Source organism: Vitis riparia, chromosome 2 (genome assembly GCF_004353265.1).
Source record: "Vitis riparia cultivar Riparia Gloire de Montpellier isolate 1030 chromosome 2, EGFV_Vit.rip_1.0, whole genome shotgun sequence".
Taxonomy (NCBI): domain Eukaryota; kingdom Viridiplantae; phylum Streptophyta; class Magnoliopsida; order Vitales; family Vitaceae; genus Vitis; species Vitis riparia.
In genome coordinates this window covers 690,782-746,643 of record NC_048432.1, presented here as the reverse complement: position 1 = coordinate 746,643, position 55,862 = coordinate 690,782, and the positions used below count along the sequence as shown (strand labels likewise).

The following is a 55,862-nucleotide window of genomic DNA, read 5'->3' as shown; positions in this document are numbered from 1 at the left end:
CTATAACAAAATAAGTGCACCTATTTATCAAAAAAGCTACTATAGAGACAATATTTTCCTAAAAAATTTTAGAAAGGTCAGAACATAATAACATACTCAATCTCTTCATGACTATCCTATCCATTCTTCAAACAAGACTATTTTTCAATGATATACCCTTCATTATTAAATGTCTTACAATTTATTCCTTGCAAAATTTATTGAACTTCTTAAAACAAAACTTCAAGCAATTATCAACCCTCAACATCTTGAGCTTTGTTCTATTTCGATTTTCAACCAAGGTTTTCCACTTCTTGAACATTTCAAAGTCTTTACTCTTACTTTGTAGTATATATATAACCAAAATTTTCTTAAACAATCATCAATTAATGATAAGAAAGACATGCTAACACTCAAAGAATCAACTCTTTCTATCTCTAGAGATTTAAGCAAACGTAGTCAAGTGTTTTCTGTGACCTAAGAGAATATGTATTGATTTTTATCTTGAAATCCTTGTAATAAATGCAATCCTCATAAAGTTCCAACTTACATTCTCTTCATAGAAAAGGCTTCTTCTGCTTAACTCGAACTACCTCTTTTCATTAATATGCCCAAATCTCAAGCCTCATGTCCTAGGCTTTTATTTGTCTAACGAATTCCCTACAATTGCAATAGCCTCACCATTCAAAACATCCCCTTGTAATACATAGAAACCATCCTTTTGGACTCTTAATTTTGTCATTACAAATGATCCTTTAATTACCTTCAAGGCTCCACATTCTATTATATTCTTTCAAACCCATATTTCATATTGATTTTATACGACTCTATTTTAAGCATATTACATGCCTTGTTGTCTCCTAGATCCAAAGAAATCCAAGATTTATTCACACATATGGAAAGAGCAACTAAAATCAAGAATCCATTCAGTTTCAACCAATGTTTTCAAAATCGGACCAAATATTGAATCGGAACAATTACCGATTCATAATTCACTGGTTGGACTGATAATCGAACCGGTAGTCGAACTGCAGTCGAACCGATAACATCATAAATGTATAATTTATATTTTATTAAAATTAAAAATAATTTAAATTTTTTTAAATATATATATATATATAATTAAAAATTTTAACAACATTTCATTTTTTTATATTTGATATGTCAATTAAATGATAAATATAAATATCAATATATTAATATATCAAATTTTATTAAATACTATATATATAATATTTAAATATGAAAGAAAATTATAATAATAATTTTATCTAAGTATCTATGTATTTTATTGTTTTAAAATTTTAAAAATTATTATATTAATTAATTCATATTAGTTTCATATTTATTGTTGATAATTATTATAAAAATAATAATATGTTTAATTAAACAACTATGTACATGTTTAACAAAAGAGCCATGTAGCACGGTGGTTTTTTCTTTGTTTTGGCAACTCCACGGTTCAAATCCTCACCATGTAAAAATAATTAGTTTCTATTATAACTAATTCTACATCCCACATCGTAAAAGCACAAAGGACGTGTTATTTATATACCTTCCACATTCTAGCACAAGGCAAGAGATTTGGTGGGCTATGCCGCAAGAAATTTGGCCCAAAAAATAGGTAAGCATAAAGCCTTGGTGGGCTATGTGGGAAGCCCCAAATTCGGGTTGAAAAAAGAGAGAATTTTGGTCAAATAATATATTGACCGGTTCATGCTGAATGGGACGGTTCAACGTTTTGAAATAAATAATACCTTAACATTTTCATACATGTTCATGTATTAATCAATATCTTTAGAGTCCTTAAAGTTATCTTTTTCCTTTATGGACAATCTTTCTAGATGTGGCCTTCTTTATGACAAAGGAAGCATTTTCTACAATCCCTAGATTTGGACTTCAACCTTACATGACCTATTCCTCTTAGAATTTTTCTTACCAAATCTCCCTCTCATCGTGAGCCCCCTGCTCAAACCATCTTCTATATTCTTAGATTTTCTCTTTAAGTAATTTTGATAAATTTGCTCTTCTTCTATTGATAAGGGCCCCCTGTCATAGAGTATGGTATCTACAAATTGCTCATATGACTTAGGTAAAAATTTTAAGAGGATTTTCAAGATCCCATATAATTTTGTTGAACTTGCAAATGCAATAATTAGTGGACACATTGATCCATATTAGCAAAAAAATCATGTTTACTCATGTGCACACAAATGGATTAGTGTCACTTAAAGCTTTGCCTTGAATTACCCATATGCACACAAATAGACTAAGTTCCTTTTAAGCATAATGCACCATCAAATATATTATGTCATTTGTTCCAACAAACTCTATTATATTCAAACACCCATAAAGATATTTTCCAAGTGAACTAATTCAAAACATTATTTGTTGTATTACGATTAAAATGATAGATACTTGCCTCTACTCCTACAAAGAAAAAAGAAATTACTACAAAGAGTGATCAGTTTTAGAAGATCTCCAAGTTTATAAATATATAAATCATAAAATCAAGAAATATTAAGGAGATTAAGCTTAATTATTTAGCATTGATCCAACACCACCTCACCATACATGAATATAACGAAAGAAATTACTTGGGAAATCATATTATTGTAAATCAATATAGAAAATAAGATTTAAATGCATAAACACAACGTACCACCGGATGAAGTTTCCATATTCTTGCCCTTGGTGTGACCTTTCCTTCTAGTTTCTTAGTATGGAAGCCAAGCATATCTCATACTGACATAATTGAAAACCTAAAAGATAAGGTTAAATGATCACGGGGATAGAAAGATTTGGTTGCACAATTTTAATATTAATGGTTATAAAGATAATAATTACACTAAATGAAAGGATAAGGAACAATTGAAAACCCTAAAGAATAGGTTAGCTAGTCAAAGCTAGTGATATGGGCATAAAAGTAATGATTTTAAAGATGGATATAGAGACCCTAAATGAAAATTTCTTATTTTTATTTTTATTTTCTTTTTAGAAGGTTGTGGGTCTCGTATCAACATAGTTGAACACCCTAAAAATGGTTAGCCAATGATGGTAGGAGATTTGGTAATACAACTGGAAGTTATAAAGATGAATGGAGAGAAAAGAACCCTAAGGCTATGTTTGGTTCCCGGAAAGTACAAAGGAAAAAAAAAATGCTAAGAAAAATTATTTTCTCATTTTTTATTGTTCTATGAAAAATATCAAAGAAAATCAAATATAATTAAAACTAATTAAAAACTTATGTATTTTTAAATTATTTAATCTTTATATTGATGAGTTAAAATAAATAAAATGAGTTTGAAGTAAAAAAAAAATAATTTATCAACTTTTAATCTATTTTTTTATTTTCCTTTACTTTTTCTTTCCTTCTACTTTTTCTTTGTATTTTCTTTCCCTCGCATTTTCCCTCAAATTTTTCGGGAACCAAACATAGCGTAAATGAAAGGATTTATGTTTTAATTTAAAAGAAAGTTGAATAGAATTGGAAACCCTAAAAAGAGTTTAGATAGCAATGGTGATAGGCAGATTTAGTGATACAACTTGAAGAAATGCTTATAAAGATGGATGCAGATGATTAAATACCTAAATAAAATAAATTTTTAGCTTGGAAGGACGAGAGTCTCACATCAGCACAAAAATTCCAAAGAAAATTTTAGATAGTAGCAAAGATGGGGTGATTTAGTCATGTAGCTTGAAACAATGATTATAAAGATAAATACAAATGATCAGAAACCCTAGGCGAAAGGATTTTATTTTTATTTATTGTTTTTTAGAAGGAGATAGATCTTGCATTAACATAATTCAACAGAAAAATAGGAAACCATAAATTACAAGATCTTCTTCATTCATATTTCTAACCATTATTTCAAACGATCGTTAGCATCTTAGATTTGGCATAATGGAAGCCATAGTAATTCAAAATTTGAATCTTTAAGGTTTAAAAACCACACCTTTAGGTTTAGATGTCCTTAGTAATAAGTGTCATCTAGAATATGAGATTGAGGGGACCACTAGGACTCATAGGAATATTTTAGGTCCCTTGAAATCATAATTCTAAAATTGTCTCACATTATGTTAAAAAGAGCCAATTGCACTTCAATATCTTATGAACTTAAATCAAGATCAAATTAATTAATTAATATCTCTAATCTATAACCTACTATTCATTGCATGCAAGTTTCCCGTGAATGGATATCCATAGTCTAACTATGTATTAACTATCAACCTTTTGGGATTACCTCTGAAATTCTTGAGTCTCAAATCCACCCATATCATAATCAATTAACATACCCTCATCCACTAAAGATAGATGTCAAATTCCACGGAATGAATTATTATGGCCAAGATTTTATTATCATAAATACTTATAAATCATGATCACCTAATGGGATATAATGCCTCAAACCTATGAGATATTTTATTGAAAATATCTATTATTGCTTTATTAAACCACCATTCACTCAATCTATAAGAAATATATGATCACATTAGGATATCATTCATAAGGTTAGTTATTGATGACTTATACAATAGAGTAAATATTCTCTCAAGCTTGGAAAAGTCATGTCAACTTGATAGCCGCTCAGTCATGACTCTTTGTCGGTGTTGCTTAATGTGTAGTCATATGCACTAGTACAAATACCATGGGAAACTCATTTTAATGTCCAAGATCAATCATCTCGCCATTTTAAAGGTAGTACATTATGACTTCTAATGGATTACCAAAGTTTATAAACTAATTATGAACAACTTCTCATCTTGTAAGGAACTCATGAATTGAATTTTTCATACAACTCTTAATTAGGGGTGACAATGGGACGGGTACGGGTCACCCCCATCCCAACCCCGCCTCGTTTATTCAAAATAGTTCACATCCCCGTCCCATTTAAAAAATTAAACGGGGCGGGGCGGGGCTGGTATGATAAATTCTCATACCCATCCCACCCCGTTTAACATTTTTTTTTAATTTTAATTTTTTTTTAATTATTTTTAAATTTTTTAATTACATTAAATAAATATATTTTATAAATAATTAAATTATTATATTTTATAACTTATTTTATTAAAAATATTTTATTATTATCTATATATTAAAAATAGTAAAATAAAAATTAAATTAAATTAATTTTAAAAATTAATTTTATATATAATCGGGGCGGGGCGGGGCAATACCCAAACCCGCTTCGGGTTTTAAAAAAAAATTCAAACCTATTTATTAAAATTGAACCCCGTCCCATTAGGGACGGAGCAGGACGGGTACCCGAAAAAACCCACCCCATTACCATCCTTACTCTTAATACATCCAAATCTTGTACAAAAGTGATATAGCCCTAAAAACTCAAACTAGTAAATACTCACATTGATAATGCAAATAGGATAAAATAACCGATATCATATAAAATAATAAACCAAATTTGTCATATTATGTCTATTTTAAAGACTACTTTAAAAGCTACATTGCCACACCTTCACACTACTACCACCATCTAACCATTTCTTTTAAGGATTTTAATTATTTTGGCATGAGACAACCTTCTTCTCAAAAGTAAAACAAAATAAAATGATGTTATAATCTATGCAAAAAATTGTGGATGCCACAATTTCTCATATCAAACCTTTCAAGTATCCATGTAACTTTTATAGTAGTTAATAAAATATTTATTGCAATCATTATGGTTGAAACCCTATAGATAAGGATATGGTTACTAGGACTAAGATAACTTAAGTTCATCTTTTTCTTTATATTTCTTTTTTTAATAACATGTTATCAACATGAATATAACACAATAGGATTTTTTTATTGTTTTTTTTGTTTAAAATTTCTTCCTCAATTCAACACTTATTCCTTCAAAGTTTTTACGTTGAAAGCATATTGAAGATTTCTCCTTGAACTTCTTCATCTCCAAGGTTTAAGTTGAAGGTCTAATTAGGATGTAGTTGACATGTATAAGTATTTTTTATTGTTTATAAATTTATATTTATTTTGTATTTAGTTATTATACAATAGGCATAAAAATTAAAATTAGTTTATTGTAATAATTTATTCTAATTAATTTGTTATATATACACACACAATAAACATATATATATATTAATTTATGCATATATAATTTATAATATAAATATATAAGTTTAAGATATTTATACTTAAGAATCTTATATATGATATCTATACACACATGACGACATATGTGCATATTAATAACAAATATAGAGTTAGCTTGATGGCACAAATATTTTTTTTAGGATAAGAAATGCAATCCCACATCGTCCAACTATAAGATCTAAAATGGGTTCAAACTTGATCAAAACCTAAGGTGCTCTTAGTTGGGCTGGGCTTGGACTTAAGAGTTCATTTCATGAAGTCTCAAAATTTTGAAAATCAAACAATAAAAATGGTTTGACGTACGTGGGGTCGATTCATGCGAAAGTGTTACTCTATTAGCAATAAATCAAAACCTCATCCTTTTACCTCCAATATCTTAGACAAAAATGGAAGATCAACGAGTAAAATGAAACAAACAAATTTGATAATGAAGACATCAAAGCTAATGCCAAAGCTCATTATTGTATTTTCAATGGTGCCAAAGCCCTTTATTGTTTTTCAATAGCATTAATCTTAATGAGTTCAAAAGAATATTGTATATAATATTTTTTTTAAATTGATTTGTTATTGTAGCATTAGATTTCCTTATTAAATAAGGAAAGTTATTATAAATATTTTAGGTCATCAATGGAAAAGGTTATAAGATGGAGATGAGCATGTAAAGACTATACGAGATGGATAAAGATGTAAGAAAGAGCGAGAGATACTCGGTGGAGTTAGGGGGCTCATAGTTCAAGATGTGAATATAAGCAAAAAGGAAACATGAAATGTTTCGAGAATCTAATAGTTATATCTAGTTTTGTCCGCTTTAATATTTTTTATAGTATAGTGGAATAGTTTTTCCTCATCCATGGATGTAGACATAGTTAGCTAAATCACATGAAATTTATAACACATTTGCATGAACATAAATTCATGATAGAAAGTCACTTCTAACACAACTATTTATAGTAAATAGTCTTTCATAAGCTTTTTACATGGCCTTTGTATTCATGACTAAAAGTCGTTTTTAATCGCAAAAACTATTTATGAAAAATTATTTTTCATAAAATTTCTCTTTTAATTTTTTGTTAATGACAAAAAAAAAAGTCACATTTAGCCATGACATTTCTATTAGTGGGAAATAATTTATCACAAGATTTTACCATAATTAAATTTGTTAGAGGTGGGTATTCATGCCAAATAGTCTTCCATTTCATTGCCAAAAGTTACATGATACACATGAAAAAAAAAATTCAATATTTCCATAATTTTTGTTTATAACTATTAATATCATTAAATTCAAGGGGAGCTTAATAAAATATGATTTTTTAAAATATTTGGATAGAACTCCGATACAAGTCTTTTATTTTCCTACACTATTCCCAAAAGTTTTTATTTAATTAAAATATTTAAAAATATTAAAATGTTCCTTATTTTTAATTAATTTATATCAACATTCTACTAAAAGTAAAAAATCAAATGTTATCCAAAAACAAGGATTAAAATAAGAATAAAAAGATTTTAGTGTAGTGGGTTGGAGATTTTGTATTTTGTATTTTGTATTTTGTGTAGTAACAAATCTCATATAAACTAGAAATTCTATGATCCACCCAAAAAGTCAAAATTTCAAAGTATAGGAAAATCTTTGAATTTGAACCAAATCTTTGAATTTGCCAGGATTGTGGGGCCAGATATCATCAAGTATTTAATTTAATACTACACAAATTTGCTTAAGGAATCCTACCAAATAATGCTTGGATGAAGCCAAAGCATGTGGTTAGGTGGGAGGATTTGATGAAAATTTGAAATAGTGTGGGAAAGCAAAGTGGGATGCATGAGAGCCCACAAGATCTACCATTAAAGTCTGTCTTCTTGAAGAAAATGGAAACACCACATGATGCCTCCTTGAAGTGGGACCCAGATTCACCTTCACTTTCTCCCTCTCAAGCTCCATTTTCTTTCTGTTTCTGTCTTCCCAAACAGGATTCAAAAGAAGAATGTTGCCGCCCATCATTGTCTTCAAACAACTAAATTATAATTGTAGCATCACCTAATGATGGTTCTTTTAATGGTAGTTGTGGTAGACCTTTCGTTTATACTTGCATAACACGGATTAGATAGAAGTCACCTATTAAAGGGTAGGAAAATTACAAAGACTTCTGTTTAGGCCCTCCTGTTTAGCAATTATTTTTTTCAACCAATTTTTTGTTTTCCAAGATTAAAAAACAAGAAACATTTTTTGTTTTCAAAAATAAAAAACATAACGTTTTAGATATCATCCTTCACTTGTTTTATTGTTTTTAATAATAATTGTATATTTCCAACCAGAAGTATCTTTGCAAATGGTTGTGAGCAGAGTGGGACCAAAAGTGCATTGATCTTTGGCGGGTTTGATGTTCAAATAAACACACTTCTACCCCCAGTCACAATCATTAAAGGACAAGTAAAGCAAAGGGGACAGCGGGACACTAATAGTTCTCTTTGATGGGATCTTATATTTGTAATGCTATTATATTTTCAAATTGAGCTTAGTAATAATCACCGGAGAAAATCTCATAATTAAGTAAGCCTCTTGCTAGTCATTATTATTCATCCAAGTGTATCAAGAGATGGTCTAAGCTTCAACTCTCTTGCAACCATATTTTAAACAAATGTCACTATTGGCTTCATTGTAGTGCTAGTAGCTACCAAAGCTATCAGACCCTCATCTTACCTAAAGAGGTGAAGTGTTCTTTCTAAGAACCCATTTCTAAATGTTTTTTAAATAATAAAAAATAAAAAAATAAAAATTTATCCTCCAAAATAATTTATTTTCATAATAAATTCTCAAAAATATTGTTCTCAACCAAAAAGTTTGTGGATCATGCTTTTTAGGTTACAAAACTATTTTTATTCTAAAGAACACTAAACTATTTTTGAAAACAATTTCCAAATAAACTCCTAACTCTCTTTGCATCACCCCAACAGGATGTAAACAAAAATTCCCATGAACAATTCTAGTCTCCCAATAACAACTCCTCCTCCTACCCTTTTTTTTAGACTAAAACCACTATCTTGGCGTCTCCTCCTCAACTTCTTTCTCTTTTTGGACACACGCGCAAATAAATAAACTAAAAAGGGAAAGAGATGGGAAGTAGATACGTATACACTATGCCTAGAAGAATATGCCGGTTACACTATGGAGGGACAGACACAATCTAAATTTTGTGCCTGGAGATGAATATGCTCAGAAGCACTAAATATGGCCAACCAACACACACCCGATTCTTCATTGACAAGACCTAGTGCCATAGAGCTGGATGATGAGCAAACCCATCAATCCAAAAAAGCAAAAAGCTTAAAGCTGCTTAAGGTGGAATCGGGGATTGCTTCTCTGGGCAATATGGACCATGGCTTATTTAATGAATGAATTCAATGTCTCCTACACTTTTAACCTAATAATGGAAAGGCTTTTTGGGTGGCTAAAGGCGCAATACAAATAATTAGTCAAAAGTGATAGGAATTATCAAAAGAGAAGCAAAAAGCCCAAAATTTGGCATAAAGGAGAGAGAGATCAGGTGACTAGGAAACGTAGGGCCCTGATGGCAACAACCATACACAGAATTCTATTTATAGACGTGAATGTGAAATCGTCAACATCCTTCATTCTAAACTAGAGACCCTAGTGAAGATGATAATTGTCTGTCTTAGGGTATTAGTAGGTTTTATCTGGTTATGCACCCTTTAAAGATTTACCTAAAACTGCCGAGAAAGTTAAATTAATGCAGCTTGACTACAAAGCAAAGCAGAGTGGCATGAAAACAATAAATCATGATAGGAATGAGGCTCATTTCATAGCTAGCTTTCTGAAAAAGAAGAGGAAAAGAAAATAAAGGAGAGTTGGAAAGCATACCAAAAGAAAGGCACTTACCATATTTAAGATTGCTTCACAACAAGTCCCCAAGCAGCTGCCCTTCCACATAGCACTCCACTGGACGAAGGTTTTATGAACATAGATTCCAAAAGTGGCATATATGACTAGTTTTTCTCCATATGGCTACTTCAGGTGCCCATGGATTTTGATCTAGAAGTGCCGAGTCCAGAGAGGCTCACTTGGTCTAATTGTAGACCATAGGTTTGGACGGATAAAACACAACTCCTACTCCATGATCAAGTCAAAAATTTTCCAAAGCAGAAAGACCAGGGAGCACAGCTTCCTTTCATTCTAGATCCCAACTTGTCGCTCCCTTCCAAGAACATAGTTCACTTGCATACTGTGGACCTGGATCCACATCTGCAGGTTCCAAAAGGACCACCATTGCCCAGTGCCGATAATCAACTTAGAATTGTTAAGTAATTTACATAATGATTCTATGAACATGAACACCCCATAAATGATTGAAGAGACAAATCATCTGCTTTGTTGGTACGCCTTTGCTACAATGGAACAACATAAGGATTTTCAAACCCCAATTCTGACACCACCTCAACCTCATCTCTTTCCATACTTGGATAAGAACAAAGTAAAAGAAACATCTTAAAGCAACTACACAAAGGACCTACATCACCAATTGTCAGGAGCTATGAAAGGCAAAGCCATTAGTTTTATGAATATATATCATATTGCCCAAAGTACTGATTTATAGAATCAAGACATTTCCATCCATGATTTCTGCATATCGATTTTAGGTGAGCTCTCTGATGTCAAAATCCCACAAGAACAAGAAATCATTCATACTAAAACACGAAAAGACCTGAATGGAGCCAAGTTCAGGCAGATGTAGCCGGCATCTAGATCCACCTGATTTCCTGTTGAACTGCAAAACATGCAGCCCAAATCTGGCATTTATAGGATCACAAAACAAGGGGAAAATAAAAAAATAAAAACATTCTAACATAATTAACAATGTCTATTACAATCACTTCTAGTATCTAAGTACAACAATATAGATGCTACTTTATTTGGCTACAACAAAGATTTGGGTTATTTTGGAGTAGCCCATTTAGCAAAACAGCCAACCCAACCCCACTAACCTCAGGTTGGCAGGTCCAGGAACAATCTTGCCCACTTACACTCAACTCCCTTTAAAAGGATGGCTAAGCTAGGGTTGGAAACAAGAAAACTATCCTTATTGGCATATTTTATAACATCTCTTTGTGCACAACTAGCAACAGAAGAAAAATAGCTAAAGAAAATACATCAATAATTTCCCCAAAAAACCAAAAGGAAAAGAAAACAACATTCCTACTAGAACAGTGGAGCACAAAGAATTCATAATTTTGATGTTGATGAATCTAATAATTGAAAAACATTTAATTCCACAACCAAGATGGAAGGTGGATCCATTCAATTCTTTTCATTCCTTTCCCAGCAGAGAAAGATTATAGTCTTATTCTTATAATCAAATTAACCTACCATCATAACAATTTTACTACTTAGTATCTAAGCCATTAATATTAAGACATTCCTTCTCCTGATTAATTACATTAAAAGAAAAATAATTGAATAATATGCAAACATAGAACTGGGATAGGTCAGAAGGATTATCAGAACATGCAACAGATAATCCTTCAAGATAACCTAAAACCCAAAACCAAGAGCAAGTCGGTATCCACGCATCAACTAACAACTATAGTTGCTACAACTCAAAACAGATATTGGATATAAACTTCTCCTGGCATTTATCAGCATGCATCTCTATTAGAATATTGGGAGGGGAGTAAAAGAAGAACATGACTAAATCCAAACATAGCAGCAGCCCAAACCTGAGAAGAGTCATGCCAAGAGTTTCTTTGATAAATCAGGATAATGGCTAAGAATGAGCGGCCAATAGAGAGGAGCATGTGCCAATCATGTAATGATCTTCAGAATAAAAGAGGGGAAAAAAAAAAAAAAAAAAAAAAAAAAAAAAAGAGAGAAAAGAGGAGTGAGACGGGAAGATAAAAGATCATACCAAATAATAACCATGAGAATTCCAAATCAAAAAAATTTCTAAGAAATCAGAACAGCAGTGTGTTAAACCCAACTTCGTTTACAAGCCAGAGAAAGCTAATGAGTTGGCAGGTAGAAGGATTAAGCACATTGACAAAACTACATGACAACAAGTTTAATAGATTTTGTCCAAGGAATGCACAGTTTCCATAACATAAAAATCTAGCCACCCACCACAACTGAGTTTAGAGTCAATGATCAAACAGTAGATGGATTCACCAAGGGTATGTGCAAGTGTTTCACATCCATGCCAATTTGTCCATACTAACAAACTAGGAAATCCTGGTTACCAAGAAACCTGGGCATGTGACAATAATTGTTAGGGTTGAAAACTCCCGGGCCACCGACATGATGTGCAGCTGCTTCACATCCATAGCCCTGCAACAAATTTGTTGAGCCCCCGCACCTGAAAACAAGCAACACAAGAAAAAATTCCATTTTATAGAGGCCGTTACAGCTTCCAACCCCTGACAACAAGTGATGCAAGAAAAGATCCCATTTATGTTTGGACAGAAAAAGAAGGTATGTTGTCAATCTGAACCAGTCAGAGAAAGATTTGTTAAAAATTTTATCAAGAACGTTGCATAATCCTCTAAACATAATGTTTTGGGTATACTTCCTGTATACATAGGGCAAGCCCCCTCTCTTTGGTGCTTTTCTAATACATGCTCTTGTTGTCTATCAAAATAAATATATAAATAATTCTCTAAGCATAATAATCACTTCAGTCATTGAGGACAGGATGTGAAGGAAGTGTGTTTCACCTGATACTGTTCCAATGAGATTAAATGTTTTTAAAAAAAAAAAATTGAAAATGTTCCAAGGAGTGGTGGTAAAAGGAAGGGTAGCCCATTAAAGTGTAGATAGATTTTAGAGCAATCAAACAAATTAAGAAGAATTTTCTTAAAACCGTGGAAAAAGAAGCAAGGGAAAGAAAGAGGGGAATAACTTATGTGAGATAATGACAAAAAAATATGGAATCGTTCACGTTCTTGTAACAAGAAAACAAGATACATTACTGTCCTTGCACAGGGTTAAGTGGGCAGAGGAGAGAGGAAAAGGGAAATTTCAAATTATACCTTTCTTTCCTAAAGAAAGAAATGAAGGGAAAAGACAAGAAAAACTTCCCCCACATGGCCACACCAATTTTTCACCTCAAAAGTGAAGGCATTTAAACCAAAAACCAAATAAAGAAATTGGGATACTATATCAAAATAGATGGAACAAGTGCTCGCAAAAAAATCAGGTATTTTCCCCATCAAATTTCCTTTCCAGTTTCTGCACATAAACACAGAAAAATAACCAATTGCCTCTTCTCTTCCATTCCCTCTTTAACCCTAAAACCCAGTTGCCTTGTGAAACTTGTTCATCATGCAATCAATGTTAGCAAAGAGCTCACATCTCCCAACATGGCTAAAAACTCAGGGGAGTTGGTAAACCTAACCATTATTCAAGCACTCAATGCCAAATGCTTTAACATCCAGACACAAAATTGTTAATTTTTGGGTATAAGGAGCAACAAATGCATCCAAAATTCCAAAGTCGATTGCTTCTACACAAATTCATATACATGAAAATTCACAATGCCCCTTAAGATTTGCCTATACAAACAGGCATCATTTGAACTAAAAAACAATAAAAATGGTAACAATAAATAATAAATGATAATGAGAAAAAAAAAAAAAAAAGAAGCTTAACCACAAAGAACAATCCAGTAATTTAAAATCTTTATTGTGGATATCACAGAAGGCAAATAATTTATACTTTTTCCACGAACACACCAAAACCACATGCTTTTCACTATCCAGTAATTTAAAATCTTCACTGTTGATATCACAGAAGACAAATAATTTATACATCTTCACAAAAGCATAACCTTTTCACGAACACACCAACACCACATGGTTTTCACATAGTTGAATGAAGCAACATTAGAAATTCAACGAAAGAGAAAAAAAAAAAAAGAAAAAAAAACAAAGATCTCGAGTTTTTTCCTTCCGAAAATTCAAGTAAAAATAAAATCATTTTTCAATATTCAAATTCAGGCCAAGATCTACCAAGCCATGAACAGAATCAGATCACCACAAAGGCCTCCAACCAAATCAACCGATTTCAACTCAGATCCAGAGATAAAAAGGATCCAAAATTCCACACAAATCAGTGATACTTTCCTCCCAGCCAATCAAATTCCAGAAAAAAAGCTACGCCAACAATTTTTCCAACCTAGAAACCTGAGATCGAAGTAGTCTTTCATCATCACATCACCGCCGTCTCCGATTCAGTTGATGCAAGGCGGGATCAGAATTCGCTCAGCAACCAATCGTAGGCCGCCGCGTGCCTCCGGCGCTGCCGGAGCGGCGAAGTCGGTTCCCGACCTGCACCAAGCGAATTAGAGACCACCGTAAGAACCATACTCTTTCTTCTTCTCCTCCTCCTGGAAATCGAAAAGAAGTGGGTGGTTGGTTTTTTTTATGAGGGCTATTTATACAGGGCACAGACCAACGTGATTTCGCCACGTGGACAGGCCACCGACTACGGTGAGGGAGGATGGGGATTGAGGCTCAGAATTGGGATGAATTACGAGAGTGCCATTATGTGGACAGTAGTTGGCGCACGTGCATGAGCGCGTGGCTCTTTGCGGAAGTTGTAACGGACGCCCTACTCTGTCTGTTTGGTTAAAGGGCAAAAAAAAGGAGGGGAAACTTTGCAGCCTTTTTCTCACTTTTTGTTTCAACCGATTTGCGTAATTATGCCTGATCACACTAGCTTTTTTAAAAATAATAAATAAAAAGTTTTTTTATATGAAAAATGAATTTCGCATAACACAATTTAGCGGATTTAGTTTTTTCTTTTAATTAAAAGCATTTATAATTTAAAATTATTTTAGAAAAGTTATTGGGTTTAGAAATTTGATTTTCAATTTATTTTTAAATGTATATCAAATGCAAGTTATTACTAGATTTTATGTAAACTTATCTGATAATCAATGCAAATAAGCTCCGAGTTTGAGTTGGACTCAAGTTAACTGTTGACCAATCATATTAGGTAAGTAATAACGTTGCTCCTAAAGAAATTATAATTCAAAAAATGACTAATATGATAAATGTGTAAACTTTGAAATGATTAGACTAGATTATAAGCCTAAATATGATAAAAAGTCTCTTGATGGATGTGCTTTGGGATTATCAAACTTCATTATATTGTAAGCCTAAGAATGAGTATGATATTGAATACTGTGAAAAGATTGAATCACGTTGTCACTAACAAACCAAATGGTATCAAAATGAAAGAGTTAAAGCCTTAAATCCAATAAGTGGTATAAGATGTTATGAGTTTGAATCACATGATCCTCCTTGATATAAGAGTTATGTCATGAGTTTGAGTTCAAACCACAAAAGTCTCATATTGAAGGAGAGATTTTTTAGACATATCTGTTGGCAGATCAGAGGGTTAGCCGCATCCATCAACTCTCATTGTGTTTGTTGTGGACGTTTGGGTGAATGCATTCTAAGGTTATGATGTGCGTCTTTCCTAACAACAATTGTTTTTAGGAGAGTTGATAGCTTCTGAGGTCTTCTACAATATCAATTAATAATGTACAAAATTTCTAATTTCTTTAAAGGGTAGTTATGTATTGCAACTTTTGTTCGGCACCAATTTGACGTCTTTTGGCAGTTAGGGAATCTACATATTTAAACTCCAACATTACACACTAGATATCATGTGCAATTAGGTGAATAAACAAAGTTGAACACAATCAATATAAGTGTAAACACATGTAGTGCACGTTGATGTTATATTAACCAAATATCCTTCAACAACATAAAATCTTTTAATAGAATTTATGCTTAAAAATGTCAACACCTTTATAAGGTTGACCAAAGGCTTCACTTATTTATAATGAGGGATTTGATAGAAAATGATCCTCATGTGCTAGGTAAGTTTAGATTTAGTGGTATAATTAATTAATTTTTTCCTAAGCTTTATGTTCAATTCCCTTAAATAATGCAATTTATCAATTTTTCAAGAACCATGACTATAAATGGAAAAACTAAGTAGTGTGGATTGATATCACATGGTAAGTAGTCGATTCGTTATTACGATGTAATTAACGTGTCTTTAAGGACAAAAATTATATACTTCAATTTTGATATTATTTTAATTTGATTACTCTATCATATTTGTCCTAGGTTTAAGATGATTCTAATTGAATCTTAAGATACTCTTAAATTGAGGCTACTTGGGTAAAGCCTAAGAATATCCTATTAATCATCTATAGTTGAATAAGATATTTTAATCTATGATGTCAAACTTCTCTTATATGCCAATAAAATCTACATGACTCATTCCTCCTTAATTCCCTCTCATTTACAATGTTCAAAGGGTTTCATTTTCATTCAAATGTTCCTTTCATAATTTCTTTCACTTATTTAAAATAATCAAAGTAGTCTCAAATATTGATAGGCTATTTTGTATTGAAGATGCTAGGAAGTGTCCTAAATTCCTCATTAGTAAAATTTCATTTTTATAAAGAATATTTCTTAAGTTGATATATTATTATAATATTATATTTTCTTATAGAATAAGAAAAGTTATTAGGAATATCTCTATAAATATTTTAAAAAGTTATGAGATGGATAGAGATATAAAGAAAAACGGTTGATACCCGATGGGGTGAGAAGGCTCATGGTTTAGGATGTGGATATAAGGAATGGGGAAATATGGGATGTTTAGGAACCTAATAGTTGTATTTGGTTCTCTTCTCTGCAATATTCTCTATGTTTAGGAATCACATTAAACCTCGTATACTGTGTATATGATTGTATTATCTATGTGTTCTTGAATTAATATTATTTGCATTAGAGCTTCCGTTAACACAACAAAAGAAAACCAGTTGATTAGTCTCAAATATTGATGGGTTATTTGGTTGAAATATACTTTATTTTGTATTGAAGAAAGTCATAATCGAGTTAATGTTGACTTATCTTGTTAGATACACAATGATGTTGCTCCTTCGGCGATTATGACTTAAAAAATGGGTATGTAAATTTCAGAATTATTAGACTCAAATATAAGCCTTGAGACGATGGTTACGTATATAAACTCTAAAATTATTAGACTCAATTATAAGTCTTGAAATGATAAATACCTCATGATAAATGTGTTGTAGGACGTTTAAACTCCACTACAAGTCCTGCTATAAGTATATTATGGAACACTATAAAAAGGTTGAATCACATCCTAAGTGACCAATAAGTGGTATCAAAGTAAAATCCTAGAATGGCTAATTTTTAATATATATATATATATATATATATATATATATATATATATAATGTTATAAGTTTGAATCCCAAGAGCTTCATGTTGAAGGAAAGATTATTAGGCATGTAAAAATGTTTTTCTTTTGAAAATAATAGTTAAAATTATTACCCTAAAAAATATATCCCTCACCTCTCATTTCTTCTTATTTATGATGTTAAGAAAGTCTCATTTCCATCCAAATGTTTCTTCCACAAATTTTCACTTATTTTAAATAAGCTATTTTTCTTTATAGTTTAATATCAAAACAGTTGCAACTATTGATGGATTATTCTGATTAAAAAAAAAAAATTCACTAAGAAAAAACCCCATAATTGAGCTTTTCTCATATTTGTAAGATTAGAAGAAAATATTTCATCAAAATGATAAATTAAAAAAAAATATTAAGACCATAAACCTAAGTGGCCACTTTTTTCAAGAAAATTAGTTTTAATTTTTTTTCTAGATATATATACTAAATTTATGTTGATACTATATATGTGTTAAGTACATTATAGATACATATGGTATCTTAAATTAAAAATAAGTCGATACTTGATTTAATTAATACTAGTGTCATTAAATGTTTTTATTTTAAGAAAAACACTCATAAAACCTAGTGAGGCATTAGATCCATTATAATAAACTAGCTCCATTTACATTTCTAATGTAAATAAAGGAAAGAAATAAGCAAAAACTAAGGCTATGTTTGGTTCCAAGTACAAACCAAGGAAAGAGAAAACATGCTAAGAAAAATTATTGTTCTCATGCTTGATTTCATCGTGGAAAATGTTGGTGCATTATGCTATTTAGATTAAATTGACAGTTTTGTTCTATTTATCCTGATTTAGGACTTTACATACTTTCTTATGGTTTACACTTCTTTGAAAAAATTTAAAGTTAATATAAATTTAAGTTGGAATTAAATAGATAAATCTGATTAAGTTATTTGAGAACAATGACATAAAAGACAGAGTCGGCTTAAAAATGGTATACAAGTTTTCCTAAGCTCTCGTATAGTTTTTTTGGTAATAGATATATAATATTCACCAATAAATTAATTAAATATGCATATATATAGATTTATGATTAAACATAATTTGACTTTGTACTAAAAATATCTCATAAATAGTTAATAATAATAATAAAATAGTGAATTATTGAATTTTCTAGATCATAATATTTTTTTGTTTTAATGAAAACTATTTAAACTATGTTAAATTCTTGAAAAATGCCAAAAAGGGAAATAGAAAGGAAAATCATTCCCTTTTATTTCGATGATATATAAAATGAAATTGGAGAAAAAAAATAAGAAAGTATTGTGAATATTTAAAAAAAATAATTTTCTTAATACTTTCCTCCAAAAGAAATAAAGAATGTTTGGGAAAGTACATTTATTAATAAAACTAGATTTATTTATTTATTTATTTAAACTTTTAATTTCATTACAATGAAAAAAATTTTGATTAAAAAGAAGAAAAATTTTACAATAAATTATTTAATAAAAAAAATATTTATTTGATAATAATGGATCTCATAAATCAATTCAAATAAATGTTTTTTTTATATAATTTTGATTTAATAAATCAAAAAATTAATAATACAAGGTTTTAATTTAAAAGAACTATTTTAATTTTTTTTTTAAAGTTAAATTTTATTATAAAAAATCAAAACTAAAAATTTTATATTATAGCAAATGATAAAAATTTAATTAAAAAATACAAAAATTTATAATTCACCAATTGTGTTTTGTTATACTATTATTAAATAAATTGATTGATTTTTAAGTAATTTTTAATTTTAAATAATTTAAATTTTGTGTTGTGAAATATACTTTTAAAAAAAAAAATGGAATCCATCATTTTTGTTTTTCTAGTTTCAATTATTAGCTCTCCCATCAACCCTATGGGTCTATCCTCACAAGTTTTAAATCATTTTTAATTTATTCAATCAACTCAAACACAGGATTTGAATAGAACCCTTGAACTTTCTATATCAAAGGGGAAAAATCATAGGCTAAAAGACAATTAAATCTTAATCATAAGTTTTTAAAATATATATACAATTTAAAAACAATCAAGTAGTTAAGCTACCAGTCTTGGAAGCAACCTTGAATCCACACCTTGCTTTTTTTACACACCATGAATCAACAATAGTATTACAAAACCTCTAACTTTGCCTTTAAGTGATACCAACACCTTGTAAGTCTATAAGCACACATCCATTTTGGAAATCCTCTAAGGCATACTTTGTTGGGCTAGCAAAAGCTTTAGTGCAAACCTATTAATGGAAAAATACTAAAATAAAGTAAATCATGCATAAAAGTACACAAGGTTTTAACATGGTTTGTCAATCATACTTATCTCCACAGATGAGATGGAACATTCCATTATATGATAGAGAATAGTGTAAATGATAAAAATAGATACAACTATTATGTCTCGAGATATCTTACTTTTCCCCATTCTTTGCATCTCCACCCTGAACCACAAGCCCTTTTACTCCACTAGATGTCTCTCATCCTTCTACCAAGTTTCTCCTACTTTACCTCACATCTCCATCCACCACGTATGTTCCTCACAAACATATATTTCTCTCATAACTTTTTTCTCTTATGACCTAAAATATTCATAGAGATATTCTTACTAGCTTTCTTTATTCTATATATAAAAAAAAAAATTAATTACAATCACATATAAACTTAGAAAATGTTTTATATGATATTCTTTTTACAAATATATATATATATATATATATATGTATATTCCAATTAGGAATTTGAAACACCTCCTAACAATTTCCACCTCAAATCAAATTCCACTAAGTCAATATTCAATCTCTCCATCATATAGAGTTTCTTTATGTGTGTTGCTCTCCTCGCATGTCATTGTTCCCTTATCCACTATAGTCTTATCATGCACCATAATCTCCTTGTTTCTTGAATCACATTTTGATGAGAGAATAATTGAATCCACCTAAACAAAAATTCCTTTTTGTAATCCTCTTTTGTGTTTTGTTCTTCTTTGCTTTTCCAAGGCTCTTCAAGACATTTTCAACTAAGGCTCTTCCAAACATCTTTAACTAAGTCTTTGATACCACTAGTTGTGCATGCTGAAGTTCTTATATAAGTTCATTAAGGAAAGAATACAAAAATAAAACAAGCCAAATATAATAGAACATGAGGTTTTAAAGTGGTTTGACCAACTGTGCTTACCTCCCTGAATGAGAAAGACCATTCCACTATATAACAGAAAATATTACAAAAGATAGAAATAGATGCAACTGTGGAATAAGGCTAAATAGATTAAGGAAAAACATTCAAGAGGGGGGAAATGGTGAATTGGGTAATTAAAACTTTTTCGAAAAACACTTCAAACAATCAACGAACAAAACAATAAATATAAATAGAGAAGAGAAGAGAGATGCAAACTCTTTTTTATAGTGTTTTTGCAAATCCCACTTGCATCCACTCTCCTCAAACTCCTTTCGAGCGAGGGTTCTACTAAATCAAGACTTCCAACTCCAAATCTTCAAGTTTTACACTTGGATTAATAGCTTTAATGAGAGGCACTCATATGTCTCTTCAAGTTCAATGTCAACTTGAAGCTTCAATTCTCAACCTTTCTCAAGTACGAAATGATTAAACACACTCAACCAAACTTAATGGTAGCTTAATATATATATATAAACTAGGATGAATACAAATGGGTGCACTAAAGATGGTTTGCAAGAGACTAATAAATGCACTAGAAGTTGAGAGCTTTGAAAGAGAGAAATAAGTAGTTAGGTTATTCAATGAAAGTGTTCTTTTTTCAATAAATGTATAGGAGCTCTCAATTTATAGAAAAACAACCTCGAATGACATTTTTTTTTTATGGAAATAGGTTGATCAATCAAATACCAGTTCATCTAGTTGACTAGCCATTAGGCATTAAATGCATTGCAAGTGATCATTGGTCCTTTCTAAACTTTAACTAACCCTCGACTAGACCTCGATTGATGGTCAACCAAGAAAGGCAAAGCCTCAACTAGAAAAGTAAACTCTCTAAAAGAGAGAGAAAATGTTTTAGGCTTAAACCTATCCTAAACTAGGAAAAAGTAACTGGTTCCCAACCAGTTGAGCTAGTTTAGGACTATCCTAAACCAATTGGACCAAAAATATCCCACAAGTCAAAAGCTCCTTAACACTTAGGCAACTTACATAAAATTCTTTGTATGTCAGTTTGGAATAGTTTTGCTAAAGTTTTTTTTTTGAAAAATTAACCAGTTTCAGAAAATTCATAAATGTTTTAAGCTTATTTTACAAAAACCAAGTATGAATAAATGAATGAAGAGTATTTAAACCCTAAGTGAACCAAAGGATTCATCTTACATGATTATCTTAGAATTGATGGATCTTCACGCATCCAAAACTTCACTTTCCTTAAATCCTCTTAAGTGAACTCATCATTTCTTTTGATTTTCTTATTAAACTTGAAACTTAACTTGATTTCAAATTGTTAGATTACTTAATCTTATTTTGTTAATATCAAAATTTGTTTAGACATCTCAATTTTCTCCATTCTTTGTATCTCCATCCTAAAGCACGAGCCCTATTGCTCCACTAGGTGTCTCGTACTCTTCCTCACATCTCTATCCACCATATGTAATCCTCATAAGCACATATCTGTCTCATAACTTTTTTCCTTCATAACCTTTAATATTTATAAATGTTAGAAAAATGAGGCTAATCCAACCTATAGTAATCACCCTAGAGGGGGGAGGGTGAATAGGGTGATGATCTCTTTTTACAAATTTAAACTAGGTGAATGTAAGAGACAATTATATGCAAGTATATAATAAGCAATATAAAGACAATTGCATATAAATTAAAGAATAGGGAAGAGAGAATGCAAACACAAGAGTTTATAGTAGTTTGGCGCAACCTGGACTACATCCACTCTCCTCTAGCTTCAATCCCGAGCTTGAGGTTCCACTAATTCAAGGCTTCCAAACCAAGCCTTCAAGCAATACAATTGGATTATGGTTCCAATTCACCCTCTTGGACTTTTGGCTCCAAGCACCCTTTACACTTCTCAAGAGATACCACACTCTTGAGAAACTTCTTCTCAAAGGTTTACAAATAAATGATCTCACAAAAATCCTAACACAAGAACTTTAAGCTCAAATGATACAAGAAAACTAGGATTGAAAGGTGCACTAAGGATATGCAAGTTTTAGAACAATGGTGCATTCAAAAACACTCTTCCAAGGCTCAAATATAATCAAGAAAGGTTTAGGAAGGTTAAGCTCTTTGAAACAATGGAGATTGGAGCCTTTTTATAGCAGAGAAAAACTAAACTAGCCGTTTGGGGGTTCGACCGGTCGAGCTAGGGGTCGACCGATTGACTAGCCGTTAGCATTTAATGCTTGGCAAGTGACCATTGGACCTCGATCGGAGCTCAACCGGACCTCAACCGGTTGAGGTTCAACCTTGATCGGTTGAACAATTGTTCTGGAAGAAAGAGAAAGTTTTTTTGCACCCTCGATCGGTTGAGCTGGGGGTCTACCCGGGCCTCGATCGGTTGAGCTGTGGGTCGACTCGGACCTCGACCGGTTGAGCTGGGGGTCAACCTGAACCTCGACCGGTTGAGCTTGCGGTCGACCGATTCCTTACTCGGTTCAACCGGTTGAGACATTTTTTAGCTCAACAATCAATTTTTTCAACTTAAAACCTTTTAAAACAAGTTTGAAAGACTTTTAACACAAGGTTTTAGTTGAAAACATGAAATCATCCGATTCTTAAGATTTTTGAAACAAAATAACTCTTGGATGATTTTGGTGCATAAGTAAAGAATGTAATGCATGAAAATCCTAATGGACCAACAACCTTACAAAGAGATCTTATGAAGCTTGGGTCTTGAAAAACACTTCTCTTTGAGGTAATCTTCTTCTTCATAATTTCTTCTTGGCCTGATTTGTCTTTGTGATTGCCACTTTGGAAATCGTCTTGCCTAATCACATTTTAAATATAGTCATTAGTTCTAAACCTTGTTTTGTTATCATCAAAATAAATATTAACCAAACCTTGGTTTCACAATAAAGATATTCCTACTAACTTTTCTCATTATATAAGAAATCTGATTATAATCAAGGATTAAAATATCAGTAATCACGGATATATCGGTAACTCGATTTTACGGATATATTGGAGAAATATCGGCGGATATTTTGGAAAAAAAATTCGATATGCCAAAATTTGATCAAAACTCATGGAAATGTAAGAAAAACCTCATAGCAATGTAATTAGAAATATAATAGACAATTTAAAGTTGTTTTGTTGAAGAATTTGATATATGCTTGATATAATTTGCGATATTAAATGTAATTATATCATGTCGGTCGATAAGAATGTGAATTTTGTAATTGTACACTCATTATGAAGCTTCATGAAAGACTTGATTTCATTAAATATCAATAATTTGTACATATTACATTGCAATGACCCTTTAGTTCTATGAAAATCTACTAATTCATTCAAGATTTAAAAAATGTACTAATTAATTCAAATGTACTAATTAATTACGATTGAAAATAAAATAAAAATTGAAAAAATTGGGAAGCTACTAATATTGTTAATTAAGTTAATAAATTAACTAAACTAAATTAATTTTATGAAAATCTACTAATTCATTCAAGATTTAAAAAAATGTACTAATTAATTCAAATGTACTAATTAATTACAAATGAAAATATAAAAAAATTGAAAAAATTGGGAAGCTGCTAATACTGTTAATTAAGTTAATAAATTAACTAAACTAAATTAATTCTATGAAAATCTATTAATTCATTCAAGATTTAAAAAATATACTAATTAATTCAAATGTATTAATTAATTACAAATAAAAATATAAAAAAAATTGAAAAAATTGGGAAGTTACTAATATTGTTAATTAAGTTAATAAATTAACTAAACTAAATTAATTCTATGAAAATCTACTCATTCATTCAAGATTTAAAAAATGTACTAATTAATTGGGAAAAATGTACTAATTCAGATCAACGCGGGGAAGCTAGGAGCCTTCGGATCAATAGTAGGTGCAAGGCACCAATTTTTTCAAAAAATCGGCGAAAAATCGCTGATATTTCTCTTTTTACCGAAATTTCTCCGATTTTGGGCGAAATTTATGGATAGTTCTTCTGTTGACATTTTTGTCCCTACTTTCGTTTCGCCGACCCCCGAAACACGAAATTTCGCCGAAATTTCGATGAAGAAAAACTGAAATTTTCATCCTTGATTATAATCACATATAAATTTAAGAAATATTCTATATAATATTCCTATTAAAAAGGAAATATATTGTAATTTGAGACACTTCCCAACATATATCTCAAGCAAAAGGATCACTCATGCACAAATGAGACAAAAATGAAAGTTTGGGAATTAGTTAAAAATTACTAAATCAAGCACAAGTTCCCTTTTAAAATAAAATTAATTCGTAAAACAAATTTTGAAAGAAATTTTTTATATAATCTCAAAACTAGAATTAAAAAGTTCAAAGAAACAAGGTTTCAAATAGATGAAAGCTTAATCAATCAATAAAGAAGAAAGGCTTAATCAATCAAATAGTGTAAAGATATATTCATAGAAAACAATTTCCTTTGAATCTTTAATCAAACATCAAGTAATAATACTAAAACATTTATTTTTTTAGGAAAAAAAAAAGTACTTGAACATGTGGTATCAATGCAAGATGATCATAAAGGAACGTACTTAAAAATAAATAAATAAATAAAAGTGTTGACTAAATTATCAAAATAATTAATAAAGAAAAAAATATATTCACTTTAATAATTGAAGGGTTAATAGTTTCATTGTGCTCATATGAACAATAATGAATGCATCTCAAAATCAACTCCGTCAATTAAGAGTAAGTTTTATAGAGTAGTAGGACATCTAAAGAACAACTAATGAGTTAGAAAACAAAATCAACTCTATTCATTTGGAAAACAAGATGGGCATCTATATGAAGTCATAATAGTCAACCAAATAACACATCATGGGCGAAAGTAGATGAGGATGTTACAACTCCACCAATAGAGTTAGAGATGACGTAGGGAGGTTCCCTTGAAAAAGGGGTAACATTGTCCGATATAATCACAAGTCTAACATATAATGTTTCAAATGTGAAAAATATATATTACAAGTTTAAATGTTAAATAAAATGATAGAATAAAAAAAAAATGCAAACACTACTAGCAAATTAGAATAAAATTTGGTATTAGCTTGTACTGCAACCACGAGCGATATAGAGCGTACTTTATTCTTATATTGGAAAATAAAATATTTTTTTTATTAAATTTTAAATACAGTGACACATCTTATCAACTTAATCAAAGATACGATACTTTTATTTTCTAAATAATAAAATATTTGAAAATCAATTACAATCATTAAAATTTCTTCAGTGAAATTGATTGTGAATATCATAGTATACCACCGAAGATAATTTTTTTTTTTTTTTAATGTTATGCATGAAGATAATTTACTTAATTACCATCAAAGAAAGGAAATGGCTTCCTTGATTTAGGGATAAATGTAGGGCAAATGCAAGCCCAAAAAATAAAAACGAAAGACAAAACAAAAAATCAACATGTTAGCCCGTAAAGAAGATGATTGGGGTACAACCTTCTTTTTCCCTTGTCCCCTCACTTTTAAGACCTTGTACTAGGCAATTGTCAAAGGGTATAATCATGATGGTTATTAAAATTATTAAACAAATTAAGCTCTTTGAAGGAGAGGGAGGGAGGGAGTAAGAGAGCATACGTGTATCACGTGGAAAGTGTAGCAAGCATCATTTCAAGATGGACTTTTGGGTTGTTGATGGGCCCTCTTTTCATGTTTTCAAGCCATCTAAAGACAAAAGTACATTTGGGTTATGTTGGACTTTATGAGAAAATCAAACTCATTGTGTGAATATGAAAATATGCCATTTCCATTCACTATTAATGATTGTAACTACTAACTTATGGGTAATTCTTTATTTTTATAATTTTTTTTTATAGAATATACCCAAATAGAGGGAATTATGGAAGAATTTTTTTTTTTTAAAATGTAAAATTTTTTTTCTCTTATTTAGTTGTTTATGAAAAAATTAAGAAAAAGAAAATTAATTTTTTTAGAAATACATTTTTTTTCTATTTTTTAAATCTTGTTAAGGAAAATGAGGAAAAAATATTTTTAATATTTTTTTTCTTAACTTGGTATTTGTACTTCCTATTTTTGTTTTTAAAATAAAAAAATTGTATACAAAAATAAAACATATTATTCAAAAATTATAATTTTACTTAATATATTTAAAAATAACTTTGAAAATTTTTAATATTTGACATAATAAAAAAAATTTATACCTCAATTCTTCTAAATAGTTTTTAAAACCATTTTTGCTTCATAATAAGTCTCTAAAAATACTCATATCTTATATTAAAGTTATTACTATTCTCTTATTTTAAAACCAAAAAATGAAAAGTATATCCAATCGTCCAATAAAAAATAAATAAAAAAATAACAAGACATACAAAAAGAAAAAAAAAAAAAAAACATCCTTGAAAAACCTAATGGAGGAGGGCAACCAATTGGTTTGAATTGGAATAGGGCATGGGAATTACTTATTGTACCCAAGCAATTGGGTTGTGGCCATTTAAAAAAAAAAAAAAATTGATGAATTTCCTTTTCACCATTCTGTTCTTTCTAATAATTATTGTGAGAAAAAAAAATACCCTATAAGAATTAGTGATTGATATGACATTTCTGCTTGAATCTAACACCAGGAAGAGAATATGAGAACTTTCCACATAGGCAGTGAAGAAAATCCTTTGAATTATTTGATCACTTTTCCTATTTAGAACACCAAATTCAATTCTAAAACCAATGCTTTCAATGGCTCGAGTGCCAAGGAATTCTCATTCTTCTAGGAATGAGATATGTCTAACTTTTGATACCAATTTTTTTTAGAAAAAGGAACATGAATAATTATTTTTTAGTTACCATATAGAAAATTAAAAGAAAAAAAAATTACTAATTCATCCATTCTTTGACCACAGAATCCTAAAGTTAACACCTTCAATGATCCTGAATAGACTCGATCTAGTGACCATTTAGGAGCAAACGCAATATCGAACCAACTGAACTACCCCTCGGGGTTTATCAAATTCCATTTATTTAAAAGAGCAAAAGTTCATCTTATATTTTTCAAGCAACATTTCCAAGTTTTACTTGGATTTTAAAATACAACTAATCCAAAATGTTATCATATAAATGTGTTGGAAATTTTATTTCAAATCATTAGACATTTAAAGGAATTTATTTCCAAAAATCATGTATTCTATGATAATAAAACTACCCAAATTAACAATAAAATATGCTAGAGTGATTCCAAGAAGAGAATAAATGGAGAAACAATGAAAACCCAAAAAAGTGTTGCTCATGGAGGGACTTAAAAAGTGAGGCAGCTAAGGAAAAGACTCTTTTAGATTTTGTTATTGGGAGGAAAGTCATGATAAAAAATAAAAAATAAAAAATAAAAGTGTTGGATTTTGAGTTGTCCTCCTTAGCAATGACCCCAAACCTTATCCAAATTTGATAAAGTGGTCCAAAGAAGTTATGGGCTCTTTTTGGGCATGTGACATTGAGATGATGGGGACAATAATGTTTCTAATTCTACCCCTCTTTCAAATTCATCAAGACCTTTTCATGGGCAGGCATTCAAGACCACTTTTCAACATTTAAATTTTCAAATTTAAGGAAACCAAAAAGTAATGTGTATACATATGTATGTTCATCAAGAACTTTCAAAAGTTTTGGGGTTATGATTCATCCAATTGATTCCTTCTTTTCTAGGGTTCATTTGGTTTGCTGGAATCAATCAAGATTTTAAGGACATGAACTTTACTTAGGATAATGTATGAACCCAAAAATAGAGGTAAAAGTAACTCTTGCTAGAATGTAACTAAAAGCACATTGAGGAATAGTTTTGATTAAAAAGCCTTTTTTTTTTTCTTTTTTTTTTTAATTTATCATATAACAAAAAATATATTTTTGAAAAATCACGTACCAAAGTGATTCTCCCAAAATCATTTTTAAAACTATTTTTTTAAATTTTTTTCTAATATTTTATAAAACAAAACTCTATTTGAAAATCTAAAATGTCTTTAACACATTTTTAAGGATATTTTTTAAAAAAAAAATTACATCTAATGTTTTATTTTTTAATCACCCTCCATATTTGCATAATTATATTTTTAAAACCCTAAAAAAAAAAAAAAACTAAAAACAACTGAAAGTTATTCTCTAAAAATAATTTGTTTTCTAGTTGTCAAATGCTTTTTTTTTTTTTTTTTTTTTTTTTCTGTTTTCTAATTGTCAAACATGTTTTCCTTTTTCTTTTTTTTCTTTTTTTTGGTGTGTCTAGAGAACAAAGAGCCAGTCTTGAAAATAGTTGTTCAAATTAAACAGAAAACACGCTTCTCCATCATATTTGAGAAAAAAATACGGATCTTCCTACTTCCCCCAAACACAAATATTTGGGTTTGCCCCTCTATAACATGGTCCCATTCCAGGGTGGCCCGGAGCGGTCTTGGCCCGAAGGCCAGGCTAAGGCATAGAGTTTGGATCTGGGTTTGGGCCCATCTCAAGCTCATCCCTAAATGTTTGATTAAAAGCCTATGAAGAAGAATTCAGAATTCCTCTATAGTCATTTGAATGATCCTATGCTAGGACCATCTTCCATCTAAATAATACCATCTTTTCTGTTCATATATCTAAAATAGCTCAATTTGCTAAACCAGAGAGTTGTCAACTGGGTAGACACTGTCCTAAGACATATAAAATAGGACTTCTTACTCACTAGAAACTCGAAATTCTAGTATTGGATTTTGGAAATTGCTGAGAACTTGTGCGGATGTTTTCGAAACAGATCTCAAATTGTTTTCAATAACAAAATTTTGCTTTAAAAACTCAAATATGAAAAACAGTTTTTTTAGATCATTCACTGTGTGAAGAGACTATTTACTTGTATACAGTATAAAAGTATCTATTCTCTATATTTTCAACCGTTTCTTATAAATAATAATATAAAAAAAAACCCATTTTCAAAAATGGTTTTCCAAATAGACCCTTAGTTTCTCTTATTTAATTACAACTAGAGGTAGAAACAGATGCCCTTAGGAGATTTTCCCGGAGGGATTGTATTTCTATATGACTTTCCATGATCCTAGAAGCCGGGCCAATGGAATATCACCTAATGATATATATATATATATATATATATATATATATATATATATATATATATTCTATGTTCTATACTTTTAAGAATAAATAAAGAATGAAGGAAAATCTATAATAAGATCAAAACTGAAGGAATAAGTCAGTCTCACAAATTCCCATTTGAATAAGCATGGATTATGAGGGAAGTGGCAGTGTCACATGGATCACACTAACACCCCTTCAATAAAGCATGTGAGCCTACAACTGGCTATGTCCCAGTTTCTCTTGTCCCTTTCCCTCACTCCACTGCCACAATGTGCAGCATTGCATTTTTGTTATGGGGGATATGCAGATGGTGATTATTCTGCATGGCCCCACCCCAGCTTTGAATAAATTTTGAAACTGAAACCACCCAGTTTGAATATCATCAGAACAAGGACAGGACATGTCGACTGTGTAGAACCGACCGTATCAAAAGATATGGTCGCTGACCACTGCCACTATTCCATCCCTAAGAATCTTGTTTTGGGTTTTTCTGTAATAAGTAGAATGTTATCATCTCACTGGCTTGTACTGACCTGGAGAGTTGAATTGCCATTTTCTGGTCCATCCCAATGCCTGCACAGGCATAGCCCAGGAGATAAAGCTTTAGACTCTTTGGAGCACAATCACCGAGCCTGCTTATTGGCACCTGAAAATACTGAGATGATCAGAATCTATAAGTTACTCTTGAGAACAATGGAGAATTTAAATACCCCAGTTTGCAAGACCTAGTGGAAAATTTTAACCAAAAAAAATTATATAGATAAATAGTCAAGGCAAATTGATCTGTGTGTACAGGCTATGAAGAGCATTCATCAAAATAAACAAAACTTTGATGGTGCAAGATTTATGATACAAGGTGGAAAGTGATATCTTGATGAGCCAAGTTGGTTTCTGGGCTAGTTGGAAGAGAGACCAAGCCAGCTCAATGTCTGGTCCACAAAGCTTAAGGCCAGTGGAGCCAACATACGAGCAACCCTAGGCAGTGTTGGGTAGGTGAGTGTGCCTAGTAAAAACCAGTTGAAGCTCAATAGAGCAACAGCATCTGAAGCGGGTTTATTCTTGATGGTATAGAAGAATTGAACCACACTCTTCAATGACATGCCAACCACAGTGTAGAGAGCCACCACAAGAGGCATACAAGGGTCTTCTGCTTCCCAGATAATCATTCCAACCAAAAGTGATAATATGGCACTGAACAGGCTCTGTAAAAGAGCAGTGTCCCTTCGTTGGTCAAGAACTTCATTCATGTTGGAATTTCTAAAGGTAATCCCAGGAGTAAATGGATAGATGTGCCCAGCAGCTTCTGCTCCTGATTTTGATGGGAACGGTAGTTCAGTTTTACTTTTGCTCTCATTCTCCCAATCATCTCTGTGCGTCATAAAGTCTTGAAGAATGAAGCCCGTTTCATGATAACCAGATTTCCATGAAGGGATCCCATATGGAATGCCATAATTGTCAGTAATGCCACTGTTTTGGTCATTCCCTGTGTCATCCTGACCTTTGAGGCTCAATAGTCTTCTACCCTGAATCTCCTTCAGCCGATTATTTTCATTCTTCAGATCCTGCACCTGTCAAGAGCCACACACACAAAACTCTATGCATAAAGAACTGAACCAGATCATATTTTCTGAGAAATTCAGAAAACATGGACCAACATCTTCGCAATCCTATGTAAATTGTATCAGCAAAAAGAGAAACTTGTGGAAATGAACAGAATAGAGTTCATATTTAAATCAAAACAATTCCAATCTGTTAGAGGTTAATTCTTCTCCATACCACATATCATTTACAAGGGGGTTCTCAACCCATCATTAACTCATTGAAATTTTAGTTCTCTAATCCAAATTTAACTAGGCACAAACAGATGCCAGGCGCTCATGTTCAAAACCTAGGGACAGGAGAGAAGGAGAGGAGGAGGGAAGGGGGAAGAAGGGGGGCGGTTGGTGGGGTGGGTGTAGGTTTCCCACCACAGATGTTTATCGCTGCGCACCAACCGAATAATTATTCCTACTACCTAATGACTTTCAGTTGAATCAGTCCCTGAAAGTGTTGCTCAAAACAGAAAATTGACATGTAGAAGAGGAGAGCTACATTCAGCAAAGGCCCATAGCAAGAGCAGGTCAAAAGACCTGAGTGACTATGTCTTTAACATAATTAGTAGAAAATATCTACTTTATGAACATAATTATGATCATTTTCCCACAATATGTGCTTACGTATCTACAAATTCAAGCTCCAAAAACTTTGTATCTGTGCACAACATAGCCATGAAAAGTGTATTTGAGAATAGAATAATTTGTAAATTCCAACAATTGCGAGTGTCTCCAACTCATTCCAAGGAGACAATACCAAATGCTTACTAGGTATTATTTTGTGTTCATAAACAATTCCTGGGATTTGATGCAGAATGTCAAATCTAAGTCATCAAAGAAAGTGGTTCTAGAAATGGCAATTAAAACTCAATGCAAGTAACCATCTAAATGACAAGGATGGCCTCTGGTCCTACTTAAGGTGAATTATGCAGTGTGCTCAATAACTGGCTTCAGACAATGACCTTCCATCTTAAGGCAGAGTATCTGCATGTATAGAAATCAGAACTTAACTAATGACATGATGTGCCTAGAAGGTATCTGGATCAAAACGCAGCATCAATATTTTGCCACTGGATCCAAGGAAACAGTAATCTACAGGTCTTGTGACTTGGGTCAGGTTTCTGTGAAGTGAAACTTGCACCAAGTGCAACTGGAATAGAGTTGGGATCAAATTGCACCTGATATAAGATATTGCAACAATTCTCTTTGTAGTTTAACTTGAAAATTAGCATGCATGAGAAGCATACAATTGATAACTCATTGCACGAATTAGAAATCCCAAGGAAGAGGAGATGTCCTCCAAACCAGGAGTCATTATAAGAGTACAAGAGAACACAAAATCAGCAAACAAAACAGGGCACAACAGCAATATCTTGATGTAAATTATCAAAGAGAGCCATAAAACACCTCAGAAAAGCCCGAGTTTAAAGGCTCAATGTTTGGCCAACTGATCAGATCTTCTTTTTTTTTTTTTTTGGATAGATAAATTAGGATAATATGTTAAAGGCGCAAAATGGCGCAACAAAGTACACATGAAGTACACAATTAAGGCCAAAAGGCAAGCAACGAAAGGAAAAGCAAACACCTACCACCCTAACAACAACCAACCCTCAAGAGAGTTGTACTTGGCCTAGCATTAGATCCCAAAAACCAGAGGATACCCCCAACATAACCCCAATTGAAATACAACCTGGAAGAATACAATTTTCCCCATTGAACCCAACTGCAATCAAAATCCCTTAGCCAAATTGGTAACAAAACAGCAAACTCACAAATCAAGCGTTGGAACTCCAATGCTCCTCCCCAGGAGCAAAAACCTATTGTAATTAATCGAGCATTCTAGTTTTTGGATTTTGTTGAGCTATAAATAGAATAGGAGAATTTTTTTTCCTATTATGTTAGTTTCCTATTTCTGTAAATAAATAGGTTTATTAGTTTCCTATTTCTGTAAATAGATAGTTTTATGATTTAGAAATAGGTTAGTTTAGGAATAAGTTAGTTTCCTATTATGTCTCTTGTTTCCTATTTCTTCTCTTGTAATCTCCTATATAAACCGTGTGTATAGTCAATCTAATAAAGAGAGAACTTATTATTTTTCATCCCATATTTTGTGTCATGGTATCAGAGTTGTAGGTTTTTAAGACCTGGGCATCATTCTGGCCTTCACTGCCATTTTTCTGGCCTTCATAGTTGGATTTTTTTTTATTCATGTGTTCTTTTACCAGCCTTCATTGCTGTTGATTTTTTTGTTTCGCGATCTACCTTAATTCCAAGAGATCAGGTTTTTTCGTGGAAGATGTCGGAAAATTCATGTACACCTTCAATCTCTTTTTGCATAAATGCCTCACACAGAGTTTATGATGACTCTTGGATAATAGACTCCGGTGCCACAGACCATATGACCTCCAAATCTCAACTTTTCAATACCTATACCCCAAGCCCAAGTAACAAGAAAATTGTAGTGGCCAATGGCTCTTTAGTTACCGTTGTAGGTTTCGGAGACATGTACATCACACCTACCCTTATTCTTAAAAATGTCCTCCATGTACCAAAATTGTCGGCCAACCTTGTTTCCATTCAAAAGCTTACCCATGATCTTAAATGTTATGCTATTTTTTTCCCTTCTTAATGTGTTCTTCAAGAACAAGGCTCGGGGAGGAGGATTGGACTTGCTAAGGAAATGAGCGGTCTTTACCACCTTGAATCATCTCAAAAAACTAGTAATAATTTGTCGTTGTCTCTTCTCAGTTCCTCAAATAAAGATACCATTTGGTTGTATCACCTACATCTAGGTCATCCATCTTTTAGGGTTTTAAAGGTCATGTTTCCTCATTTGTTCCAAGGATTAGATATTTCTGAGTTTCATTGTGAAACTTGTGAATTGGCAAAACATACTCGTGTATCTTTTCCTATTAGCAATAAAAGAAGTTCTCATCCTTTTCATTTGATTCATAGTGACATATGGGGTCCTTCAACTATACCTAATGTTTCTGGGGCTCATTGGTTTGTATCCTTAATTGATGACTGCACTCGGGTTACATGGATCTTTCTTCTTAAACAAAAATTTGATGTTAACATTGTTATACCTAATTTCCACTCAATGGTTCAAAACCAATTTGGGGTTAAAATAAAAAGCTTTAGGACAGACAATGCTAGAGATTACTTCAACCAGATTTTGTCACCCTATTTTCAATCACAGGGCATTCTCCATGACTCATCATGTGTTAACACACCCCAACAAAATGGGGTAGCCGAGAGGAAAAATGGGCATTTACTCAACACAACCCGAGCCTTACTCTTTCAAGGGAATGTTCCTAAGTCCTATTGGGGGGAAGCTGTTCTTACTGCCACATACATGATAAATAAAATTCCCTCACGAGTATTAGACAACAAAAGCCCCGTCGAGATACTTAAGAGTTTCTATCCACACTTCAAACCTCAAATGGGCTCACTCCTAGGGTATTTGGGTGCACTGCATTTGTTCATGTCCACAGCCAACATAGATACAAGCTAGACCCCCGAGCCATAAAATGTGTCTTCCTTGGTTACTCATCCACTCAAAAAGGATACAAGTGTTACAATCCCTCAGCTAGAAAATTTTACATCTCTGCAGATGTCACCTTCACAGAAAATAAACCTTTTTTCCACAAGTCCTCTCTCCAGGGGGAGATTTCAATGATGAAAGATAGTCCTTATGAGTCCTTTGAACCTCTTGATCTTCCTCATGTCTCAACCCATGGTGATGAAAAACCTATGTCATCCTCTGTTCTAGCCAGAGTCACTCACAATTTTCCACAGTTTCCTAAGGTGTATTCAAGGGAAAAGGCCATTCCAGAACAAAAGCAGGTCCAAGAATCCAACTCAGACCTTGGGAATGAAATCATGGTAAGATCAGACCCACCTTTACATACACAACCTGGTGAAACTTCCATTGACTCAACAAACAACCTAGACCTAGACCTAGACCTTCCCATTGCTGTCAGAAAAGGCACCAGAGAATGCACTAACCGACCACTTTATCCACTATCACGCTATGTGTCTCTTAAGCACCTATCACCAGCTCACAAGAATTTTATTGTGAGTCTAAACACCACTATCATTCCTAACACTGTTTCTAAGGCATTGACAAAAAGGGAATGGAAGAATGCTATGAGAGAGGAGATGAGTGCATTAGAAGAGAATAAAACATGGGAGATTGTTAAACGACCGAAAAAGAAAAACATTGTTGATTGCAAGTGGATTTTCACACTGAAATATAAAGCTGATGGATCTCTAGAGAGACATAAAGCAAGATTGGTAGCCAAAGGGTACACTCAAACTTATGGAGTTGATTATCATGAGACTTTTGCTCCAGTTGCAAAAATGAATACTGTAAGAATCCTGTTGTCACTGGCTGCCCACTACAATTGGCAACTCCTACAGTATGATGTTAAGAATGCATTTCTTCATGGTGATTTAGATGAAGAGATTTACATGAACATCCCACCAGGATTTGAGGAAAACACAGGTAACAAGGTGTGCAAGCTGAAGAAGGCCCTATATGGGCTAAAACAATCTCCCAAGGCTTGGTTTGGGAGATTTGCAAAAGTCATGAAAGAGTCTGGGTACAAACAAAGCCAAGGTGACCACACTCTCTTCATCAAGCACTCGACTACAGGGGGAGTAACTGCTCTTTTAGTCTATGTTGACGATATCATAGTGACTGGAAATGATGAGAGAGAAAAGCATGAAGTGAAGCAGAGGTTAGCAACAGAGTTTGAGATAAAGGAACTAGGGAAACTAAAGTACTTCCTCGGTATTGAGGTGGCATATTCCATACAAGGGATCTTCATCTCTCAACAAAAGTATGTGACTGATTTATTGGCAGAAACAGGGAAGATTAGGTGTAAACCAGTCTCTACCCTAATGAATCCAAACCACAAGTTGGGAGAAGCTAAAGAGGAACCAATGGTGGATAAAAGAATGTACCAGAGGCTGGTTGGTAGACTCATATACCTTGCTCACACTCGGCCAGACATCGCCTACTCGGTGAGCGTGATTAGTCAATTCATGCATGATCCAAGAGAACCTCATCTTCAAGCTGCTTACAGGGTGCTACATTACTTGAAAGGCAACCCCAGGAAAGGAATTTTGTTCAAGAAGAACAATACTCTTGCTCTAGAAGCATACACCGATGCTGACTATGCAGGTTCCCTAATGGATCGAAGATCAACTATAGGGTATTGTACTTTTCTTAGAGGAAATCTGGTAACATGGAGAAGTAAAAAGCAGAATGTAGTAGCAAGGTCGTCTGCAGAATCAGAGTTTAGGGCCATTGCTCAAGGGTTGTGTGAACTACTTTGGCTGAAGATTATTCTAGATGATTTGAGAATCAAGTGAGATGGTCCTATGAAGCTCTATTGTGACAACAAGTCAGCTATCAATATTGCTCATAACCCTATACAACACGATAGGACAAAACATATTGAGATTGATAGACATTTCATCAAAGAAAAATTGGAGGAAGGAGTAGTGTGTATGTCCTATGTTCCATCAGAACATCAATTAGCTGATATTCTAACAAAAGGGCTGAACAGTTCAATGTTTCACGATCTTGTATTCAAGCTGAGAATGGAAGACATCTATTCCTCAGCTTGAGGGGGAGTGTTGAGCTATAAATAGAATATGAGAATTTTTTTTCCTATTATGTTAGTTTCCTATTTCTGTAAATAGATAGGTTTATTAGTTTCTTATTTCTGTAAATAGATAGGTTTATTAGTTTCTTATTTCTGTAAATAGATAGTTTTATGATTTAGAAATAGGTTAGTTTAGGAATAAGTTAGTTTCCTATTATGTCTTTTGTTTCCTATTTCTTCTCTTGTAATCTCCTATATAAACCGTGTGTATAGTCAATCTAATGAAGAGAGAACTTATTATTTTTCATCCCATGACAAAAAAGTCATTTTTCCCCTAAGACCTTAACCCCACACCCTTTTCTTGATTCTAGCTTCCTCAAAAGAGAACTAACATTCTTTTCAAAACCCACAACAGGCTTCCCCACAAAGCTACTAAAATTGGCAAACTTCCTAAGAAGGCTATCAAGATCCTCCCCCACCGAATCACAACTGGATTCCATGGCCTTAGAGGCCTCAATGTTTGTTGTTTAGTCGGCGAGCTATAGGACAAAGATCAATGACAAAGCTCTCTTGGTTGAGGCATCCAGGTACCCTCGCTTTCCTCCCCTCTCTTCCTTGGGGTCTTTCAACTCTAGATGTTGGCCGCTAAGGATGTTGCTACAAGAAGGCAGTTTGCTTAAGTTTTCAAGGAGTGTTGTGAAGGGTCCTTCGGATAAGGAAAAGGTGGTCAAGACCCTTTTTTGACTCACCCTCCAGGCACAATCCTCTCATCCCCTCCCAACTCTCTCCCCAAGGCCACACGACAAACTTTCCCCTGAAAAGCATTTTCTGCCATCAAGACAGGAGTAGAAGAAGAAGAAAACCCATCCCCCAAAGAAAAAAGAGCCCCAAGAACTGAACCTTGAAACTTGTTGACCGATGGCCAGGGCTTCGTCAGTGAAAGGCACCTTCCACTCCTTCGACAAGGACAACTTTGACATGCAAGGATCTAGAGTGTCCTTGCCCTCTGTCACAGAACAAGTGTTAACCGAGGAAGAACTCTAGTTGGCTCTCTCCATTCTGGAGGATCCTAGGGGAATGGGCTTAAGAGTTAGCCCAAGGTTGTTCTTACCCATTCTCTTAGGATGACCCCGGTCCAACATCAAAGAAGAACTAAGGGCCTCTTTCCAAACTGGGCCTTCTAGCCCCCCCACCCTATACAAGGCCCAACTTGGCCCTAAACCCATTAGTAGCCAACAAAACTGCACTAGGGCCAACAACCCCTTCAATCTCCTCACTAGGCCCACAAGCAAAGGCAAAGGAAGTAGGTTGTGGCCCTATAGGCCTGTTAAGCCCCATCCTTTTAGCTATTGTACCTTCCCCTCCTTTTGCAATGCACAAAGGGTCTTCAATCAACACCTGACCATCCGCCTTTTCAGAGACCTCGACTGCCACTCTCTCCCCAGCATGTGATCCATCCCCTTTTTCTTCTCAAGCTAACTTTTCACTGTGAAGCAAAGAAGACCACCAACTCGCTCCTCTAAGGGGGAATCTCCTACCAAAGATGAGTCACAAAGCAAGAGGTTCACACCACCACCTTCAAAGAATTTGACACCTTCCACCCTTTGGTCTCAACAAGGACTCTAGTCCAAAGCAAGTTTTGATGCTCTGTCGTGTCCTTATCAATGACTTCAAACCTCTCACAAGCGTCCCCTAACCTTTTAAACAAAACTTTTCTCTAGAGATGCAAAGGGAGGCCCAAAATCCTTACCCACACTTCACAAACACCACCCTCCTCCTCATAGAATCCAATAGAGGGATTCCTCCATTCCAAAAGGAGAAATCTTCCCTTCAAACAACTCACTCCTGAGTGAAGCACCCTCTCAACTTCACCTCCAAATTCAAACCCAAAGAGAATAAAGGAACCTCCCATCAAGGCTAACAGAAGCTTCCTTTTCAGGTGCCAAGTACACAAAGCCTAATTCATCCAAGACCTCCCCCCGCCCCTCAAAAAAGGAAAAAATACAAATTCTACCCACAAGACTTCAATTCAAAGCTTCCCCATTCTTGTCAATCACCTCCTTAATTTCAACCCAAACAGCATTACACGGGATTACTAAAACATTGGTCACCACCTTAGCATTTGATCCCTCTTTCCCCATGCCACGATCACGGGGATCATCACCTGTTTAGAAGCTATAAAGGACTCCTCCGCCCCCTTAAAGTTTGAGGAAATACCAAGGCTCCTCAACTTATTGGACAAGATCTTCCACCCCCTTAAAAGGCCTCTCCCTTCAAGGAAAACCAAGGAGAACCTATTTTCTTCCACTGAAAAAACAGTACACATCAAGAAATGCCCTGCTCTATTGTTGTGCAACTCCAACAAAAAATGTCGACCCCCCTCCATCCAACCTTTTCTAAAGGGTTCCCCATCCTTAGCTGCCCAACAAGTCTCCACCCCTTCCACTAGCAAAGCCTAGCCTTCCCTCCAAACCTAATCCACGTAAGAAAATTTCAGCCTCTCTTGTAGATCTTCCCAAGCACCTTCCTTTTGACCTCCTCTATCGAAATCTCAAAGGATTTCGACTCTCCAAACCAGCACTTTCCTCTAGAAGAAACCGCAAACATATCCACTACATTTCAAGCAAGAGTGAGGAAGTTTCATGCATAGTTGTGAAAGGCGCGCCTAGGCTCCAAGCGGCGCGACGCCACCTTCCGGCACCTCGCCTGAAGGCAGGTGACGCCCCTTCACGAAGGCGCAACGCGGTCCACAGGTGCGCCTCAATCCCCTACCTCCTTTTTTTCTCCTCTAGCATTGGGTTGTAGAGTAGAGAGAAGCTCTATTTTTTTTTTTTGGGACCAAAACAACATTGTTTGGAGAATAGGGTCCAAAATGACCATTTTGGACCTTTTTAAAAAGGGTCAAAACGACATCATTTTGACCCTTTTTATTTTAAAAAGAATAGGCCAAGACAACGTCGTTTTAGAGCCTGTTCCTTTAAAATAAAATAAAAAAAGGCCAAAACGACGCCGTTTTGGCCATGTTTTCCCTTCCAGCCCCCTTTTTTGGTTGTTTTCAACTCGACAACTCTCTCAAATTTTGCCCTAGCCTCAATCGTACAATGGAGAAGTGAAGAAGACAAAGAAAAGGAGGAAAAATAGACATATCTTTCCGGAACCTTGGTATTTTTCTTTTTTCTTCACTTTTCTATATTTTTTTCTGTTCTTGTCTCATAACTCTCATTGGCATTTTTAAAATAAATAAATAAATATTGTAATTTGACATGAAATTTTACTAAATAAAAATAAAAAAACAAAAAACACTCATGTGCATATTTTTTTGTTAATGTGTTATTTTTTCTATTTTTTTTCTTAATTTAATTATAATTATTTATTGTAGTATAGATAATTTGTTGCAAAATGGATAATGAGAGTGAAACTCAAGTGGACTCTAGTGCAAGTGGAAGAAGAGATCTCAGATGGAAGTATGCTCGTTTGGTTAATGAAAAAAATTTAAACACCATCATATGCGATGAAACGATTAACCGTTTGTCTAGAAAAAAAGAGAAGGGTATTTGTGATCTAACTATTCTCAATAAGGCCATTCAGCTAGAAATTAGGGAATTCAAAGTTGTTAGGGGAGGAAGAAGTTGGTTTGTGGTGGAGTCTAAATCGTTTGAGATTTTGGTTGAGGATTCGGGTGGAAAGCTGAAAGGATGTATTTGGGAGAGAAGTAGAGGTATTGCCTCTTGGATTAGATTTGGGGAGGCTAGTCTTCGTTGCTTATTGGAAGGTGTTGAAGCCTGTTGCAAAGAGGTTGATGATCAAAGATGGGTTATTGAATGGATGGAGGGAAACAGAAAGTTTAGAATGGAGCGACGGTTGAATAAGGTAGGGAGGTTCATCCTATGCTCTATTCGAGATTTAGCAGCTAAAAGATGTAACATTATTTTTCCTGAAGGCAAAGGACAGGCCAGTGGCTGGAACTCTTTGGCCGTGAGGTTGAGAGGTCTTAGAATGGTCCCGTCAGAAGGTTTAAAGTTTACCAATGTGCTAGAGGTTCCATTGAAGTCGAAGGGAGTTTCGAAGGTTCATTGGAAGGAAAAGGGGGTGGAGACAATGTCCTTTGCAGATGCTGTTAAGTCGACCCTGAGAAGGGTAGGTGAGTCAGTGTGGTTAGAGGTAGGGGAAAAAGAGGTGTGTGGAAGATTAGATCAATTGAGACATTATCTGGTAGGGAGGTGGGGTATTATCTCAGCTCCTTTACCTGAGTTAGAATATGTAAGGAGCTGGACTCGCCAGAATTGGGAGGTTAAGGGGAAGATGAAGATTGCTGTGTTAGGCAAGGGTATCCTGATGTTTGATTTTGAGTTGTCTCACGAGGTTGAGCTTGTTCTAGCCAGAGGCAAAAGAAGCATTAAGGAAAATTGTCTTATCTTGGACAGATGGAACCCAAAGATGGGGTGTTCCTGCAAGAACTCCAATGCTGTAGAGGCATGGGTAAGGGTGGTCGGGCTTCCACTCCATTTCTGGAGTCTTGAGGTGTTTAAAAGAATCGGAGATGGGTACAGATGATTCATTGCAGTGGATGAAGATACCAAATCCTTGTCTGAGTTGCAGTGGGCTCGGATTCTGGTGAAGCGTGCGGAATGGGAGGTCCCTAACTTTGCTCATATAGTTTTGGGGTCGGGATGTTTTTCTCTCCAACTGTGGTGGGAATCTCCACCTTGGTTCACGCAGGTGGTGCCGGCGGGAAGCTCCTCTGGGAAGGGCGGGCTAAGGGTAGGAGAAGAAGCTGATGGGTCTCATCGTGTGGCTTGCTGTGGGAGTCAACAGGAGAAGGTGGAGCAGTTGAGGATGCAGTCGGAGGTACAAGACGTGGCACTTGTTGGAGGTAAACCACCCACCATTTCTGTTGAGGTCTCTGCAGAAGAGACTGATGAGAGGAGATGGGTTGGTGGTTCAGCTAGCCTAGTGGGAGGGGGTAGGGAGTCCTCTTCCAACAGTATGGACGTCCTTGGCTGTGGGCCGGAAGGCCTTTGTAGTGGGCCTAGGTGTGGACCTTTAGCTTTAATTTTCAGGGAGGCCCAGGGCCCTTGTCACGTGAGCCGAGTGGATTTGGGCTGTGATCCAAGGCCCATTCACTTAAATGGTCCTTTAAGTTGCAGCGAGGGGGTGTCAGGTGAGGGCTATGGGCCTGTTCAAGTTGACGCAAAGGGAGAAGGGGCCTTTTATGGGGACGAGGCTCCAATCTCTCTTCTTAGGGCTCGAGTTGAGCAGTCGCCCTCCAAAGTTAGAGGCGCAAGTGGAGGCGCAAGCGGAGAAGTCGACCCCCTTGTCGGGTTGTCGAGGGAGGCGTTGTTGCTAATGACCTCTCAAATGATGGATAGGGGGCGCTTGACTGACAAAGCGCTCTGTGAAGAGGCATCCAGGTATGTCAATCCTTGTTCTTTTCCTTTGGTGGGGGGGGGGGGGGGGGGGGGGGGGGGGGGGGCGGGAACTCTCTTCTTCTATTCCTTCTGATTTTGGATGTGTTGCGTTGAATGAGGGGTCCTTCGGTGGTTTGGCTTCCGTTGTTAACGAAAAGGAGCAGACCCCGCTGAGAATCATCCTGGCTGATGGTAGCAATGGGGAGTTGGTCTCTAAGGGGGAGAAGTCAATGGCTGGAGAAGGCACAGCCGGGGGGGGGAGTTTGAGGGCTTGCTTTAGGATTTGGAGGGGAAAGGATGTCGTTGGGACAACAGCTGCCTAGCAAGGTTTAGTAATTTTTTAGGCTTTTCTACGAAAGGTTTTGAAGGTGAAATCCCGAATCTGCTCCTAAGGACCAAGAGAAGAAGAGAGCAAAATCTGAAAAAGGGTTCGTCAGGGTCCACTAAGTTTGACCGGGAATTGAAAAAATTAGAGTGGTCTATTAATTATAATGGGGCGAGAAAGGAGAATTCTCTGATCAGAGAAGGTGGGGTTAGATTCTTTCCTGGAATGTCAAAGGGGCTAATAACAGAAATAAAAGGAAGGTAATTAAGGACCTAATCAGGTCGCAAAAAGTGGATGTGGTGTGTTTGCAGGAGACTAAAATTCAAGACATGTCCCAGGGGGTTCTTCACAGTCTTGGTGTGGGAAGATTCTTAGGTTGGGGAGCTGTCAATGCAAGGGGGGCAGCTGGAGGGGTGGTGGTCTTCTAGGATAAAAGAGTTTTGAAGTTAGTAGGTCTGGAAGTGGGACTCTTCTCAATTTCATGTCGTTTTAAGAACTGCGAGGATGGGTTCATGTGGTTCTTTACGGGGGTCTATGGACCTACTTTGAAAAGTTATAGAGAACCCTTTTGGGAAGAATTAGGTGCCATTCGAGGGTTGTGGTTTGATCCTTGGTTCAACGTGATTAGATTTCCCAGTGAACGTAGTAGAGAAGGAAGATTGTCTAGTTCCATGAGAAGGTTTTCGTAGGTGATAGATGAGTTAGCTTTAAGAGATTTGCCTCTTCAGGGGGGGCCTTATACGTGGAGTGGAGGGCTGAATGGTCAATCCAGGTCAAGACTGGATCGTTTTTAATTTCGGAGGATTGGGAAAATCATTTTAGTGGGGTGTCTCAGTGCACTCTCCCAAGGCCCGTGTCTGATCACTTCCCAATTCTGTTAGATGGGGGTGGGGTGAGGAGAGGTCCAATTCCATTTCGTTTTGAGAATATGTGGTTGAAGGAGGAGGGCTTTAAGGAGCTTCTTAAGGGCTAGTGGCAAGGTTTCAATTATAGTGGGTCTTATAGTTTTGTCCTCTCAAAAAAACTAAAGGCTTTAAAAATTAAGTTGAAGAATTGGAACAAGGAAGTTTTTGGTAAAGTGGGGGTGAACTTGAGGATGGCCTTAGACAAAGTGTCCTTTTGGGATGATCAGAAGCAGCAGACAGCTTTAAACGAGCAGGAGTTAGAGGCTAGAAAGGAGGCCAGGGAGGACTTTAAGAAGTGAGCGCTTATAAAGGAAATCTCGTGGAGGCAGAAATCAAGAGAAACATGGTTGAAGGAAGGCGAAAAAAACACGGGATTCTTTCATAAGATGGCAAATTCTAACAGTAGAAGGAATTGTTTGAAAAATATTAAAGTTAATGGTAACTGGCTTTCAAAAGATCAAGAAATTCAAAGGGGTGTGGTGAGGGCCTATCAGGATTTGTTATCGCATCCTGGTGGTTGGCACCCTAGTATGAACAGTATGGAGTTTGATAGAATTGGGAGTGAGGAGACTATCAGGCTGGAGGAGATATTTTCTGTGGAAGAGGTGTTTCTGGCCCTCTTAGAGTTGAATGGGGACAAGGCTCCTGGTCCGGATGGTTTCCCCATTACTTTCTGGCAGTTTTGCTGGGATTTTGTCAAAGACGAGCTAATGGGTTTCTTCAAGAATTTTTTTGAGAGGGGGAAATTTGTTAGAAGTCTAAACTCCACATTCCTGGTTTTAGTCCCTAAGAAAGGGGGGGCTGATGATTTAAGCGATTATAGACCCATCAGTTTGGTGGGAGGCCTGTACAAGCTTCTCGCCAAGGTCCTAGCTAATAGGTTGAAGAAAGTAGTGAGTAAGGTGGTGTCTCCTACCCAAAATGCCTTTGTTGAAGGAAGGCAAATCCTTGATGCTGCGTTAATTGCTGATGAGGCCATAGACTCGCTGCTGAAAGGGGATGAAGCTAGTGTGTTATGCAAATTGGACCTAGAGAAGGCTTACGATCATATTAATTGGGATTTCTTGTTGACAGTGCTGCAAAAAATGGGTTTCGGGGAGAAATGGACTGGTTGGATCAGGTGGTGCATCTCCATTGCTTCTTTTTCAGTTTTGATTAACAGATTGTCTACAGGTTTTTTCCAGAGCACTCGAGGGTTAAGGCAAGGGGACTCGATTTCCCCTTACTTGTTTGTTTTAAGGATGGAGGCCTTAAGCTGCCTCATTAACAGAGCAGTTAGGGGGGGTTTTCTGACCGGTTGCAGGTTAAGGGGTAGGGGTGGCAGTGGGATACAAGTGTCTCACCTGTTGTTCGTTGATGACACGTTGGTTTTTTGTGAGGATTCCCAAGAGCAAATGGCTATTCTAAGCTAGCTATTAATGTGGTTTGAAGCCATTTCTGGTCTAAGCATCAATTTGAACAAGAGTGAAATTCTGCCGGTGGGAAGAGTAGAGAACGTTGAGGTTTTGGTTCTGAACCGGGATGCAAAGTGGGTTCTCTCCCCTCCACTTATTTGGGGCTCCCTCTAGGTGCTCCTCATAAGTCGGTGGTTGTGTGGGATGGTGTGGAAGAAAGGATGCGGAAGAGACTTGCTTTGTGGAAGAGGCAGTTCATTTCCAAGGGGGGGGGGAATCACTCTCATTCGGAGCACTTTGGTTAGCATGCTGATCTATCTTATGTCCTTGCTACGTATGCCTAGAGTTGTTAGATTGAGGCTTGAGAAAATCCAAAGGGATTTCCTTTGGGGTGGGGGTGCGTTAGAGAAGAGGCCCCATCTTGTAAAGTGGGATGTGGTTTGTTCTCATAAAAAGAAGGACGGTTTGGGGATTAGAAAATTTTCTATTCTTAATAGGGCCCTGTTGTGCACATGGAGTTGGCGCTTTGCGGTTGAAAGGGAGTCCTTTTGGAAGCTTAGTATCAGTAGGAAGGATGGGGAAGAAGGTGGAGGGTGGATTTCTTGTGAGGTTAGGGAAGGCTATGGGGTGGGGTTTTGGAAGGAAATTAGAAAGGAAGGCTTTCTGATGTTTAAAAATGTTTCTTTCGCTGTAGGGGATGGTGGAAGGGTGAAATTTTGGAAGGACATTTGGTGCGGAAACACTCCCCTTTGTGAGGCTTTTCCTTCTTTGTTTGCCTTTGCGGTCTCTCAAGATGCGTGGGTAGTGGATTGTTGGGACTCTATGGGGGATGTGGGGGGATGGACTCCTTGTTTCTCTAGACCCTTTAATGATTGGGAGATGGAGGCGGTGGTGAGTCTCCTTTCGATCCTTCAAGGAAAGAGGCTTTTTGTTGGGCTGAAGGATAGAGTGTTGTGGAATGCTTCTAAGAATGGGATTTTCTCTGTAAAATCCCTTTACAATACTCTTGATTCTAGTGGTGCAGTCTCGTTTCCTTGGAGATTCATTTGGAGCCTTTGTGTGCCTACAAAGGTGGGTTTTTTTTGCTTAGGAAGCCTCTTGGGGGAAGGTTCTAACCCAAGATCAAATCAAAATGAGGGGTTGGATTTTAGCAAACAGCTGCTTCTTGTGTTGTGATGAAGAGGAGACAATAAATCACATCCTTATTCATTGCCCCAAGGCGAGGGTATTGTGGAATCTTGTGTTTTCGTTGTTTGGTGTTAATTGGGTCCTTCCGCTTACGGTTAGAGACACTCTCCTTGGTTGGTCCGATTCCTTTGTGGACAAGAAGCGTGGAAAGACTTGGCGAGCAGCTCCTCTCTGTTTATTTTGGACGGTTTGGAAAGAAAGAAATAGGATAGTTTTTATAATGAGGCTTTGTCGATCCAAAGATTGAAAAACTCCTTCGTCTGTAATCTTTTCTCTTGGACTAAGTCTTGTTTAGATGGAGAACCCCATTCATTAATTAACTTTGTTGATTGGTTGGGTTCTAGTTGAGGGCTGGTGAGTGTTTTCTTTTTTGCATTTTTTGTCTTGTGGTTTCTCATGTATACTACTTGTATGCTTCAGGTTGCCTTCTTGCTCCCTTTTTCTAATAAAATTTCTGTGATTTATCTATAAAAAAAAAAAAAAAACACCAGCATATGCATTTTTTATGATAAAGTAACCAAAGGAGGTATATATAATCACAAACAACATCTTGTTGGTGGATATAGAAATGCTAAAAAGTGTAGAAAATGTCTAGAACATATTAGAGAAGAAATGGAAGAGTATATGAGTTCCAAGTAAAGTCAAAAAGAGCAAATGAATATGGGGAGCGAAGATGTTAATGAAGATTTGTTTGGTTTGGAAGATGAAGATTTTGGTGAGGAGATTAATAGTAAAATGAATGTCACCAACATTTGTAGTAGAGGTAGTAACCAAGGAGGAAGTGGTGGTAGGATGTTTTCTTCAAAAAAAACAAGACATAAAGGTCCTATGGATCATTTTTTCACTCTTAATGCAAAGATGGTTGTTCAAAATCGAAGGAGTGAGAAGATAAATCAAACTACCACCAATGATGCCTACAAAAACGAAGCAAGAGAAAGAGTTTGTATGCTTATCACAAGATGGATGTATGAGGTTGTTATTCCATTTAATGCAATCACATACCCGAGTTTCCAACCAATGATTGAGGTCATTGGCCAATATGGTGTGGGTATGAAGGGACCAACTCTTCGTGAGGTAAGAGTTACTAACCTTAAAAAAGAATTGACTCTCACAAAAGATTTGATGAAAGATCATATGGTGAAATGGAAAAAAATGGATGTTCAATTATGTCGGATGGATGGATCGATAGGAAAGAGAGAACTTTGGTGAACTTTTTGGTTAGTTGTTCAAAAGGAACCATGTTCATGCAACTATTGATACTTCTTCAATGATTAAGACGGGAGAAAAAATGTTTGAGTTACTTGACAAATGGGTAGAGCAAGTTGGTGAGGAGAATGTTATTCAAGTTATAACAAATAATCACTCAAGTTATGTGATGGCAGGTAATAAATACTATTTTTTGAATTCTTATTTACTTTTAAAATTTGAATTATTTATCTTGAGAACTTCTGTAAATTTATTATCTACAATGTCACAAAGGGAAGTTAGAATTAAAGCGCCCACATTTGTATTGGACACCATATGCTACATATTGCCTTGATTTGATGTTGGAAGATATTGGAAAGCTACCAAACATCAAGAGGACATTGGAGAAGGCTATATCACTAAATGGGTATATTTATAATCGCTCAGGGCTACTCAACATGATGAGTTAGTTTACTGGACAAAGGGAATTCCTTAGGCTTGCTAAGACTCGGTTTGCAACTGCTTTCGCCACATTATCGCAGTTGCATGAACAAAAAAACAACTTGAGGAAGATGTTTACAAGTTTAGATTGGTCAAATAGTAAATGGGCAAAAAAGTAGAAGGGGAAAACTCCAACATAGTTCTAATGCCTTCATTTTGGAACACTATTGTGTTTTGCTTAAAGGTTTCAGGTCCCCTTGTTCGTGTGCTTCGTTTGGTTGATAGTGAAAAAAAAACTCCTATGGGATACATCTATGAGGCCATGAATAGAGCTAAGGATACAATTGTGAGAAGTTTTAATGGAAATGAAGATAAGTACAAAGAAATCTTCAAAATCATTGATAAGAGGTGGGAGATTCAGCTTCATCGGCCTTTGCATGCAACATGGTACTTTTTGAACCCGGAATTCTTCTATGATAAACCATAAATAGAGCATGATATAGAGATTATGAGTGATTTCTATAAATGCATCTTAAGGCCGACAAGAGACCTTGCTAAGCAAGAAAAAGTTGTGGCCGAAGTGAGTTTGTACACAAATGCCCAAGGACTATTAGGGAATGAGTCAGCTGTTAGGACAAGAAAGACTAGAACACCAGATTAATTATTATATTGTATTTTTGCTAAAATAGGTGAATTGTTTCACTAAATTGTTAATATATATACTACAACTGAATGGTGGGTTGCATATGTAGCTTTAGCTCCAAATTTGCAAAGGTTTGCAATGAAAGTCCTCAACTTAACATGTAATGCATCGGGTTGTGAACAAAATTGGAGCATCTTTGAAAATGTAAGTGACCAAAATAATTACAAGTAATAGTCTAATAGAGTCTTGAATGTGGCTTAAAAGTTAAAAGTTAAAACTTTAAAATATATTTATGAGCTTACAAATTTTTGCAGATTCATAGCAAGAGGAGAAATAGGTTAGATCATCAATGCTTGAATGATTTGGTATACATTAAGTATAATCGAGCCTTGAAGAGAAGATACAATGAACATAACACCATGGACCCAATTTCCTTGAAAGATATAGATGATAACAATGAATGGTTGATAGGAAGAATGGAAGATGAGGATTCTCATGGAGGTGCACAAGATGATTATGTATTTGATGATGATAATTTGACATGGGGTGATGTTGCTAGAGCTACTAGAGCTGAGGAGGCCAAGTTTGATACTAGAGCTAGAGCAAGCTCAAGCATACCACCAACGAGGGGGATAGCTTCAAGCTCTAGAACTTTGCCTTCTCATTCACTAATAGATGAAAATAAAGATGGAGAAACGGTTGATTCAGTGGATGAAGAAGATGGGGAAGGCTACAAATGTGATGATGGAAATGATGATGATGATGATGATGATGATTTTGTTGATTTAGAGGAGGAGTGATAATTGCTTGTTGTAGACAAATTTGTTATTTAAGTGTTTTTTAATGATGTTTTTGAATTGTGGACAAGTTTCATGCTTTGGTTTGGAAACTTTGGATTTGGATATGTATTAGGCTATTAGCAATATGGATTTGGATTTGTTTTTATGCTTGGAGTTCTTTATTTTATGTTTTTTGTTGATTCAATTGAGGTTTTGCATGATATTTGATGATTTATGTGTTTAGGACAAATAAATGATTGTTAAATTTGATTATACTATATAAAAATATATATGTAAATTAAGGTGCGCCTCACTTCACTACAGTCCGCGCCTTAGGTGCATCTTGCGCCTCAGGCTCCAGGACTACTTTGCACCTTGGTGCGCCTTGAGCCTTTTAAAACTATGGTTTCATGTGCACAAAATATTGGAATCTAACTTAGCTGCAGATTCATATTGTGACTGGAAATCCCCTAATGCAATATACTGTTGATAATTTGTTTTTAAGTTTCTCATCAAGTGCATTTTTGGCCAATTGATCGAACTTGGTTGGCTGATCTAGGTATCCTGGTAAAAGAGAAGTCCAACCCTTGCCACACCTGAAAGTCCAGTTTCAAAGTACCCTCTCCCCTTGAAACACATAAGAGATCACACTGGCAGAGTCCCATCAACTACGAGATTGATAAGTCCCAAAGAATTTGCCTCATTCAAGTCTACTCAATGCTGCACCAGCAGCTATAACAAGCCTACATCGGCTAGGAGGAGGTTCTCACTATAGCACCACAATGATCTTTGAACATACCCCTAATCCCCAATTGTCCTAGGTTACCCAGGAAACAGCCATGAAAGTTCAAATTAAGGAATCCAAATTGGAGACGTTGTCACTGTATGCAAAACATCATAAGAAAATGTCTGCATGACATGTATATGATGTTTAGGGTGAAAACTATGTGCATTGATGAGCATGTGTAGGCTATAGATTGATCTATCCCTCCCTTCCTTGCACCCATAATTTTTCAACTTATGCAATTTGATTGTGACAATAAAATAAGGGAAAACTAAAGAAGTTAAATAGCAATATCACAAACTTGACAGAAATGAATACTCATTCCAAAACTTCCTCCCTTGCACCTTCTTTTTTTAAGTGGCAACTATAATAAGAGAAAAATAGAAATATCACAAGCTTGAATGAGATGAGTACTCTTTGCAAAGCTGCAGGCATTGTAACTTCTGTTTTTAACTTATGCAATTTTATTGGGGCAATTATAATAGGAGAAACTAATGAAGTTAAATTGCAATATTGCAAATTTGACTTCCAAAACTGCAGGGAAACTCACAGAAAGTTTTAAATTACACAGTACAACCAGCATGGGAGAGGATGGTCGTTATCTCTCCCTCTGGTACCTTCTTTTTTTAACTAATGCAATTTGATTGAGGCAATCATAATAAGAGAAACTAATGGAGTTCATAGCAATATCACAAACTTGACAGAGCCAAGACCTCTTTCCAAAACTGCAGGGAAACTCACAAAAATATTTATATTACTCGGGATAACTAGCATGGGAGTAGTCTGGCTCAAAGCCTGCAAGAGGACAGTCATTACCTTACTCTCTAACAGCTCAATTTTGACAATCGCCTTATCATATTCCTCTTCAAGTTCTAATAACATCATCTCCATCACCCTATGTTCTTTAGTGGCTACCTTTAGACGGCCTTCAAGTTCCTTCCTATCCCACATGAGATTCTCCAAATCAATCTGCATCTCTTGTAGATGCATTTCCAGCTGCATAGCATAAAAAGGATTCTTGTATCAAAACTGTATTAGGAGAGGCAATACAGTGCATGCATTACTGAAACAATAGGAAACAGGCAGCTTAATTAATCAAGAACTCCGTCAGACAGGAATAAATGTAAAAGAAAAGAGAGAAAACAGCAGGGGAAGACATGTATTGGAGCCAGAGCAAGTACTGTTAACAACAATAATAATTTTATCTTAAGTCAGCTATCAAAAGTATTGATTCATCAACTCTATAATAGATTTGAATGAGTTTTGTACTCTTCTAATGAGTATTTGAAGATATTTATAACAGGGATGACTCAAGATAATTACACCGGTCATGTTTCTCAGGACTGGAATGCATAACTGGAGTCTGAATGTCATGAAAATAAAATCAGAACTAGCAGAAGGAAAGAATCATAATGATCATATAGGGTCAGGAAGTTGATAATGCATAATAGAGATATGAGGGCACCCTCAGGAAGAAGGCTAATGAAAGCTCTGTAAACTCTCCAGAAGGCCTTATTTAAGGCCAAGAACGAGTTTTTATCAGCCATGATGCATGAGGGTATTTGAAGCTATGTTTTCCTCTTTAGGGGTACCCCCCATCCTGTCTGTATGCCTGGAATGCATAACTGGAGTCTCAATGCCATGAAAATAAAATCAAAACTAGCAGAAGGAAACAATCATAATGATCATATATTTGGTTTTACAAAGTTCACTACCAAATAGGTCCAATCTAATACAAACCTAATCCCACAGCCTTTAGCAATGAGAGGTGATGAGAGGCAATGAAAATAGATTAGACCAGCAGGCCACTGACTCTAAAACCCTTGAACTCAAATTGAGTATAAAGAGATACCAATTCATACCAAATATTGAACATGTATATTGAAACTAAATGTCTGACGCAGAGCAACAATAAAAACAATCCAAAGTTATCTTCAAGGGAGATCAACCGGATCAGCATCAGGCTTAACTAACCCCCACCCCCCCCCCCCCCCCCCCCAACAACACCTTAATCTTTCCCTTTTCCCCTCCTCCTCTCTTAGTTGAACTTCTCATTAATTAAAATTATGTGTTTTTATATACAAGTGTACAATTTTTTTAGAGAAAAAACACTATTTATTTACACACTAAGAATACAGTAATGTGCATGCTGAAGTTTACAATAACTTGGCATTTAAAGAAGCACTTAAGTTTATGCAAACAAACTTAAGATAAAGAAAAGATAAACTAACCAGCCTTTCTCTCTGTAAGGCAGTCAAAACTCGTACAGGGAGAGATATCAAAGCAACTGTCCAAATCACAATTCTCCAGAAGATGTTCACATGGAAGCAGATGGCAGCCCTCACCAATTCCATCCAAGTGTAAGCGATAATGAACAAGGTTTTCACACAAATTATGCATAGAAGTTTGAACATTGAGAAAGGCTTTGTCACCAAGATTATTATAGTGGTCATCAACTCAGGTAACAGCCCCATTGGATCCACCCCTATCCACCAATTTTAATGCCTTCTCTTCTTAGCTACATGTCCACTAGTTGAATGAAGCTTGAAGCCAGAATGTTTGAGTTCCAACAGAAAATGCATCATATGAAGATAAAGCACCCCCCTTCACAAAAAAGAAGCAATTGCACTTATATAATGCAAGTGCAATAGCAGCCATGCAGGCACTAAAAACAACAAAGGAAAGGTGCTAGAATACGCCAAGTCAATGAAGTATCCTAAAATGTTTTCCAAGCAAGTTCTCAGAATGATGAATAACACAAATCACTGCAAATATTCTAATTAATAATTTGCATTCTTAAAAAAAATGAAAACACTTTATGTTGCAATTTCAAAGTTCAATATAAAAAATAGCTTTAAGCAGAAAGATTTTGACATTTACTACTTTATTCATTCTTTTATTGGTGGGGTGGATGCAGAAATCGCCCTAGAAGTTCCTAGGCATCAAAACTCTGAAATCCTCTCCTAGAACTTTCATAGCCTGGGAGATCATTTTCCAGGGTTTCTTCAGATTTCTACTACAAGGGCTTGACATGGAATGTTTTGCCAGCCATATAGCTCACGTTTACGGTTAGTCTGCAGAAATTACAAGGCCTCTTAGTTTCTAATAATTGGAGTAAATTTTTTCATTTTCCTTTTTCTTTTGATCTTTTTTTTCCCTTCTGAACATTTTGGTCATTGTTTATTTATTTACCGTTGCAAATAACCTCCTCGTCGACATTGAGGAACATCTTGTCAAAGCTTGCCATAGTTAATATATGATAGAGCATTATTAGAGGTGTTCTGATTCCTAAAAACAGAAAACAGTTTTTAATTCAGAAAACACATATCAAACAATTTTTGATTCATTAAACACATATCAAACAGTTTTTTTCATATTTGTTCCACAAACAAATTGCTTCTTATAACAAATTTCACATGTTTTCAGATGTTTTCAGCGAAGTGTTACTCTAAAAACTTTTGCATTGTGTACAAGTAAATAGTTACTTCATGGAGAATAAGCCACGAAAACTGTGTATCATATTTTGTTTTGCCAAATAGGCCCATAAATCTTTGAAAGGTTAATTCAATTTCAGCTGGTGGCAATCAAGATAGAATTTCCTCTACACATTTTGTATCATCTAAGATCATTCCAAGTGAAAATATTACAAAAAATTAAGTGAAACAATCGTGTCTTAATAATTTGAATTATGCCCACTTATGCAAAATAGCTTGTATGTTGATCGTTCACTACTTACACTTACGTTATCAATTCTATCCAATGATTCCTAAAACCCTAGCTCAAAATTTTCTCATTCCTCCACCTTCAATTCATGAATTAAACAATATAATTAGAGAACACCAAAAAAAGCCAATCAGAATAAACATTGAAATAACAAACAGCCGATAACATTAAGCAGAGCAAGATTAACCCTCTGTTCTGAGATTCAGGATTAACCAGGTAAAACCAAACCCTAATCCCCTGAACCAAAAATACTTCGGATATCTCTCTCACGCACATGCAATCACAAAACCACGTCCAAATCAAAGCCAAGAGAAATGAGGTGCATTTAGATTCCATCGAATTTATCATCCCTCCGTTTGATTGCCGAGAAAAAGGCCAAAAAACAAAACAAAACAAAAAAAAAACAAAAACAACCACCTCTCTTGGTTTTATCCGGAAACTGAAAAGAAATGGTTAAAGAAAGAGAGGGACTGGGAATTTCATGCTGTCGAGTTATCCCAGGGTTTTCTCGGGAACCAAAGGGAGGGTGTTTGGAAAGAAAGAAAAAGAAGAAGAAAAAGGAGGCGATACTTACCGAGAGCCCAGAGAGAGAGACTAAGAGGAAGAAAGAGAGTAGAGTTGAGGTGTTCAGAGTTGAGTAGTTGAGAAAGTCTGAAGCAGAGGTGACGACGACACGTTCACTGACACACAACTGACACGTTTCTTTCAAAATCTTATTAATTATTATTATTATTATTATTATAGTTTTTAATTTTAATTTAGATCATAATTTAAGCTATTTTTCCCTCCTCGCTTTAATCAATATAAAAATATATATAAATTTTTTAATTTATGAATTTTGCATTAAATTAAGAAAATTTGGCTAATTTGTTTATTTAAAAAATAATAGAGAATATAATAGCATTACTTTTTAAAAAAATTGATTAAATGGAAAAAAAAAAAAAAAAACTAGTATATCAAAGCAATACCAAGTTTGTTTTGGTTTGAGTTTGTCGCTATTGTGTTCTTAGAGTTCTACTCAACTCAAGTTGGGTGGTTAAACCCGATTAAGGTTGATACCTCCGATTCTCATATATATATATATATATACTTCCAAGAAAATTCTTATGTAAAGTCTGATGATTCAACAAGCTACCTTCCAGACAATGGTAATGACTGTGAAAGAATCCTTCCTCCAATAAGAAGATCTAAGTAATCATCAGTCTTATGTCTTCCATCAAGAATATTTCAAGCTTTGCAGTTTTTGCACCAAAAGTAGCAAGCATGTGTTCACATAGTTTAAAGAAGCCCGTCAGAAGTCATTTCAGCCGAAAGCAAGATTTCGGATCAAAAGTCAAAAGTCTACTGTTCACTCTTACTATTCAAACACTATTCAAGTACGGGTCTACTGTTCATTATTACTATTCAAGATTCCTTTTTGCCTATTTAAAGAGACTCAGACCTCATTTGTAAGCACCCTTAATTTTCTCTCCCAAACTTATGCTCTCCCTTATTTTATATATATATATATATATATATATATATATATATATATATATATATATTTAGTACAAACAATAAGATATATATAGTATTTGATATAACTTGATCCTTAAAAGCTTAAATTTGCATTATTCAAGGTTAAGTGTTTAATAAATCAATTTAATAACTTATTTGATTTAATAATTTAATTTAAGTTATTAAATAGATCAAAGTGTTATTTCCTTTTTTTAACTTTTTGTTAAAAACAACTTATTTTCAAATGTCAGATTATTTGTTTCTTATTTTTGTTATCTTATTACTTATTTCTTTTTCTTTTTTTTACTAAATTGAAAATATTTAAATATTTGACCTTTTTTTAATACTAAAAATAACTTATTGATTTTTTTTTCACTTCTTAATACTTAATAGAAATAAAATATTAAATAAACAAATTATTTAATACTTCATCTTATTATATACTATTTAATTTTAAGTTTTATTTAGAATTAAGTAAAAAAAAACAAATATCACCTAAACATGTTTAATAAAATAACTTAAGGTGAAAAACAAATTTAAGTATTAAGTTAAAATAATAATACGGATATGAAGAACATTTCATTGTCATGTGAACACTTATGACCCTTGAGGAGTTCCCTTATTAGCTCACACAAGCACATTATTAAGTCAATATTTCATCACATTTCCGCTTTTATCGCCGAAATATCGGTGATTTTAATGGCCATGTCACCGATTCTTCTACACTCTTGGAGACGGTGCCGTCC

General features: G+C 34.6%; 1 protein-coding gene and 1 long non-coding RNA gene across 3 annotated transcripts; both read right to left on the bottom strand.

Annotated features, from left to right (window-relative positions):
- Nucleotides 1–9,884: 9,884 nt before the first annotated feature.
- Nucleotides 9,885–14,482, bottom strand: LOC117907789. The gene is made up of 2 exons (XR_004650062.1): nucleotides 12,335–14,482; nucleotides 9,885–11,915 (listed from the first exon to the last, which is right to left on the bottom strand). It is a non-coding gene; the product is annotated as an uncharacterized LOC117907789 (long non-coding RNA).
- Nucleotides 14,483–30,373: 15,891 nt separating this feature from the next.
- On the bottom strand, nucleotides 30,374–54,232 carry LOC117906322. Of its 2 annotated transcripts, none has more exons than XM_034819312.1 (4): nucleotides 54,194–54,232; nucleotides 52,128–52,500; nucleotides 50,713–50,892; nucleotides 30,374–31,205 (listed from the first exon to the last, which is right to left on the bottom strand). In XM_034819312.1, exons 2-4 carry the CDS (start codon nucleotides 52,368–52,370, stop codon nucleotides 30,534–30,536), a joined length of 1,095 nt encoding a protein of 364 aa, XP_034675203.1. In that variant the 5' UTR covers nucleotides 52,371–52,500; nucleotides 54,194–54,232; the 3' UTR covers nucleotides 30,374–30,533. The 2 variants fall into 2 exon arrangements, with proteins under 2 accessions (XP_034675203.1, XP_034675210.1); XM_034819319.1 differs by lacking the exon at nucleotides 54,194–54,232 and adding an exon at nucleotides 54,037–54,176.
- Between the last annotated feature and the right edge of the window lie 1,630 nt (nucleotides 54,233–55,862).

Coding starts and splice junctions, on each gene's coding strand:
- LOC117906322 (XM_034819312.1), bottom strand. CDS start 52,370: ATGGGGCTGTTACCTGAGTTGATGACCACTATAATAATCTTGGTGACA. Junction 50,893..52,127: donor CCTTACAGAGAGAAAGGCTG/GTTAGTTTATCT, acceptor TATGCTATGCAG/CTGGAAATGCATCTACAAGA. Junction 31,206..50,712: donor TTGAGCTGTTAGAGAGTAAG/GTAATGACTGTC, acceptor GGCTCTTGACAG/GTGCAGGATCTGAAGAATGA.